The sequence below is a fragment of the Pristiophorus japonicus genome, chromosome 14 (genome assembly GCF_044704955.1).
Source record: "Pristiophorus japonicus isolate sPriJap1 chromosome 14, sPriJap1.hap1, whole genome shotgun sequence".
Taxonomy (NCBI): domain Eukaryota; kingdom Metazoa; phylum Chordata; class Chondrichthyes; family Pristiophoridae; genus Pristiophorus; species Pristiophorus japonicus.
The window spans coordinates 71,164,905-71,234,865 of record NC_091990.1 but is presented as its reverse complement, the minus strand read 5'-3'; the positions used below and the strand labels follow the sequence as shown (position 1 = coordinate 71,234,865).

Genomic DNA, 69,961 nt, shown 5'->3' with positions numbered 1-69,961 from the left:
AATGACTGAGCCCCCACAGCCCTCTGGGGAAGAGAATTCCAAAGATTCATCACCCACTGGGTGAAGAAATTTCTCCTCATCTTAGTACTAAATGGCCGACCACTTATTCTCAGACTGTGACCCTGGTTCTAGACTCTCCAGCCAGAGGAAACATCCTCTCTGCATCTACCCTGTCAAGCCCTGTAAGAATTGTGTATGTTACAATGAGATCACCTCTCATTTTCTCTAGAGTTTAGAAGAATAAAGGCCTAGTCTACTCAATCTCTCCTCATAGGACAATCCCCCATCCCAGGAATCAGTCTGGTGAACCTTTATGCCCTCCCTCTATGGCAAGTATATCCTTCCTTAGGTAAGGAGACCAAAACTGTACACAATACTCCAGGTGTGGTTTCACCAGGGACCTATATAATTGCAGTAAGACATCTTTACTCTTGTACTCATCCTTTTGTAATAAAGGCCAACATACCATTTGCTTTCTTTATTGCTTGCTGTACCTGCATGTTAACTTTCAGTGATTGGTGTACAAGGGCATCCAGGTCCCTCTGAACACCAACATTTCCCAATCTCTCTCCATTTAAAAAATACTCTGCTTTTCTATTTTTCCCACCAAAGTGGATAACTTCCCCTTTCTCCACATTATATTCCATTCTTGCCCACTCACTTGGCCTGTCTATATCCCCTTGAAGTTTCTTTGCATTCTCCTCACAACTTACATTCCCACCTAGCTTTGTATCATCAGCAAACTTGGGTATATTACATCTGGTCCCCTCATTGATTGTGAATAGCTGGGGCCCAAGCACCGATCCTTGCGGCACCCCACTATTTACAGCCTGTCAACCCAAAAATGACCTGTTTATTCCTACTCTCTGTTCTCTGTCCGTTAACCAATCCTCAATCCATGCTAATATATTGCATCCAATCCAATGAGCCCTAATTATGTTTAATAACCTCTTGTGTGGCACCTTTTTAAAATTTACTCTTTCCTGAATCCTTCCACCACCCGCTTCATTAGTTTAAAGCCCTGTGTACTGCCCTGGTTATTTGATTCACCAGGACACTGGCCCCATGCGGTTTAGGTGGAGCCTGTCACTCAGTGGGTGAAGGGCAAGCGGGGGCCACGTGAGAGTGGGAGCTCCCACCAATACCCACACTCGGAGCATTGGTCACCAAGTTCCTATTTGATTACAGGGGAGGGGTACAGCCAAAGAGCAGCGGCATGTAACGGGCTGCAGTGAGGGGCTCTGAGTGTGTGAGAGCCTGTCGCACTGGCCCTCCCTGTAATGGCCCTGACGTCTCTTTCTGCAGCTGGTTGAAGCCATTGTCCTTCCCATGAATCACAAGGAGAAGTTTGAGAATCTGGGGATCCAGCCTCCGAAGGGAGTCCTGATGTATGGACCGCCGGGAACAGGGAAGACACTGCTAGCCAGAGCCTGCGCTGCACAGACCAAGGTGAGTGGGGGAGGGGTACTGCAGAAACTACCATGCTTGGCCTAACTGTACCATCCAACAAACAATAAGTTTGACTGAGCGTCATTTGTTCTCACTTGCTTCGAGCTCATCATTAGACCTCTTACCACAGGTGAAATTTGTCTAACGGTCTGGTGTCTGTGTTTTGCGCCATGGGCAACTTGTGGTAGTTGGTCCCTAGCATGAACCAGCCCACAGTTCACCGCCAATCTATGTGTCTCACTCTCGCAGGCCACATGCATGACTTTTGTGAGCAAAGATGTTGTCACATTGGTGCAGGGAGAGGGCACTTTCCAGAATTTAAACTCTCCAGGGACAGTGTAGAGGGAGCTTTACTCTGTACCTAACCCGTGCTGTACCTGCCCTGGGAGTGTTTGGGACAGTGTAGAGGGAGCGTTACTCTGTACCTAACCCGTGCTGTACCTGCCCTGGGAGTGTTTGGGACAGTGTAGAGGGAGCTTTACTCTGTATCTAACCCTGTGCTGTACCTGCCCTGGGAGTGTTTGATGGGACAGTGTAGAGGGAGCTTTACTCTGTATCTAACCCTGTGCTGTACCTGCCCTGGGAGTGTTTGGGACAGTGTAGAGGGAGCGTTACTCAGTATCTGACCTTTCACCCTGTCCCCTCACTGTAGGCTACTTTCCTGAAGCTGGCTGGGCCACAGTTGGTTCAGATGTTTATTGGCGATGGTGCGAAGCTGGTTCGTGACGCTTTTGCCTTGGCCAAAGAGAAGGCTCCGTCTATCATCTTCATCGACGAGCTGGACGCCATCGGAACCAAGCGGTGAGACACCCAACTGGCATTTCATACCTGGCTCCATGTTATGGGGTTGGGGGGGGGGGGAGCGAATGTAGGTGTTCTGTTGGTTGGGGGGCAGGGGGAGGGTGGAGACAGTGTCAGTGTTCTGTGGGGTGGTGGGGGGGAGAGAGAGTGTGGGTATTCTGTTGGTTGGGGTTGGGAGGGGGTGGAGAGAGTGTCAGTGTTCTGTGGGGTGGGGGGAGAGAGAGAGTGTGGGTGTTCTGTTGGTTGGGAGGGGGTGGAGAGAGTGTCAGTGTTCTGTGGGGTGGGAGAGAGAGAGAGAGAGAAAGAGAGAGAGAGGGTGTTCTGCTGGTTGGTTGGTGTGGTGGAGGGGGGTGGAGAGAGTGTCAGTGTTCTGTGGGGTGGGAAAGAGTGGGTGTTCTGTTGGTTGGGATGGGGGGGGGGTGGAGAGAGTGTCAGTGTTGTGTGGGGTGGTGGGAGAGAGAGTGTGGGTGTTCTGCTGGTTGGGGTTGGGAGGGGGTGGAGAGAGTGTCAGTGTTCTGTGGGGTGGGAGAGAGAGAGAGAGAGTGTGGGTGTTCTGCTGGTTGGTTGGTGTGGTGGAGAGAGTGCCAGTGTTCTGTGGGGTGGGAGAGAGAGTGTGGGTGTTCTGTTGGTTGGGAGGGGGTGGAGAGAGTGTCAGTGTTCTGTGGGGTGGGAGAGAGAGAGAGAGAGAGAGAGAGAGAGTGTGGGTGTTCTGCTGGTTGGTTGGTGTGGTGGAGAGAGTGCCAGTGTTCTGTGGGGTGGGAGAGAGAGTGTGGGTGTTCTTTTGGTTGGGATGGGGGGGGGGGGTGGAGAGAGTGTCAGTGTTCTGTGGGGTGGGAGAGAGAGAGAGAGAGAGAGAGAGAGTGTGGGTGTTCTGCTGGTTGGTTGGTGTGGTGGAGGGGGGTGGAGAGAGTGTCAGTGTTCTGTGGGGTGGGAGAGAGAGAGAGAGTGGGTGTTCTGTTGGTTGGGATGGGGGGGGGGGTGGAGAGAGTGTCAGTGTTGTGTGGGGTGGTGGGAGAGAGAGTGTGGGTGTTCTGCTGGTTGGGGTTGGGAGGGGGTGGAGAGAGTGTCAGTGTTCTGTGGGGTGGGAGAGAGAGAGAGAGAGAGAGAGTGTGGGTGTTCTGCTGGTTGGTTGGTGTGGTGGAGAGAGTGCCAGTGTTCTGTGGGGTGGGAGAGAGAGTGTGGGTGTTCTGTTGGTTGGGAGGGGGTGGAGAGAGTGTCAGTGTTCTGTGGGGTGGGAGAGAGAGAGAGAGAGAGAGAGAGAGAGTGTGGGTGTTCTGCTGGTTGGTTGGTGTGGTGGAGAGAGTGCCAGTGTTCTGTGGGGTGGGAGAGAGAGTGTGGGTGTTCTTTTGGTTGGGATGGGGGGGGGGTGGAGAGAGTGTCAGTGTTCTGTGGGGTGGGAGAGAGAGAGAGAGAGAGAGAGTGTGGGTGTTCTGCTAGTTGGTTGGTGTGGTGGAGGGGGGTGGAGAGAGTGTCAGTGTTCTGTGGGGTGGGAGAGAGAGAGAGAGAGAGAGAGAGAGTGGGTGTTCTGTTGGTTGGGATGGGGGGGGGGTGGAGAGAGTGTCAGTGTTGTGTGGGGTGGTGGGAGAGAGAGTGTGGGTGTTCTGCTGGTTGGGGTTGGGAGGGAGTGGAGAGAGTGTCAGTGTTCTGTGGGGTGGGAGAGAGAGAGAGAGAGAGAGTATGGGTGTTCTGTTGGTTGGGGTTGGGAGGGGGTGGAGAGATTGTCAGTGTTGTGTGGGGTGGTGGGAGAGAGAGTGTGGGTGTTCTGCTGGTTGGGATGGGGGAGTGGGTGGAGACAGTGTCAGTGTTGTGTGGGGTGGTGGGAGAGAGAGTGTGGGTGTTCTGCTGGTTGGGATGGGGGAGGGGGTGGAGACAGTGTCAGTGTTGTGTGGGGTGGTGGGAGAGAGAGTGTGGGTGTTCTGCTGGTTGGTTGGTGTGGTGGAGGGGGGGGGAGGAGTGTCGATCTGTTTGGGGGTAGGGGGACATGGCGGATTGTCACAGGCACCTTGTTGTCTGGAAAGGGCAGGAACGTTATCGGGAGAGATGTTGGCACGGTGTTATTCGGTACCGGATTACCTGAGGAGTACCTGGAGCTGACACTTGGGTCGTGTTGCCTGTTGCAGGTTTGACAGTGAGAAGGCTGGTGACCGGGAAGTTCAGCGGACAATGTTGGAGTTGCTCAATCAGCTGGATGGCTTTCAGCCAAATACCCTCGTCAAGGTGAACACAGAACAATAAGTGTATGGCTCTGGGTGATGCCCCCTGCAAATATTACGTAACATTACAGAGGATATATGACACACACAGGCCATTGGGCCCAACCAGGCCATGCCGGGGTTTATGCTCCACTCGAGCCTCACCCCGTCTTTCCTCATCTAAATCTATCCACATAACCCTCTCTTCCCTTCTCCCTCGAACACTTGTCTAGCCTCCCCTTAAATTCCTCGATACTATTCGCCTCAACCATTCCCTGTGGGAGTGAGTTCCACATTTTCCCCACTCTGGGTAAAAAAAAGTTCCTTCTGAATTCCCGATTGGATTTCTTGGTGACGATCTTGTATCGATAGCCTCTAGTTATGCCCTTCCCCACAAACATGGAAACGCTCTGTATCTACTCTGTCAAAACCCTTCATAATTTTAAAAACCTCTATTAGGTCACCCTATTCATCCTTTCCTGATGGCTAAAGCCTTGTAATCCTTGTAAATCTTCTCTGCACTGTACAATACGCAGTGCTATAAGTGTGATCTAACCAAGGTTCGATATAAATTTATCATAACTTCACTACTTGTCAATTCTATCCCTCGATAAATAAATTCAGGTGCTTGGTTTGCTTTTATAATGGCCTTGTTGACCTGTGTCGCTACTTTCAGTGATTTGTGGATTGTACTCCCAGATCTCTCTGCTCCTCGAGCCACCCTCCAAGTAATAAGTGACCCCTCTATCCTCCCTACCAAAATGTAAGACCTCACATTTATCTGTTGAAATTAATTTGCCAATTGTATGCCCATTCTGCAAGTTTATTCATTTTTTTCCTGTCATTTGTTGCAGTCCTCCTCCGTAATTGCCCCCCCCACCCCCAGCCCAATTTGGTGTCAACTGCAAATTTAGAAATTGTGTTTTTGATTCCAAAGTCTAAATTGTGAACAGCAGTGGTCCCAGCACTGATCTACCCAACCACCTAAAGTGACCCTTTACCCTGACTCTCTGCTTTCTGCTACTTATCACCTGACTCCGCATTACCTGACATTTATTAGTCTTCATTAGTCTGTTATGTGGTAACTTATCAAAGGCCTTTAAAATCAAGATACATTACATCTACTGCATTACCCTTGTGTACTCTCTCTGGTACCTCATCACAAAACTCAATGAGGTTGGTCAAGCAACAGTTTCCCATTGAAATCCATGCTGAGTATTAGTTATTGTATTTTTGGTTTGTGGATGTTCTATTTTCTCCTTTAGCAGGGATTCCATTACTTTACCTACCACCGATGCCAAGCTGGCTGGTCTATAGATTCTTGGACATGTTCTATCCCTTTGTAAATATAGGTACAGGTTTGACGTCCAAAATCCGGAAACCTCAGGTATTTACAGATTTCGGAACGTCTTTGCCTGAGGGAGGTAGAGGTGGGGGTCGGTCAGGCCACCGGAGGCCTGGGAAGACGGGCTGGGGGAGAGGGGGTGTTGGATCGGGTGGGGTCGGTGGGTCAGGCCACCAGGGAGGAGGTCTTTGCCTGGGGAGGATGGGATCAGTCGGGCTTAGGCCGGAGGGGGGGGGTCGGGCTGGGGAGGGGGTCTTTGCCTGGGGAGGATGGGATCAGTCGGGCTTAGGCCGGAGGGGGGGGGGTCGGGCTGGGGGATGGGGTCTTTGCCTGGGGTGGGGGGGGGTTCGGGCCGGGGGAGGGGTCGGTCGGGCTGGGGGAGGAGGGGGGTTGTCAGGTTGGGGGATGGGGTCTTTGCCTAGGGTGGGCGGGGGTCGGGAGGGGGGGAGCGGGCCAGGGGATGGGGTTTTTGCCTGGGGCGAGAGCGGGGGTCGGGCTGGGGGAGGGGGTCTTTGCCTGGGGTTGGGGTGGGTTGGGCCGGGGGAGGAGTCGGTCGGGCCGGGGGGGTGGGGTTTTTGCCTGGGGGGGTGGGGTTGGGCCAGGGGATGGGGTTTTTGCCTGGGGTGGGAGAGGGTCGGGTAGGAATGGGGTCGGTCGGGGAGGGGGAGGGGGGTCGGAGGGGGTGGATGGGTCGGACCAGGGCTGGGTGAGGATGGGTGGCCAAGGTGGGCGAATCTGGATTTCGGAACATTTTCCAGATTCTGATGACCCCCGCTATGGATCGGCCTGGTGTCCAGATCCGTAACATTCCAGATTCTCCCACCTCAGCCACCCATCCTCTGGATTTTGGGACGTCACACCTGTATTACGCTAGCTGTCCACCGGTCCTCTGGCACTACACCTTTTTCTAATGAATTATCAAATATGTGTCATAAGGCCTCTGCTATCTCTTCCCTAGATTCTTTTAAAATGCGTGGATGTAATCCATCCGGATTTACCCTCGGAGTTTGATTAATTTATTTAATATATCCTTTTTTAATTTTAAATGCAATTATCTCATTTCTAATCTCATCATCCGATGTCATGTCTCCATGTTCTCTCTGCAAAATACTGAAGCAAAGTCATTATTTAATATTTCTGCCATCTCTCTCACTACTTGTATTCACCTGTCGATCCCTTAATGGCCCTATTCCCATCCCGACCTTCCTTTTTAATTTGTGTCTGCAAATATTAGCGCACTCCTGGGGTGGCCCCTGCTAATATTGGCGCTCTCCTGGGCACCCCTTCAAATATTGGTTCACTCCTGGGGGGCCACCTGATAATATTGGCGCGCTCCCAAGAACAGGCAGGAAAACAGGGTCCATCCCTGGTCTGTGCTGAGTGAGCTGGTCATGTCCGGGTCGGGTATGAGTTTTACAATTTGCCTCAGCGCCCCTGAGCAGTAAGCTTTGAGGCTTTGCCATGAAACGTTCCTTTAGAAAGGCTTTAACAGTCTGAAGGTTCACACTCAATGCCAAGAAGTCGTGGCCAAAGCAGCAGGGTTTCGGGTTGTATTAACAGGGCCATTCAGTATAAAACAAAACACATTTTGTGCTTGTACAAGAGCTTGAGTAGACCAGAAGTAGAATACTGTGCACAATTCTGGGGCCCCTGCATGGTCAGTGATATAGAGGCTCCAGAAAAGGCTGATTTCCAGCTTAAACAACCTTCCTTACTCCGTTGGGCTTAAGAAGCTAGGTCTATTCACTTAACAGATGTGTGATCAGGTGACATAAAATAGTTCAAGGACTAGATTGAGTTCCTCCTGATAGATAATTACAATGTGATGGATGGAGGTAGACTAGGGGGTCATTAATTATGTTGGGGTAGGGCTAGGTTCGATGATGGCTGGTGGTTTTTTATCCAGAGCATTGTAAACCTGTGGAACAAGTGGGGCGCGGGCGGGTGGGGAATTAAAGGGAGCTGAAATCCTAGGTAAGAGACACATGGACCTGTCGTCTCCTGGGCTACTTTTGATCATCTGAAGGTTGGAGAGGAATTCTCCCCAATTGTCGCTGGGTTTTATCTCTCCCTGGAGGTTACAGGGCTGCTGTGGGGGTGGGGGGGGTGGGTCGTGTGGGGCAGTTCCCCACCCTATTTGTATGTACCTGTGCTGCCCTTGCTCTGGTGTTTGGACATGGTTTGACCGGCCTGCCTCCCATTCCCCCTGCAGGTGATTGCGGCCACCAACCGGGTGGATATCCTGGATCCAGCCTTGCTGCGGTCCGGCAGGCTTGACCGTAAGATCGAGTTTCCGATGCCCAATGAGGAGGCACGGGCCAGGATTATGCAGATTCACTCCCGGAAGATGAACAAGAGGTGAGGGCATCTGTTGGATAGTCTGTGGGCCGCAGGCGGTCAGTCTAAGCTGCTTCCCCACTACAGACCGACCATGTCTCCCTGCTCCTGGTCTCAATGCATTCTGTGTCCCACTGGCCCCTGGAGACAATCTCTCTAACAAACCAAATGAGTAACGAGGAGATTGTAGGGGTGGGTTCTGTAACTGGGTGTAGTTAGAGATGCTGTTAATACTGTTAATGTGTGCTGGTGAAGTCCCTAGTTAATAGTCCCAGCATTAAGTTGTGGTGGTGGAATCTTAGTTAATGACCGGTGGGTTAATACTAACTCCCTGATGTTTCTCCACAGTCCTGATGTGAACTATGAGGAGTTGGCTCGATGTACCGATGACTTCAATGGAGCTCAGTGCAAGGCTGTGTGTGTGGAAGCGGTGAGTAGAACTCCCGGAGCTCGGGAACAGTGTCGGGATAGAGTGATCTCCCGGAGCTCGGAACAGTGTTGGGATAGAGAGATCTCCCGGAGATAGGGAACACTGTTTGGATAGAGACACCTCCCGGAAATCGGGAACAGTGTCGGGATAGAGAGATCTCCCGGAGCTCAGAACAGTGTCGGGATAGAGAGATCTCCCGGAGCTCGGGAACACTGTCTGGATAGAGTGATCTCCCGGAGCTCGGGACAGTGTTGGGATAGAGAGATCTCCCGGAGATCGGGAACACTGTTTGGATAGAGACACCTCCCGGAAATCGGGAACAGTGTCGAGATAGAGAGATCTCCCGGAGATCGGGAACAGTGTAGATCGGCAACAGTGTCGGGATAGAGAGACCTCCCGGAGATCAGGAACAGTGTCAGGATAGAGAGATCTCCCTGAGATCGGGTACAGTGTCGGGATAGAGAGACCTCCCGGAGATCGGGAACAGTGTCGGGATAGAGAGACCTCCCGGAGATCGGGAATGCTGTCGGGATAGAGAGACCTCCCGGAGGTCGGGAACACTGTCAGGATAGAGACACCTCCCGGAGATCGGGAACAGTGTCGGGATAGAGAGATCTCCCGGAGATCGGGAACAGTGTCGGGATAGAGAGATCTCCCGGAGATCGGGAACAGTGTAGATCAGCAACAGTGTCGGGATAGAGAGACCTCCCGGAGATCGGGAACAGTGTCAGGATAGAGCGACCTCCCGGAGATCGGGAACAGTGTCGGGATAGAGAGACCTCCCGGAGATCGGGATAGAGAGACCTCCCGGAGATCGGGAACAGTGTCGGAATCGAGAGATCTCCCGGAGATCGGGAACACTGTTGAGATAGAGAGAGTGGGTGGGTGATCGGAACGGATTACGGACATGGTTATGAATAGTTGCCCGAACGCTGTGTACAGGCTGTGCTGCCCATGCACCCTTTACATTGGCTACTCCTGTATGAAACCCACACTCAACACTCAATGGAGGATGAGTTGACATGGGTTTTGCCCACTCTGGATTGTGAGGGGCCCGGGGCTGCTCTGCTGGTTTTCTGATCGTGTTTTCTTTTACCCTGACAGGGCATGATCGCTCTGCGCAGAGAGGCAACAGAGCTCACACACGAGGATTACATGGAGGGCATCCTGGAGGTCCAGGCCAAGAAAAAGGCCAACCTACAGTACTACGCCTAGAATACATGGGCACCGAGAGCGGCAGGGGAAGGGCATCTTAGAACACAGGCACCATAGGGGGCAGGGCATCCTACAATACTACACCTGGAACACATGGGCAGCGGCAAAGGGCAGGGGAGGACATCCTAGAACATAGGGGGCAGGGGAGTGATATCCTACAATACCACGCCCGGAACACGGGCACTGAGATGGGCAGGAGAAGGACGTCTCGCGGGTGTAACCCACTGTACACGTTCAATATCTGCACTTTTATTCAATAAAGTGATTGGCTTTTTCCACATTCATTGGTGTGGCCCAGCCTAGTATGTGGAGTATCTACACACACTGGCAGTGCACAGGACAGCCCCATCAGTCTCTTGGTCCACTGAAGGGGGGAGGGCGCGCAGACAATTTCTCACCCAGGGTGGGCGGGCGGGCGCTAAGGCCTCCTGCAGAATAGCGTCAGTTAGCGGAGACCCAAAACCGGCAGCCCGCTGGTGATGTCAGCACTAGCCTCGCGGGTCACGGACTGGGCCGCACTACGCTGGCGGGACAAAAAGTATCGGAGGAGTTGCGCGCTGTAATTTTTTTCCCGGCAGAGTTACCGGTCCAGCCTTTTGTGATCTGTTCCACGGGATCCATGGTGCAGCTCCACTTCTGTGTCGGTCTGCGACCACGGCACCCCACGTCCCCGGTGTGGTGGTGGGGGCTCCTCGCCCCACTGCAGAGCTCGCAGTGTGCCCTCCCCTTTATCGGAGTGGGGAGGGCTGTGTGCTCGCGCCAGCGCTGTGTGGCTAAGGCGTGAAGTGCTGGAAAATTTGCACGCTTGCCCCGCCGCTGACCATCAGGGGAGCGTCCGTCATTGCGCTCCATTTCCTCTCGTGGGCGGTACCCCCCCCCATTTTGTGACCGGGCGCAAGATGTCCCGCCTCGCCTCGGTTACTGCCCTCAAACTGGGAGATACCAACTTTCGACCCCTCTGTATCCACTCTATCAAAACCTTTCATAATTTTAAAGACCTCTATTAGATCATTCCTCAGCCTTGTAATTTCAAGAGAAAAGAGACCCAGCCTATTCATCCTTTCCTGATTTGTATACCCTCGCATTTCTGGTATCATCCTTTTAAATCTTCTCTGTACCCTCTCCTTATGATATGGTGACCAAAACTGTACGCAGTACTCCCAAGTGTGCTCTAAACAAGACTCGATACAGATTTAGCAGAACTTCTGTACTTCTCAATTCTATCCCTCTAGAAACAAACCCTAATGCTTGGTTTGCTTTCTTTTGGCCTTATTAACCTGTGTCACTACGTTCAGTGGTTTGTGTGTTTGTACTCCGATCCTTTTGCTCCTCCACCCCATTTAGATTCTTATTTTCCAAGTAATGTGTGACCATGTTTTTAATACCAAAATTTAACACCTCATACTTATCAGTGTTGAAATTCATTTGCCAATTATATGCCCATGCTGCAAGTTTATTAATGTCTTGTCATGTAATGTGTTGCATGCCTCCAGTGTTGACTATCCCCACCACCTCCCTCCCCCCACATTTACTGCTATCTGCAAATTTAGAAATGTTATTTTGTTAATATAAATGGTGAACAACAGTGGTCTCAGCACTAATCTCTTCCCACCTTCTGCCACTGTGAATAGCTACCCTTTACACCTACTCTCTGCTTTCTGTCTTGCAGCCAGCTAGCGATCCATTCTGCTCCTTGTCCCCTGACTCCGCACTCACTGACCTTGTTCATCAGTCTATTATGGGGTATCTTATCAAAGGCTTTTTGGAAATCTAGATAAATTACATCTGCATTATCCTTGTCTCTCAGTTACCTCTTCAAAGAATTCAGTGAATTTGGTCAAGCAAGATGATCCCTTTTGAAGTCCATGCTGACTATTCATTATTATATTTTTAGTTTCTAGATGTTCCTCTCTTTCTCCTTTAGTAGGGATTCATTATTTTACCTACCACCGATGTTAAGCTGGACGTGTTTTATCTCCTTTCTTAAATATAGATATAAAGTTAGCTACCCGAACGTCCTCTAGCACTACACCTTTTTCTAATGAATTATGGAATATGTGTCGTAACGCCTCTGCTATCTCTGCCCCAGATTCTTTTAAAATGCATGGATGTAATCCATCCGGGCCAGAGGTTTTATCCTCTTTGAATTTGATGAGTTTATTAGTTTTTATTTTAAATGCTGTTATCGTTTCTAATCTCATTTTCCTATGTCATATCCACCTGATCCATCTCCCTGGTAAATATGGAAGCAAAGTAATTAATATTTCGCTATCGCCGCCTGTGATTTTATCCTTGCCTTAGTGGCCCTATTCCCATCCCGTCTTTATTTATGTGATCCTTGATTTCATAGTTACTCTTTACCTTCCTAATTGTTTTATAAATTTTTCTCCTAATCTCTTCATATTCTCCCTCGTCATGCTCTCCCCTGCTGTCCAAGTACTTAAATCTATGCCTCTTTCCTTACCCTCAATTTTTCCCTTATGGCTTTATTCATCCATGGTGTCTCATTAGTGTTTAGTTTCTTCTTGTTTATTAGTGGAATATATTTTCCCCAGTCTGTTGAACACCGTTTTAAATGTTTCCCATTTCTGTTTTACATCGTGGTTTGCATTTAGGGTTAATTGTTGTCCATTTTATTTTCCCAAGTTTTATTCTCAGCACCTCAAAATTGGCTTTTCTTCAATCTGTTACCCTGGTCTTGTCATGCATATGACCTTCTCAATTATTATCTTAGTGTATATTACATTATGGTCACTTGCCTAGATGTTCCCCTACTTTTACTTCTCTTATCTGCTCTGGTTCATTCTCCATTACTAGATCCAATAGTGAATCCTCCCTTGTTGGGCTTTTTACATATTGGGTTAGAAAGAGTCCTGTACACAATGTAGGAACTCCATTCCTTTACCTACCTCTTTTGGCCAATTAATATCGGGGTAGTTGAAATCCCCCATGATGATTATTCTATGGCTTAGAAATTGGAGTCTGCCGGCTGGTAATCTCAGCATGGCCATAGTGTCCCTGGAGCAAGAGCAGCCTTGTCTTAAAGCTAGCCTGTCATTTTTCAAAGCAGTGTTGATCCCTTAAAGTGGAACTGTCTTCTAAAATGAAAATAAAAATTATTTTAAAATAGAAGCCCTTGCCTTCTGGAAAAAAAATGAACACTAAAAATAATTCTGAAACAGTGGTTATAATAGTAATGTAACTGAGTACTATAGACTTGAGTAAGTGTGACCTTAGTTCCTTTATTCTAACTCTAGTGTTGTACAGCATGGGAGGCCTGCATATATACAGTGCTCCCAAGAAATGCTGGGATCCCTTGGGACTCCCACCGGGTACGCCCTCTGGTGGTGGTGTGATACAGGTTACATAAGGTTGCATACATAACATCACTCCCTCCCAAAATCAATAGTACATTTATTTACAAGGTGAGACGATCTGGGCCTTTTGCTCCCTTGTCGATCGTCTCGGTACAAATGCAGGTGCAGGTGAGTTGGTTGGTTCTTCGCTGGGCTGCTGTGCAGCTGGCCTTGCTGAGGATGGTGAGTTCAGCTTCGTGGTCAACCGTGATGTCGGTTGCCACTTGTGTGTGTATCGGAGGGTCGAAGTTGGTGGTGTCCTCTTCAGGTTGCCCGCGGCTGTCTGTGAATCGCAGTTTGGTTTGGTCCAAATGCTTTCTGCAAGTTAGTCCATTTGCAAGTTTGACCTGAAACACCCTACTCCTTTCTTTGGCTATGACAGTGCCAGCAAGCCATTTGGGACCATGTCCATAGTTCAGTACAAATACAGGGTCATTGACTTCAATATCGCGTGACAAATTTGCGCGATTATGGTACACACTTTGTTGATGCCGCCTGCCCTCCACGTGATCATGGAGAGCAGGGTGGACAAGAGAGAGCCTTGTTTTAAGTGCCCTTTTCATGAGCAGTTCGGTAGGGGGAACCCTAGTGAGCGAGTGGTGTCTGGTGTGGTAGCTGAGCAGGACTCGGGACAGGTGGGTCTACAGGGAGCCTTCCGACACGCGTTTCAAGCTTTGCTTGATGGTTTGGACTGCCTGGCCGTTGGATGCGGGCTTGAACGGGGCAGATGTGACATGCTTGATCCCATTGTGGGTCATGAATTCCTTGAATTCAGCGCTGGTGAAGCACGCCCCATTGTCGATGATAAGGACGTGTGTGGCAAACATGGCTCGTAGGCTTTCGATGGTGGCAGTGGACGTGCTCACAGACATTATTACACACTCAATCCATTTTGAATAAGTATCCACAACAACCAAAAATATTTTGCCTAGAAACGGGCCGGCAAAGTCAACGTGAATCCTAGACCACGGTTTGGGGGGCCATGACAACAAATTTTTACAAGGGACAGTAAAGAATCCTGGTTGGTCCAGGTCCTGATCTGGCGGGCCGTAACGGGTGACTTTTCATTTTCAAATGCATCCATCACCAAGAGTAAGTCTGCAGGCTGTGCCATTTCCACCCCGTTGGTGGGCAATGGTAGCCAACTGAGAGCATCAGCGCAGTTCTCTGTGCCTGGTCTGTGGCGAATTATATAGTTATATGCAGACAGCGTGAGCGCCCACCTTTGGATGCGAGCAGAGGCATTAGTCTTAATCACTTTGCACTCTGAGAATAGCGATATGAGCGGCTTATGGTCAGTTTCTAACACAAACTTAAGACCAAACAGATACTGGTGCATTTTTTTTTATCCCATAAACGCATGCTGGAGCTTTTTCAATCATGCTGTAGGCCCTTTCGGCCTTGGACAAACTCCTGGATGCATAGGCGACCGGTTGCAATGTTCCCGATTCGTTTGCTTGTTGTAACACACACCCGACCCCGTACGAAGACATATCGCAAGCTAAACGTTTACATGGGTTATACAGAACAGCAGTTTGTTGGAACATAACAGATTTGTGGCTTTCTCAAAAGCAGCCTCTTGTGATTTCCCCCAAACCATTCATCTCCCTTGCCATAGCAACTCTTGTAGGGGTTCTAGCAAGGTGCTTAACTTGGGTAGGAAATTACCAAAATAATTGAGCCCCAGGAACGACCGCAGCTCCGTCATGTTCTATGGTCTCGGCGCATTCTTGATGGCCTCCATCTTGGCGTCGGTGGGTCTGATGCCGTCTGCCGCGATTCTTCTCCCTAAGAACTCAACCTCTGGTACCAGGAAAACACACTTCGAGCGTTTCAACCTGAGTTCCACACGATCTAGCCGACTTAGAACCTCTTCCAGGTTCTTCAAGTGTTCGATGGTATCCATCAATATGTCGGCCTGGAAAACCACGGTGTGTGGAACCGACTTTAGCAGGCTCTCCATGTTCCTTTGAAAAATAGCTGCAGCCGATAGAATCCCAAGTGGGCATCTATTGTAGATGAACAGACCTTTGTGCGTATTGATGCAGGTGAGGCCTTTCGAAGATTCCTCCAGCTCCTGCGTCATGTAGGCTGAGGTCAGATCTAACTTGGTAAACATCTTTCCTCCTACCAGCGTCACAAAAAGGTCGTCTGCCTTGGGTAGCGGGTACTGGTGTGTAGCCAAAAACGGTTAATCATTACTTTATAGTCCCCACAAATTCTGACCGTGCCATCGGCCTTGAGAACCGGAACATACGGACTGGCCCACTTGTTGAACTCCACCAGCGCGATGATGCCTTTTCGCTGCAGCCTGTCCAGCTCGATCTCCACTTTCTCTCGCATCATATATGGCACCGCCCGTGCCTTGTGGTGAATGGGTCGTGTACCGGGAACCAAATGGATCCACACCTTCGCCCCCGAGAAACTTCCGCTGCCTGGCTCAAACAACGATGGAAACTTGCTCAGAACCTGGGCACATGAGGTGTTGTCGACAGACGAGAGCGCTCGGATATCGTCCCAGTTCCAGCGGATTTTCCCCAGCCAGCTTCTGCCAAACAGTGTGGGGCCATCTCCTGGTACAGTCCATAGTGGAGTTTGTGCACTGCTCCATCATGGAGACTTTTACTGCTGCGCTGCTAATTACAGGGATCAGCTCTTTAGTGTAAGTTCTCAGCTTGGTGTGAATAGGGCTCAGCTTGGGCCTGTGTGCCTTATTGCACCACAGCCTGTCGAAGGCCTTTTTGCTCATGATAGACTGACTTGCACCCATGTCCAGTTCCATGGATACTGGAATTCTGTTCAGTTTGACTTTTAACATGATCAGTGGACATTTCGTGGTGAAACATAGAAACATAGAAAATAGGTGTAGGAGTAGGCCATTCAGCCCTTTGAGCCTGCACCACCGTTCAATAAGATCATGGCTGATCATTCACCTCCGTACCCTTTTCCTGCTTTCCCCCCATACCCCTTGATCCCTTTAGTCGTAAGGGCCAAATCTAACTCCCTCTTGAATATATCCAACGAACTGGCCTCAACAACTCTCTTCGGCAGGGAATTCCACAAGTTAACAACTCTCTGGGTGAAGAAGTTTCTCCTCATCTCAGTCCTAAATGGCTTACTACTGATCCTTAGACTATATCCTCTGGTTCTGGACTTCCCCAACATCGGGAACATTCTTCCTGCATCTAACCTGTCCATTCCCGTCAGAATTTTATATGTTTCTGAGATCCCCTCTCATTCTTCTAAACTCCAGTGAATAAAGGCCCAGTCGATCCAGTCTCTCCTCATATGTCAGTCCAGCCATCCTGGGAATCAGTCTGGTGAACCTTCGCTGCACTCCCTCAATGGCAAGAACGTCCTTCCTCAAATTAGGAGACCAAAACTGAACACAATATTTCAGGTGAGGCCTCACCAAGGCCCTGTACAACTGCAGTAAGACCTCCCTGCTTTTATACTCAAATCCACCAGCTATGAAGGCCTTCTTCACCGCCTGCTGTACCTGCATGCTAACTTTCAATGACTGACGTACCATGACACCCAGGTCTCGTTGCACCTCCCCTTTTCCTAATCTGCCGCCATTCAGATAATATTCTGCCTTCATGTTTTTGCCCCCAAAGGGTTGCAGGGAGCCAGCACGCACATTATGAGCTGGTAACCTCACATTTATCCACATTATACTGCATTTGCCCACCCACCTAACCTGTCCAAGTCACCCTGCAGCCTCTTAGCATCCTCCTCACAGCTCACACTGCCACCCAGCTTAGTGTTATCTGCAAACTTGGAGATATTACACTCAATTCCTTCATATAAATCATTAATGTATATTGTAAATAGCTGGGGTCCCACGGCCTGCCATTCTGAAAAGGGCCCATTTATCCCGACTCTCTGCTTCCTATCTGCCAACCAGTTCTCTATCCACATCAGTACATTACCCCCAATACCATGTGCTTTAATTTTGCACACCAATCTCTTGTATGGGACCTTGTCAAAAGCCTTTTGAAAGTCCAAATACACCACATCCACTGGTTCTCTCTTGTCCACTCTACTAGTTACATCCTCAAAAAATTCTAGAAGATTTGTCAAGCATGATTTCCCTTTCATAAATCCATGCTGACTTGGACTGATCTTGTCACTTCTTTCCAAATGTGCTGCTCTTACATCTTTTAATAATTGATTCCAACATTTTCCCCACAACTGATGTCAGGCTAACCGGTCTATAATTACCCGTTTTATCTCTCCCTCCTTTTTTAAAAAGTGGTGTTACATTAGCTACCCTCCAGTCCATTTGATCCAGTCGAGAGACTGTTGGAAAATGATCACCAATGCATCCACTATTTCTAGGGCCACTTCCTTAAGTACTCTGGGATGCAGACTATCAGGCCCCGGGGATTTAGCAGCCTTCAATCCCATCAATTTCCCTAACACAATTTCCCACCTAATTAGGATTTCCTTCAGTTCCTCCTTCTCACTAGACCCTCGTCCCCTAGAATTTCTGGAAGGTTATTTGTGTCTTCCTTCGTGAAGACAGAACCAAAGTATTTATTCAGTTGGTCTGCCATTTCTTTGTTCCCCATTATAAATTCACCTGAATCTGACTGCAAGGGACCTACGTTTGTCGTCACTAATCTTTTTCTCTTCACATATCTATGGAAGCTTTTGCAGTCAGTTTTTATGTTTGCTGCAAGTTTACTCACATACTCTATTTCCCCCCCTCCTAATTAAACCCTTTCTCCTCTGCTGAATTCTAAATTTTTCCCTGTCCTCAGGTTTGCTGCTTTTTCTGGCTAATTTATATGCCTCTTCCTTGGATTTAACATAGAAACATAGAAAATAGGTGCAGGAGCAGGCCATTCAGCCCTTCTAGCCTGCACCACCATTCAACGAGTTCATGGCTGAACATGAAACTTCAGTACCCACTTCCTGCTTTCACGCCATACCCCTTGATCCCCCGAGTAGTAAGGACTTCATCTAACTCCCTTTTGAATATATTTAGTGAATTGGCCTCAACTACTTCCCGTGGTAGAGAATTCCACAGGTTCACCACTCTCTGGGTGAAGAAGTTTCTCCTTATCTCGGTCCTAAATGGCTTACCCCTTATCCTTAGACTGTGACCCCTGGTTCTGGACTTCCCCAACATTGGGAACATTCTTCCTGCATCCAACCTGTCCAAACCCGTCAGAATTTTAAACGTTTCTATGAGGTCCCCTCTCACTCTTCTGAACTCCAGTGAATACAAGCCCAGTTGATTCAGTCTTTCTTGATAGGTCAGTCCCACCATCCCGGGAATCAGTCTGGTGAATCTTCGCTGCACTCCCTCAACAGCAAGTATGTCCTTCCTCAAGTTAGGAGACCAAAACTGTACACAATACTCCAGGTGTGGCCTCACCAAGGCCCTGTACAACTGTAGCAACACCTCCCTGCCCCTGTACTCAAATCCCCTCGCTATGAAGGCCAACATGCCATTTGCTTTCTTAACCGCCTGCTGTACCTGCATGCCAACCTTCAATGACTGATGTACCATGACACCCAGGTCTCGTTGCACCTTCCCTTTTCCTAATCTGTCACCATTCAGATAATAGTCTGTCTCTCTGTTTTTACCACCAAAGTGGATAACCTCACATTTATCCACATTATACTTCATCTGCCACGCATTTGCCCACTCACCTAACCTATCCAAGTCACTCTGTAGCCTCATAGCATCCTCCTCGCAGCTCACACTGCCACCCAACTTAGTGTCATCCGCAAATTTGGAGATACTACATTTAATCCCTTCGTCTAAATCATTAATGTATAATGTAAACAGCTGGGGCCCCAGCACAGAACCCTGCGGTACCCCACTAGTCACTGCCTGCCATTCCGAAAAGTACCCATTTACTCCTACTCTTTGCTTCCTGTCTGACAACCAGTTCTCAATCCACGTCAGCACACTACCCCCCAATCCCATGTGCTTTAACTTTGCACATTAATCTCCTGTGTGGGACCTTGTCGAAAGCCTTCTGAAAGTCCAAATATACCACATCAACTGGTACTCCTTTGTCCACTTTATTGGAAACATCCTCAAAAAATTCCAGAAGATTTGTCAAGCATGATCTCCCTTTTACAAATCCATGCTGACTTGGACCTATCATGTCACCATTTTCCAAATGCGCTGCTATGACATCCTTAATAATTGATTCCATCATTTTACCCACTACTGAGGTCAGGCTGACCGGTCTATAATTCCCTGCTTTCTCTCTCCCTCCTTTTTTAAAAAGTGGGGTTACATTGGCTACCCTCCACTCGATAGGAACTGATCCAGAGTCAATGGAATGTTGGAAAATGACTGTCAATGCATCCGCTATTTCCAAGGCCACCTCCTTAAGTACTCTGGGATGCAGTCCATCAGGCCCTGGGGATTTATCGGCCTTCAATCCCATCAATTTCCCCAACACAATTTCCCGACTAATAAAGATTTCCCTCAGTTCCTCCTCCTTAATAGACCCTCTGACCACTTTTATATCCGGAAGGTTGTTTGTGTCCTCCTTAGTGAATACTGAACCAAAGTACTTGTTCAATTGGTCTGCCATTTCTTTGTTCCCCGTTATGACTTCCCCTGATTCTGACTGCAGGGGACCTACGTTTGTCTTTACTAACCTCTTTCTCTTTACATACCTATAGAAACTTTTGCAATCCGCCTTAATGTTCCCTGCAAGCTTCTTCTCGTACTCTATTTTCCCTACCCTAATCAAACCCTTTGTCCTCCTCTGCTGAGTTCTAAATTTCTCCCAGTCCCCAGGTTCGCTGCTATTTCTGGCCAATTTGTATGCCACTTCCTTGGCTTTAATACTATCCCTGATTTCCCTAGATAGCCACGGTTGAGCCACCTTCCCTTTTTTATTTTTACGCCAGACAGGAATGTACAATTGTTGTAATTCATCCATGCGTTCTCTAAATGTCTGCCATTGCCCATCCACAGTCAACCCCTTAAGTATCATTAGCCAATCTATCTTAGCCAATTCATGCCTCATACCTTCAAAGTTACCCTTCTTTAAGTTCTGGACCATGGTCTCTGAATTAACTGTTTCATTCTCCATCCTAATGCAGAATTCCACCATATTATGGTCACTCTTCCCCAAGGGGCCTCGCACAATGAGATTGCTAATTAATCCTCTCTCATTACACAACACCCAGTCTAAGATGGCCTCCCCCCTAGTTGGTTCCTCGACATATTGGTCCAGAAAACCATCCCTTATGCATTCCAGGAAATCCTCCTCCACCGTATTGCTTCCAGTTTGGCTAGCCCAATCTATGTGCATATTAAAGTCACCCATTATAACTGCTGCACCTTTATTGCATGCACTCCTAATTTCCTTTTTGATGCTGTCCCCAACCTCACTACTACTGTTTGGTGGTCTGTACACAACTCCCACTAGCGTTTTATGCCCTTTGGTATTCCACAGCTCCACCCATCCAAGCTAATTCCACATCATCCAAGCTAATGTCCTTCCTTACTATTGTGTTAATTTCCTCTTTAACCAGCAATGCTACCCCACCTCCTTTCCCGTTCTGTCTATCCTTCCTGAATGTTGAATAACCCTGGATGTTGAGTTCCTAGCCTTGGTCACCCTGGAGCCATGTCTCCGTGATGCCAATTATATCACATTCATTAATTGCTGCCTGTGCAGTTAATTCATCCACCTTATTACGAATATTCCTTGCATTGAGGCACAGAGCCTTCAGGCTTGTCTTTTTAACACACTTTGCCCCTTTTGAATTTTGCTGTAATGTGGCCCTTTTTTGCCTTGGGTTTCTCTGCCTTCCACTTTTACTTTTCTTCTTTTTATCTTTTGTTTCTGCCCCCATTCTACTTCCCCCTGTCTCCCTGCGTAGGTTCCCATCCCCTTGCCATATTAGTTTAACCCCTCCCCAACAGCAGTAGCAAACACTTCCCCTAGGACATTGGTTCTGGTCCTGCCTAGGTGCAGACCGTCCGGTTTGTACTGGTCCCATCTCCCCCAGAACCGGTTCCAATGTCCCAGGAATTTGAATCCCTCCCTTCTGCATCAGTCCTCAAACCACATATTCATCTGAGTTATCCTGCGATTCCTACTCTGACTAGCACGTGGCACTGGTAGCAATCCTGAGATTACTACCTTTTGATGGTGTGTACCCTATACACTTCTACCTCCTCCGTTTGTGTCTCTAGTTCAGTTTGATCCGCCATGGATCGGTCTTCCTCTGCAACGTGGTGGTTTGCAGGGTTTGCAGCTCGTCTATATGCTCGCTGGAGGTGTACCATTGTTCCACAGCCTTTGCACACATAGTGTTTGAAGCGGCATTGATGGGCCCGATCGCCTCCGCAGCACCAACAAGGTGTCAATTGCCTCGCATTAACGCTTGATGGCGGACTCTGGGTCATCTGAGGTTGTGCAGCTGCAGGCATGTACGTTCTGCCATATGCATTCCTGTCTGAAAACGACGTTACTTTGTGTACAGTACTTGCCAATGCATCTTTATACTGCGAAATTTGCTTGGTGTTATTGTTAGTGGACATAAATGCCTGGGTTATCGTTATGGCTTTGCTCAGGTTCGGTGTTTCAACAGTCTAGAGTTTATGAAGGATAACCTCATGGCCAATGCCAAGCACAAAAAAGTCTCTTAGCATTTGCTCCAGGAATCCATCGAAATTGCAATGTCCTACAAGGTACCTTAGTTTGGCGACGTAGCTCACCACTTCCTGGCCTTCAGACTGTTGACATGTGTAAAATCGATACCTTGTCATCAGAACGCTCTCCTTCAGATTTTGGTGCTCCCGGACCAGCGTACACAGTTCTTCATATGATTTGGCTGTTGGTTTCACTGGAGCGAGAAGATTCTTCATGAGGCCATAATTCTCGTTCCTTCCAGCTCGTTGGCCACAAAGTATTGGTTGAGTCACTCCATGAAGGCCTCCCAATCGTCCCTTTCTGAGAATTTCTCCAGGATACCAACAGTTCTCTGCATTTTCATGTGATGGTTCGTTATCTCGTTGCCAGTTCTGATGTTCATAATGATATTGTAACTGAGTACTGTAGACGTGAGTAAGTAGTTCCTTTATTCTAACTCCAGAGTGCCATACAGCATGGAAGGCCTGCTTTTATACAGTGCTCCCAAGGGATGCTGGGATCCCTTGGGATTCCAACAGGTACGCCCTCTGGTGGTGGTATAATATTGGTTACATAGGGTTGCATATATAACAGAGGTCTTCAGCTCTTCCTGCAGAAGGTAGTTCAGCTTCATCAAAAAAAATGGGAAACTGCTTCAGCACTAACACAAATGGTCTGACACGCCAGGGAAGGAGCACTAAGGGTCTTACACACAGCACTCCAGCTTTGTGCAGGGGTCAACACTGCAAAAGTGGTCCTCTACCTCCAGGGGCCAGGAGGCCCTCCAGAAAAAATTATGTGACCCCAGATCACCAAGGCCATCACTGGCAGCACTGTCACCCCCATGACCTGGCTCCAGTGCACAAAGAAGTTTAATGACCTCAGATTAGTGGTCAAGGTCTGTTAATGCATCTTCAAAAGCTGTCTCCTCCCACCTGCACCACTAGCCTCACACATCCATTGCACGACCCCTCCCTCTTCCATCACTCACCTACCAATCCCTACCAAACACAAGACAAACACCTCACACGAGGAGATGGTGCTGGCCATTCTTGGCAGGGTGGGGCTGAAAGGATGCAAGATGCCGGTATCCTCATACGTTATCTTCCTTCTCACATCCCACTTTCCCCTCATCCCACAATCTCTTCTGATTTACAAGCTACACATGGTGTAAGCATGCACCTCGTGCTTTCCCCTCATCACAACCCTATGCTTGTGCCTTCCTCATTTCAGACACCCAAGAAATTAAGCCTGCCCAGCCAGTGATTGACCAAGAAGAGTGAAGATTAAAACACCATCACTCAATTTCTCACTCCCAACCACCAGTTCCTTGAGGTTGTCCAGCAAGGCCATTTGCAGTCTCCCCCACTGAAATTCAGCAGCTTTCCACCAGCCGTGTTGCAGCCAGTGGGGTAGCACTGTGACAGGTAAAAGCACATGTAACTACTAAGGGAATGCACAAGGTTGATTAGTTGATTGCTTGATATATTGGATGAATAGATGTGTAAATTTGGATTGGAAGTTTGTTTTGTGATGGCTGTTATTTCAGCATTGTGGCCAAGAGGGCGCTGTGATGGTCAGTAACAGAGGAAAGGTGAGGTGTGGGACTAATGTTGTGATCACTGGTCCCACAGATGGATGATTCCATCCCAGATATCCCGGCCAGAAAGGGATGCATCTTTCCTTCCACTTCCTCCTCTTCCTTCTGCAAGTGGATGCTGGAAATCTGAAATAAAAGCAGAAGATGCGGGAAATACTGGCAGTATCTCGACCTGAGACGTTAACTCTCTTCTCTCCACCTGCTGCCTGACCTACTGAGATTTCCCAGCATTTTCTGTCTTCTCAGAAGCCTTCCTTTACCATCCGAAGCCTTGCAGGGATCCAGCAGCACTCCTTGCACACTTTTAAAAACTTTTAACATTTATTACACCAAGCCTCAACTTCAATAAAATATTTTAAAAGTCCAAAAGCTTAAATCCAAACTTACCTGAAAGATGTGTGTGACCCTTTAAGAAGCGCTGACAGCATCTCTCCAGGGCTGCTTCACGCACGCTTTTCTGAGCGAGCTTCGGACCCGGCATTAAACAGAGGGAGTTCACCCAAGTTTTCAGACATGGCAAGGGCACTCCCAGGGTCTGATGGTTTTAGGGTTCTGGGGCCCTAGCCCAGATCACTAATTTGCAGGGCTATGGATTTTTTGGATCGCTTTCAAAGAGCTGGCACAGGCATGATGGGCCAAATGGCCTCCTTCTGTGCTGCAAGATTTTATTATTCTGAAGCTGTAAAGGAGCAGGACTAGCCCTGTGAACACCGGAATCAGAGAGACGAGTTGTACTGGAAACCAACTGCCATTGGGTGTGACAGAGCCAGCGATTTCCCAATGATTTAGACACAGATTGTTCACACGTTTATATATAGGAATTAAACAGCCCCCCTGGATCCCAGTGGCATCAGCTCACTCTCTGATCTCACTCCCGAGCCAGCAAGCTCCCGAATAGATTGGGATTGTGTTCCAGTCGGTGTGGCTGCAGGATTTGGGAGCAGAGTGAGCACTTTGTGCTGGGTGAGCTCCCAGCCTGTGAAGGACATATGCCGGAGGGCCGGGGAGGTGTGATGTTGGAGCTGTGACTCAGGGAAGCAGCGATGAGCGGGTCCTTTGTGCTTTTGTTGTTCTGCCAATTCCACCATCTCAGCCGCACACGTTCAACTTGTACAGTACAGCTTCAGAGCGGAGAGTCGGCAAACTTCGAGACACAGTGCCAACTGTACTGTCACTGTCTCTGTAAACCCCCCCTCCCCCACACAATCCAGTGCTGTCACTGTCTCTGTAACCCCCCCTCCCCCACACACAAACACACACACAATCCAGTGCTGTCACTGTCTCTGTAAAATCCCCCCTCCCGCCCCACACACAACCCAGTGCTATCACTGTACCCCCCCCCACACAATCCAGTGCTGTCACTGTCTCTGTACCCCCGCCCGCCCCACACACAATCCAGTGCTGACACTGTCGCTGTAACCCCCCCCCAAACACAATCCAGTGCTGTCACTGTCTCTGTAACCCCCCCCTCCCCACACACAATCCAATGCTGTCACTGTCTCTGTAACCCCCCCTCCCCACACAAAATCCAGTGCTGTCACTGTCTCTGTAATCCCCCCACACACACAATCCAGTGCTGTCACTGTCTCTGTAACCCCCCCCCCCCCCCGCCCCACACACAATCCAGTGCTGTCACTGTCTCTGTAAACCCCCCCCCCCACATACAATCCAGTGCTGTCACTGTCTCTGTAACCCCCCCCTCCCCACACACAATCCAATGCTGTCACTGTCTCTGTAACCCCCCCTCCCCACACAAAATCCAGTGCTGTCACTGTCTCTGTAATCCCCCCACACACACAATCCAGTGCTGTCACTGTCTCTGTAACCCCCCCCCTCCCCACACACAACCCAGTGCTGTCACTGTCGCTGTAACCCCCCCCCCCCCCAAACACAATCCAGTGCTGTCACTGTCTCTGTAATCCCCCCACACACACAATCCAGTGCTGTCACTGTCTCTGTAACCCCCCCCCCCCGCCCCACACACAATCCAGTGCTGACTCTGTAAACCCCCCCTCACACACACAATCCAGTGCTGTCACTGTCTCTGTAACCACCCCCACACACAATCCAGTGCTGTCTCTGTAACCCCCCCCCCACACACACACACACAATCCAGTGCTGTCTCTGTAACCCCCCCCACACACACACACACAATCCAGTGCTGTCTCTGTCGTCCCCCCCCACACACACACAATCCAGTGCTGTCTCTGTAACCCCCCCCACACACACACAATCCAGTGCTGTCTCTGTAACCCCCCCCCACACACACACACAATCCAGTGCTGTCTCTGTAACCCCCCCCACACACACACAATCCAGTGCTGTCTCTGTAACCCCCCCCCCCCACACACACACAATCCAGTGCTGTCTCTGTAACCCCCCCCCACACACACACAATCCAGTGCTGTCTCTGTAACCCCCCCCCCCACACACACACACACAATCCAGTGCTGTCTCTGTAACCCCCCCCACACACACACAATCCAGTGCTGTGTCTGTAACCCCCCCCACACACACACAATCCAGTGCTGTCTCTGTAACCCCCCCCACACACACACACAATCCAGTGCTGTCTCTGTAACCCCCCCCCACACACACACACACACAATCCAGTGCTGTCTCTGTAACCCCCCCACACACACACAATCCAGTGCTGTCTCTGTAACCCCCCCACACACACAATCCAGTGCTGTCTCTGTAACCCCCCCCCCACACACACACAATCCAGTGCTGTCTCTGTCTCTGTACCCCACCCCCACCACACACACAATCCAGTGCTGTCTCTGTCTCTGTACCCCACCCCCACCACACACACAATCCAGTGCTGTCTCTGTACCCCACCACCCCCCCCACCCCCACACACACAATCCAGTGCTGTCACTGTCTCCGTACTGTTGAAATCTCGACCTCCGAAAAGAATGACTCCGACACTTACAGCTCCGGTAGAAGTTTCCTTTTTAATTTACTTGCTCGCAAGGGGTAGGTCACACTCAGTCAAGGGCTAAGTGAACACCTCCGAAATGGTTCAGTTTAACAAGATATTTATACAGTAAAACCAAAGTTCTGGCCTCTCCCTGTGTATTGCTCTGTCTCACAGTCAGTGAATACAGATAAAGAGTTAATTACTATATCCTGGTCCTGACATGGTTTACAGATATTTCCTTTTGTCAGGGTTATCAGAAAGCCAAACGGCCATTACTCCATGAGTCATAGGTAATGGGCTATCACCTGTCTTGTATTGTGTCAGGATTGTTCTAATTTCCTGGTCAGTTTATCTGTTTGCATCAAATGGATGAGGTCTCGGAAAGAGATAATGGCTAAAAGATAAGGGTGGGGTGACATGGAACTCCTGTAGTGTAGACAATAGGAGAGCACCATGGGGGTTACTTGTCTCAGCATGACTTGTCTCCTAGCTGTCTGATGGCCATCAGCCATCTCAAACCAGGTTTAGCTGTTTATGCAAGCTGACTGCTAAAATGCAGAAAGTTCTGGAAGGGCCAGGACTCCATTTTAATCAAAAGGCACACAAATACCGTATGGTATCAGCTTAGATAAAAATACTTTTCCACAGTACCCCTCCTCTCCTCCCCTTGAGCATCCCCGATTTCCAGGTTCCACGTTTCCGGTTGGCCGTTCCTTCAGCTGTCAGGGCCCCAAACCTCTCTCTGCTCCCTCAGATGCTGCCTAAAACCTATCACTTTGATCAAGCCATTGGTCACCTGCCCTCATTTTCTCTCGGTTTTAAATTTTGTTTGATAACACTCCTGACATTGTAATAAGTTTAAGGCGCTATATAAATACAAGTTGTTGTTGCTACCGTCTCTGTAACCCTTCCCCGCCCCCCCGCCTCAGAATCCAGTGCTATTACTGTCTTCCTCCCCTCCCCGCTATCCAGTGCTGTTACTGTCTCTTTAACCCTCTTAATCTTTCCCCCACCCCCCTCAGAAACCAATGCTGGTATCGTCTCTCTAATCCCAACTGCCGCCTCGGGATCTGGTCGTGCAGGGTTTCCAATACCCCAGGGTCCAGGGCCAGTGGTCACATTACCCCAGGGTCCAGGGCCGGAGGTCACATTACCCCAGGGTCCAGGGCCGGTGGTCACATTACCCCAGGGTCCAGGGCCGGAGGTCACATTACCCCAGGGTCCAGGGCCGGTGGTCACATTACCCCAGGGTCCAGGACCAGTGGTCACATTACCCCAGGGTCCAGGGCCGGAGGTCACATTACCCCAGGGTCCAGGGCCGGTGGTCACATTACCCCAGGGTCCAGGGCCGGAGGTCACATTACCCCAGGGTCCAGGGCCGGTGGTCACATTACCCCAGGGTCCAGGGCCAGTGGTCACATTACCCCAGGATCCAGGGCCGGAGGTCACATTACCCCAGGGTCCAGGGCCAGTGGTCACATTACCCCAGGGTCCAGGGCCGGAGGTCACATTACCCCAGGGTCCAGGGCCAGTGGTCACATTACCCCAGGGTCCAGGGCCGGTGGTCACATTACCCCAGGGTCCAGGGCCAGTGGTCACATTACCCCAGGATCCAGGGCCAGTGGTCACATTACCCCAGGATCCAGGGCCGGAGGTCACATTACCCCAGGGTCCAGGGCCAGTGGTCACATTACCCCAGGGTCCAGGGCCGGTGGTCGTCACATTACCCCAGGGTCCAGGGCCAGTGGTCACATTACCCCAGGGTCCAGGGCCGGTGGTCACATTACCCCAGGGTCCAGGGCCAGTGGTCACATTACCCCAGGATCCAGGGCCGGTGGTCACATTACCCCAGGGTCCAGGGCCAGTGGTCACATTACCCCAGGGTCCAGGGCCAGTGGTCACATTACCCCAGGGTCCAGACGTGTTCAGAGTGACTGGTTGGGATATACTTCACATGATGTTGACTGGATTGTATTTAACTTGCACCTGGGGCCACCAGAACAGAAAAGAACTGCAGCACCATGTTGGTGTTGAGGTCTTTGGCCTGAGGCTAACCAGGTGAAGGGGAGCTTCTTTCACTGCCACCCTCAATGCCTGGATCACAGGGAAGCCCATTCAGTCTCGGGCTCCCTGCCTCCCCCACACAAGCAGCAATTGCAAACAGAATAATTACAATGGGTGTTTGTGGTTTTAATTGTTTTTATTATTGACCAACTGAATGCTCAATGTGTATATATTACAATCTCAAACACTCCCTGATAAGATCAATTTATTACATTAAACTTTCTCAATCCTTGGCTATAAACAGTACATCTAAAATGGACATTACAATATTTTACAGTTGTACCATACACGTGTAGCACTGCACTGGAGTTGGATACAGTACACAGACTCGCACATCTCAGACCTGCATGCTTCCTTAGGGACTGATGTGACACAATGAACATAGCAGAGAGGGCAGAGGGGGCAGGAAGTGTGACCAATGAGCTCTCACCCCAAGGTTAAAGCCCCCTAACCAGGCGGCAGGAGGGGGGGTCAAGGTGTGGAGTTGGATCGATGGTCGAGAAGGCTTGGGGTTGGAGTGTGGGTGAGGTTACGTTTTTTGTCTAAGGTGAAGTGGGAGAACATAAGAAATAGAAGCAGGAGTCGGCCATTCGGCCCCTCGAGCCTGCTCCATCATTCAAAACGATCATGGCTGATCTGATCATGGACTCAGCTCCACTTCCCTGCCCGCTCCCCATAACCCTTTACTCCCTTATCGCTCAAAAATCTCCGGGAGAAGAGGCAGAGTTGTTTACAGGATCGCGGTGGGGATGATGGGAGCGAGGAAACCATGGAACTGTGGATGGAGTGGGACCAATGGGCTGAGTGGCCTTCACTGGGTCTGGGCCCCAGGTTCTAACCGTGTATCAGTGCTCGGGGGGGGAAATCGGACAAGCTCCAAGCAGTAGTTGACGATGTGAAACGCTTCTCCCCTCATTGCACTGTGGCTTGTTACAGAGACCAGCCTAGACTACCATGGGGTCTTATTGGGCAAGCTCCCTGAACAGAGGGAGATGCATTGTTGTTTCATGTTGGTTAGAACCAGATCAAATCCAGATTAAAAAAATCAAATCAAAAATGAGACGCCTGTGGGCTTTTACATGAACCCAATGCAAATTAAATCTGGGAAATAGGCACCCACTGTCACCCCTCCCCCAGCACCCACTGTCACCCAAACCTATCTCTCCCCCAGCATCCACTGTCACCTATTCCCATCCCTCCCCTAGCACCCAGTTCCCAGTTCCCAGCCCTCCCCCAGCATGAATGACTGGTTAAACTTCAGCCTGTAGTCCCTGTCTAGCCGGCAGAGCAGGGCCGAGTTTGATCAACCGCTAGTTTGACCTGCTGGACTTTGGTGGTGCTGTAGCCTCATTGAGACAGAAGCTGGGAGAGAGCTGGTCAGCCCCCCGGTGCTCCCTGACTCAGGGCTCACAGGAACAGTTTTGTCCAATGTATGAGCCACTCGCCATGTGGCTAATTGGGAATCTAAATGGCATTTCTGATTCGTGAATAAAAGAGTAAGAGATACCATTGTTGGGCCTGTGAGCTCCATACTCATACTCCCAAAGCGAATGCATGTGAACTTTAACCTTCCTGGGTGTCTGTTGATGAAAAGCAGTGTGTGCAACAGTTTTTTGGTGGTTGAGTGCTTTACTGACTTGGTTACTGAATGGTGGGAGATGTTTGTTAAATAAATACACAGGTGAATACCTGGATTGTGTGTGTGTGTGTAAAGGCATTTTCTACTAAAATGAGTGTGAGTGACTAAAACAGTATTGGCGATTTTTCTTGGACAACACTAGTGATCTGAGAGCTGAGAGTTTAATACTTTGACCATTGCCAGTACAGTAAGTGCTCCTCTTCTCACCAGCCTGAAATGGTACAGCTTTAAACCTCAGTACACACAGAGCCTCGATCAATGCAGAGCCCACCCACGAGCTGCAAGTTTACAGCCCTGGCGTTTATCAGCACCTCCCTCCCCTCCCCTCCCCGGGTTCCTGCACCGGGAGATTCCAGTCACCCGAACTCGATACTTTGAACTTCTGTAAAGTGACTGGGGGAGGGGACCGGACCGTATACAGTAATCTGCGGCTCAAAGGTTCTGGTGATTGATTTATATCTTTTATCAGTTATATTATAAAATGCATTCCCAATAGGCCGCAGCTCCTAGCACCCATTTTAAAGATTTAACACCCCCCCCCAAAAAAAGAACGAATCAGTCACAGTAAGTGCAATTTACAGCAAAGTGAAATTCTGTACAGTTGAAAAATGTTTGGTCTTTATACAGATAAACGCAGAATGTGATACACATCCAGTCACAGCCACTTTACAAAATAAAGTCCCAAATGGTCCCAACCTTCCCACTATCCTCACCTCTCTTCCTCCTTGGAATGTGCTGTGTAAATTCTGGGGGGGTGGGAGACATCATTATCTAAACATACAGGTGAGTCGTTTGTGTTTTAGCTCCTGGGAGTTGGCTGGGACACTGAAATAGTATCAAAATTGTACGTAATAAATCCGGGAAAAGAGATTTCAATGCATTAATGAAAAAACATTTTTTTGCTAGTTTTTAAACTTTTTTTTTTGAATCGACTTCAATGTACGAACACTATTATCACAAGTCATTCTATTAAATTACATTCAACAAAACTGCTTTGGGGAGACTTGGTTTAAGTGTTTAAACATTTCTCAGCACACTGTCCAGGGTCTCGATGCTGCTTGTGGTGACTGTCACTGCACAGGCTGACCCTCTCGGCTCACCACCTTCTCAGAGTCCAGGGTTGTGATGCGGCACTGTTGCGGGTGTCACATGGTTCCGTTCTCTGCCCGGGCTTTCTGTACGACGGTGTGAGGGGTGCTGAGGGAAGGGGCCAGGGTACAGAGGAAGCCCGCCAATAATGTGAGTCCAAGTCCACCCCAGGCACAGAACATGGACCAACCGTAGCCATGGCTAATGTCCTCGGGCAGCCCGTACATGTGCCGCGGGAACCGGGAAAGTTCAAAATTAATCCCGGCCACACAGGTGCAGAGGGAGATAATGCAACAGGTTCCTGGTGGGGAGAGAGAGCAGAGAATCGGTCTTTCACATCCACATACCACCATCCCAAACACAAGCTTCCCAAAATGAGCTTCCAACCACATATCCACTCCCTCACCTATACTGCCTATTTCCACCTCTGTAACATCAGTGTACAGATATCTCCCTGAGGGAGAGGGACTGAGACACACCAGTCAGTATACAGATATCTCCCTGAGGGAGAGGGACTGAGACACACCAGTGTAGAGATATCTCTCTGAGGGAGAGGGACTGAGAGACACCAGTCAGTGTACAGATAGATATCTCTCTGAGGGAGAGGGACTGAGAGACACCAGTCAGTGTACAGATATCTCTCTGAGGGAGAGGGACTGAGAGACACCAGTCAGTGTACAGATATCTCCCTGAGGGAGAGGGACTGAGAGACACCAGTCAGTGTACAGATATCTCCCTGAGGGAGAGGGACTGAGAGACACCAGTGTACAGATATCTCCCTGAGGGAGAGGGACTGAGACACACCAGTCAGTGTACAGATATCTCCCTGAGGGAGAGGGACTGAGACACACCAGTGTACAGATATCTCCCTGAGGGAGAGGGACACCAGTCAGTGTACAGATATCTCCCTGAGGGAGAGGGACTGAGACACACCAGTCAGTGTACAGATATCTCCCTGAGGGAGAGGGACTGAGAGACAGCAGTCAGTGTACAGATATCTCCCTGAGGGAGAGGGACTGAGAGACACCAGTCAGTGTACAGATAGCTCCCTGAGGGAGAGGGACTGAGACACACCAGTCAGTGTACAGATATCTCCCTGAGGGAGAGGGACTGAGACACTTCATAGCGAGGGGATTTGAATACAGGGGCAGGGAGGTGTTGCTACAGTTGTACAGGGCCTTGGTGAGGCCACACCTGGAGTATTGTGTACAGTTTTGGTCTCCTAACTTGAGGAAGGACATTTTGCTATTGAGGGAGTGCAGCGAAGGTTCACCAGACTGATTCCCGGGATGGCGGGACTGACCTATCAAGAAAGATTGGATCAACTGGGCTTGTATTCACTGGAGTTCAGAAGAATGAGAGGGGACCTCATAGAAACATTTAAAATTCTGACGGGTTTAGACAGGTTAGATGCAGAAAGAATGTTCCCAATGTTGGGGAAGTCCAGAACCAGGGGTCACAGTCTGAGGATAAGGGGTAAGCCATTTAGGACCGAGATGAGGAGAAACTTCTTCACCCAGAGAGTGGTGAACCTGTGGAATTCTCTACCACAGAAAGTAGTTGAGGCCAATTCACTAAATATATTTAAAAGGGAGTTAGATGAAGTCCTTACTACTCGGGGGATCAAGGGTTATGGCGAGAAAGCAGGAAGGGGGTACTGAAGTTTCATGTTCAGCCATGAACTCATTGAATGGCGGTGCAGGCTAGAAGGGCTGAATGGCCTGCTCCTGCACCTATTTTCTATGTTTCTATGTTTCTACACCAGTCAGTGTACAGATATCTCCCTGAGGGAGAGGGACAGAGAGTCACCAGTCAGTGTACAGATATCTCCGAGGGAGAGGGACTGAGACACACCAGTCAGTGTACAGATATCTCCCTGAGGGAGAGGGACTGAGACACACCAGTCAGTGTACAGATATCTCCCTGAGGGAGAGGGACTGAGACACACCAGTCAGTGTACAGATATCTCCCTGAGGGAGAGGGACTGAGACACACCAGTCAGTGTACAGATATCTCCCTGAGGGAGAGGGACTGAGACACACCAGTCAGTGTACAGATATCTCCCTGAGGGAGAGGGACTGAGACACACCAGTGTACAGATATCTCCCTGAGGGAGAGGGACTGAGACACACCAGTCAGTGTACAGATATCTCCCTGAGGGAGAGGGACTGAGACACACCAGTGTAGAGATATCTCTCTGAGGGAGAGGGACTGAGACACACCAGTGTACAGATATCTCCCTGAGGGAGAGGGACTGAGAGACACCAGTGTAGAGATATCTCCCTGAGGGAGAGGGACTGAGAGACACCAGTCAGTGTACAGATATCTCCCTGAGGGAGAGGGACTGAGACACACCAGTCAGTGTACAGATATCTCCGAGGGAGAGGGACTGAGAGTCACCAGTCAGTGTACAGATATCTCCCTGAGGGAGAGGGACTGAGAGTCACCAGTCAGTGTACAGATATCTCCCTGAGGGAGAGGGACTGAGAGTCACCAGTCAGTGTACAGATATCTCCGAGGGAGAGGGACTGAGAGTCACCAGTCAATGTACAGATATCTCCCTGAGGAAGAGGGACTGAGACACACCAGTCAGTGTACAGATATCTCCCTGAGGGAGAGGGACTGAGACACACCAGTCAGTGTACAGATATCTCCGAGGGAGAGGGACAGAGAGTCACCAGTCAGTGTACAGATATCTCCCTGAGGGAGAGGGATTAAGAGTCACCAGTCAGTGTACAGATATCTCCCTGATTGAGAGGGACTGAGAGTCACCACTCGGTGTACAGATATCTCCCTTAAGTTGGACGAAGCAATGAGTACCACTTAGGCAATGATCCGGTCTCGCTGTTTAGAGACAGAGGTCACTGAATGTGCCGTATAGAGTAAGACTCTGTCTTCACTGTCCCACCTAACACTCCCAGAGCAGGTACAAAATTAGTTAGATTAAGACTAAATCTACCTTTTCACAGTCCCATCAAACACTCCCAGGACAATCTCTCACCTCCCATGAGGAAGAGCAGGCCAGCGACATACTGCATCAGATCGTGGTCCTTGCAGCACCCCAGCATCCCGATGATCCAGCCGAAGAGGATGATGGACACGGCCATTCCGATAAATCCTGCCGTCATCCGGCGCAGATCTGGGAACAGGAGTCAAAAAGGGACAGGTCTAACGTAGCATGACCCAAATGAGTGCAACACAGCAACAGCATTGACTCAGAGTTAGATACAGACTAAAGTTCCCTCTACACTGTCCCATCAAACACTCCCGGGGCAGGTACAGCACGTGATAGATACAGAGTAAAGCTCCCTCTACACTGTCCCATCAAACACTCCCGGGGCAGGTACAGCACAGGGTTAGATACAGAGTAAAGCTCCCTCTACACTGTCCCATCAAACAGTCCCAGGCCAGGTACAGCACGGGTTAGATACAGAGTACAGCTCCCTCTACACTGTCCCATCACACACTCCCAGGGCAGGTACAGCACGGGGTTAGATACAGAGTAAAGTTCCCTCTACACTATCTCATCAAACACTCCCAGGGCAGGTACAGGGGGTTAGATACAGAGTAAAGCTCCCTCTACACTATCTCATTAAACACTCCCAGGGCAGGTACAGGGGGTTAGATACAGAGTAAAGCTCCCTCTACACTGTCCCATCAAACACTCCCAGGGCAGGTACAGGGGGTTAGATACAGAGTAAAGCTCCCTCTACACTGTCCGATCAAACTCTCCCAGGGCAGGTACAGGGGGTTAGATACAGAGTAAAGCTCCCTCTACACTGTCCCATCAAACACTCCCAGGGCAGGTACAGCACGGGTTAGATACAGAGTAAAGCTCCCCCACCGTGTTACTCCGAGCTCAGTCCCTATTGCAGTATAATGATCCGATGCACAGTATCAGGTACTCTGTTTTACTCAGTTTCAGTCCCTGTTACTCTATTACTCCGAGGCTCGGTCCCTGGCCCTCTTTCCCCAGTACTTACGTAATGCGTGCCACTCATCCTGCCGGATGGTCATGGTTAAATTGACGGGAAGATTCTGTGGGACTGTTGACGAGGAGTAGTGATACTTCACAGGAATACAGCGCTGTACGACCCCTGCGACACAAGCAAACTACTTCAGATCCAGGGTTAGGCAACAGTCATTGCAGTTAACAGAACCCACCTCTCCTCTCCTCAGGACATTGACTCTTGCTGCCCATGTGAGGACATTAAACAATTCCACAACCAGATACCCCACTCCCAGCACATCATCATCCCAGTAAACAATCCCAAAGGTATATACTCCCACTGCTGACAAGGGATAACACACCATTCTGATGTGGTGTAGTGACGGGATAATTAAAATTTTTATTTGTGTGACTCGGAGGGGAACGTGGAGGTGATGGTGTCCCCATGTGCCTGCTGCCCTTGTCCTTCTAGGTGGTAGAGGTCGCAGGTTTGGGAGGTACTGCTGAAGAAGCCTTGGCGAGTTGCTGCAGTGCATCTTGTAGATGGTACACACTGCAGCCACGGTGCGCCGGTGGTGGAGGTAGTGAGTGTTGAAGGTGGTGGATAGGGGGCCAATCAAGCGGCTGTTTTGTCCTGGATGATGTTGAGCTTCTCGAGTGTTGTTGGTGCTGCACCATCCAGGCAAGTGGAGAGTATTCCATCGCACTCCTGACTTGTGCCTTGTAGATGGTGGAAAGGCTTTGAGGAGTCAGGAGGTGAGACACTCGCTCCAGAATACCCAGCTTCTGACCTGCTCTTGTAGCCACAGTATTTATGTGGCTGGTCCAATTAAGTTTCTGGTCAATGGTGACCCCCAGGATGTTGATGATGGGGGATTCGGCGATGGTAATGCCGTTGAATATCAAGGGACGGTGGTTAGACTCTCGCTTGTTGGAGATGGTCATAGCCTGGCACTTGTGTGGTGCGAATGTTACTTGCCACTTATCAGCCCAAGCCTGAATGTTGTCCAGGTCTTGCTGCATGTGGGCATGAACTGCTTCATTATCTGTGGAGTTGCGAATGGAACTGAACACACTGCAGTCATCAGCGAACATCCTCACTTCTGACCTTATGATGGAGGAAAGGTCATTGATGAAGCAGCTGAAGATGGTTGGGCCTAGGACACTGCCCTGAGGAACTCCTGCAGCGATGTCCTGGGGCTGTGATGATTGATCTCCAACCACCACAACCATCCTCCTTTGTGCTCGGTATGACTCCAGCCAGTGGAGAGTTTGCCCCCTGATTCTCATTGACTTCACTTTTACTAGGGCTCCTTGATGCCACACTCGGTCAAATGCTGCCTTGATGTCAAGGGCAGTCACTCTCACCTCACACCTCTGGAATTCAGCTCTTTTGTCCATGTTTGGACCAAGGCTGTAATGAGGTCTGGAGCCGAGTGGCCCTGGCGGAACCCAAACTGAGCATCGGTGAGCATGTTATTGGTCTGTGCCACTGTTGACGACATCTTCCATCACTTTGCTGATGATTGAGAGTAGACTGATGGGGGGGGGTAATTGGCCAGATTGGATTTGTCCTTTTTGTGGACAGTGCCTACCTGGGCAATTGTCTACATTGTTCGATGTGGAGTGAATTGAAATAGCTGAAGACTGTGATGATAAACCCCCTGGACCTCTTGGCTTGCATCCTAGGGTCTTAAGAGAAGTAGCGGCAGGGATAGTGGATGCATTGGTTGCAATTTACCAAAATTCCATGGATTCTGGGGAGATCCCAGCAGATTGGAAAACTGCAAATGTAACGCCCCTATTTAAAAAAGGAGGCAGACAAAAAGCAGGAAACTATAGATCAGTTAGCCTAACATCTGTGGTTGGGAAAATGTTGGAGTCCATTATTAAAGAAGCAGTAGCAGGACATTTGGAAAAACAAAATTCGGTCAGGCAGTCAGCGTGGTTTTATGAAGGGAAATCATGTTTGACAAATTTGCTGGAGTTCTTTGAGGATGTAACAAACAAGGTGGATAAAGGGGAACCAGTGGGTGTGGTGTATTTGGACTTCCAGAAGGCATTTAACAAGGTGCCACATAAAAGGTTACTGTACAAGATAAAAGTTCATGGGATTGGGGGTAATATATGAACATGGATAGAGGATTGGCTAACTATTGGAGAACATAGAGTCGGGATAAATGGTTTATTATCTGGTTAGCAACCAGTAACTAGTGGGGTGCCGCAGGGATCAGTGCTGGGACCCCAACTATTTACAATCTATATTAACGACTTGGAAGAAGGGACCGATGGTAACGTAGCCAAGTTTGCTGACAATACAAAGATGGGAGGAAAAGCAATGTGTGAGGAGGACACAAAAAAACTGCAAAAGGACATAGACAGGCTCAGTGAGTGGGCAAAAATTTGGCAGATGGAGTATAATGTGGGAAAGTGTGAGGTCATGCACTTTGGCAGAAAAAAATCAAAGAGCAAGTTATTATTTAAATGGAGAAAGATTGCAAAGTGCTGCAGTACAGCGGGACCTGGGGGTACTTGTGCATGAAACACAAAAGGTTAGTATGCAGGTACAGCAAGTGATCAGGAAGGCCAATGGAATCTTGGCCTTTATTGCAAAAGGGATGGGGTATAAAAACAGGGAAGTCCTGTTACAGTTATACAGGGTATTGGTGAGGCCGCACCTGGAATACTGCGTGCAGTTTTGGTTTCCATATTTACGAAAGGATATACTTGCTTTGGAGGCAGTTCAGAGAAGGTTCACTAGGTTGATTCTGGGAATGAGGGGGTTGACTTGTGAGGAAAGGTTGAGTAGGTTGGGCCTCTACTCATTGGAATTCAGAAGAATGAGAGGTGATCTTATCAAAACGTATAAGATTATGAGGGGCTTGACAAGGTGGATGCAGAAAAGATGTTTCCCACTGATGGAGGAGACTAGAACTAGAGGGCATGATCTTAGAATGAGGGGACATCCATTTAAAACAGAGATGAGGAGAAATTTCTTCTCTCTGAGGGCTGTAAATCTGTGAAATTCACTGCCTCAGAGAGCTGTGGAAGCTGGGACAATGAATAAATTTAAGGCAAAAATAGACAGTTTCTTAAGCGATAAGGGGTTATGGGGAGCGAGCAGGAAAGTGGAGCTGAGTCCATGATCAGATCAGCCATGATCGTATTGAATGGCAGAGCAGGCTCGAGGGGCCGTACGGCCTACTCCTGCTCCTATGTCTTATGTAAGACTGGCTTCTGTGATTGTGGGCACCTCAGGAGGAGACCGATATGGATCATCCACTCAGCATGAGGATATTCATGGAGTCTCCTCCTCCAGCTAGTTGTTTAATAGTCCACCATTCATGACAGGATGTGGCAGGACTGCAGAGCTTTGATCTGATCCGATCCGTTGATTGTGGGATCGCTTAGCTCCGTCTATAAGCATGCTGCTTCAGCTGTTTAGCATGTATGTAGTCCTGTGTTGCAGCTTCCCCAGGTTGGCACCTCATTTTTAGGTATACCTGGTGCTGCTCCTGGCATGCTCTTCTACACTCCTCATTGAACCAGGGTTGGTCCCCTGGTCTGATGGTAATGGTAGAGTGGGATATGTTGGGCCATGAGGTTACAGATTGTGTTGGAGTATAATTCTGCTGCTGATGACCCACAGCGCCTCATGGATGCCCAGTTTTGAGCTGTTAGATCTGTTCTGAATCTATCCCATTTAGCGCGGTGGTAGTGCCACACAACACGATGGAGGGTGTCCTCAGTGTGAAGACAGGACTTTGTCTCCACAATGACTGTGCGGTGGTCACTGCTACCAATGCTGTCATGGACAGATGCATCTGCGACAGGTCGATTGGTGAGGACGAGGTCAAGTAGGTTTTTCCCTCAGGTTGGTTCTCTCACCACCTGCTGCAGGCCCAGTCTGGCAGCTATGTCCTTCAGGACTCGGCCAGCTCGGTCAGTAGTGGTGCTACCGAGCCACTCCTGGTGATGGACATTGAAGTCCCCCACCCAGAGTACATTCTGTGCCCTTGCTACCCTCAGTGCTTCTCCCAAGTGGTGCTCAACATGGAGGAGGACTGATTCATCAGCTGAGGGAAGGCACTAAGTGGGAATCAGCACAAGCTTTCTTTGCCCATGCTCAATCTGAAGCCATGAGATTTCATGGGATCCGGCGTCAATGTTGAGGAATCCCAGAGCCACTCTCTCCCAACAGTATACCACTGTGCTGCCACCTCTGGTGGGTCTATCCTGCCGGTGGGACAGAACATAGCCAGGGATGGTGATGGAGAAGTCTGGGACATTGGCTGAAAGGTATGATTCAGTGACTATGACTATGTCAGGCTGTTGCTTGACTAGTCTGTAGGACTGCTCTCCCAATTTTGGCACAAGTCCCCAGATGTTAGTGAGGAGGACTTGGCAGGGTCGACTGGCTGGGTGTGCCTTTGTCGTGTCTGAAGCTGGTGCCGAGGTCGATGCCGGGTGGTCCATCCGGTTTTATTATTGTTTTTTTTATAACGGAGTGTCTCGCTGGGCCATTTCACAGGGCAGTTAATGGTCAACCACATTGCTGTGGGTCAGGAGTCACATATAGGCCCAGACTGGGTAAGGGCGACAGATTTCCTTCCCTGAAGGACATTCATGAACCAGATGGGTTTTCTTCGTCACCATACTAGCTTTTTAAAGAAAATTCCAGATTTATTTAATTAACTGAAGTTAAATTGCCCAATTGCTGTTGTGGGATTTAAACTCACATCTCCGGATCATTAGATCAGGCCTCGGGATTACTGGTCGGGTAACATAACCACGATGCTGCCATTCCCGAGATGTCCCATTCTAGCCCTTGCTTCAGTACGAGCATCTGTGCTTTCCTCAGCCTCTGTGTCCCCAATCTGTCGTCCTTCCCGTGACCCCCTGCGGTTGTGCCTGACTCTGTGTCTCGACCTGCCATCGTGTGTGTCTCTGCCCATCTGTGTGGCCATCTGGCGCTCTACCTCACTCAGGCTCCAACACACCGAGTGTGGCCAAGTGTGCGGATTGAGCCTCCGCAACGACAGCAGCAGTCACACTGCGATCACAGCACCTTCTGCATGCTGGTGTCACATCCTTCTGTCACATACATCCAATCAAAATACACACACCTTTAACTGGCTCATCGTACACACGCACAGAAAGTCAGCAAACACAGTTGGTGATTCATACTGACTGGACGAGCATTGCCATCCAAAACACATCCCGTGCTGCACATCTTAGAAACATAATTTGCTCGCTGATCACTATTTATCTAATCAACTGGTTCTGCCCCTCCCCTTCTGTGTCATGAAGTTGAGAGTGATGAGAACTGGATGGTTCCATTACATGCGTTCAGTATTCCCAGGTTACAGCACGGGGTTAGATACAGAGTAAAGCTCCCTCTACACTGTCCCATCAAACACTCCCAGGGCAGGTACAGCACGGGTTAGATACAGAGTAAAGCTCCCTCTACACTGTCCCATCAAACACTCCCAGGGCAGGTACAGCACGGGTTAGATACAGAGTAAATCTCCCTCTACACTGTCCCATCAAACACTCCCAGGGCAGGTACAGCACGGGTTAGATACAGAGTAAAGCTCCCTCTACACTGTCCCATCAAACACTCCCAGGGCAGGTACAGCACGGGTTAGATACAGAGTAAAGCTCCCTCTACACTGTCCCTTCAAACACTCCCAGGGCAGGTACAGCACGGGTGAGATCATCATAGGCAGTCCCTCGGAATCGAGGAAGACTTGCTTCCACTCCCAAAGCGAGTTCTCTGGTGGCTGAACACGAGAGCCACAGACCCTGTTACAGGTGGGACAGACATTCGTCGAGGGAAGGGGGGGGGGGGGGGGGGTGGGGCTGGTTTGCCGTGCGCTCCTTCCACTGTCTGCGCCTGACCTCTTCACGCTCACACCGATGAGACTCGAAGAACTCAACACCCTCTTGAATGGATTTTCTCCACCTCGGGCGGTCTTCGGCCAGGGTCTCCCAAGTGTCAGTGGTGATGTCGCACTTTACCAGGGAGGCTTTGAGGGTGTCCTTATAACGTTTCCGCTGTCCTCCTTTGGCTCATTTACCATGAAGGAGCTCCGCATAAAGCATTTGCTTAGGGAGTCTCGTATCTGGCATGCATACTATGTGGCCTGCCCAGTGAAGCTGATCGAGTGTGGTCAGTGCTTCAATACTGGGGATGTTAGCCTGGTCGAGGACGCTGATGTTGGTGATCCGCAGGATCTTGCGGAGACATTGTTGGTGATATATCTCTAGCAACTTGAGGTGCCTTCTATATATCGTCCATGCCTCAGATCCATACAGGAGGGTGGGTATTACTACAGCCCTGTAGACCATGAGCTTGGTGGTAGATTTGAGGGCCAGGTCTTCAAACACTCTTTTCCGCAGGCGGCCGAAGGCTGCACTGGCGCACTGGAGGCGATGCTGAATCTCCACATCAATGTCTGCCTTTGTTGATAAGAGGCTCCCGAGATATGGGAAATGGTCCACGTTGTCCAGGGCCACACCGTGAATCTTGATGACTGGGGGGCAGTGCTGTGAGGTGGGGACAGGCTGGTGGAGGACCTTTGTCTTATGGATGTTAAGTGTAAGGCCCATGCTTTCATATGCCTCAGTGAATACATTGACTATATCCTGGAGTTCAGCCTCAGAATGTGCACAGACGCAGGCATCGTCCGCATACTGCAGCTCAACGACAGGTTGGGGTGATCTTGGACCTGGTCTGGAGGCGGTGTAGATTAAACAGCTTCCCACTGGTTCTGTAGTTTAGTTCCACTGCAGCGGGGAGCTTGTTGACTGTGAGGTGGAGCATGGCAGTGAGAAAGATTGAGAAGAGGGTTGGAGTGATGATGCAGCCCTGTTTAACCCCTGTCCGGACGTGGATTGGGTCTGTAATGGATCCGTTGGTAAGGATCACGGCCTGCATGTCGTCATGGAGCAGGCAAAGGATGTCGACAAACTTTTGGGGGCATCCGAAACGGAGGAGGACACTCGATAGACCCTCGCGGTTGACAGTGTCAAAGGCCTTTGTAAGATCGAAGAAGGCCATGTATAAGGCCTGGTGCTGTTCCCTGCATTTTTCCTGCAGCTGTCGCGCTGCAAAGATCATGTCCGTTGTGCCCCGTAGGGGACGAAATCCACATTGTGACTCTGGTAGGAGCTCCTCGGCCACAGGGAGAAGACGGTTGAGGAGAACTCTAGCCACAACTTTCCCAGTGGCTGATAGCAGGGAGATTCCTCTGTAGTTGCCGCAGTCGGACTTGTCCCCTTTTTAAAAAATGGTCACAATCACTGCATCTCTGAGATCTCCCGGCTTGCTCTCCTCCCTCCAGATGAGAGAGATGAGGTCATGTATCCGCGCCAACAGCGCCTCTCCGCCATACTTTAGCGCCTCAGCAGGGATTCCATCCGCACCTGTAGCCTTGTTATTCTTGAGCTGTTTTATGACTTTGCCTACCTCGTGCAGCGTTGGAGTTTCACTGAGGTGGTGGCGGGTCGTGTGCTGCGGGATGGAGTCGAGAAAACTCGAGTCAAAGGCAGAGTCTCGATTGAGGAGATCTTCAAACTGCTCCTTCCATCGGGCCCCGACAGCCTCGGTGTCCTTGATGAGTGTTTCCCCGTTCTTGGCCAGGAGTGGGGTGGGGTCTTGGGAGTTTGGACCGTAGGTGGCCTTGACTGCAGTGAAGAATCTTCGCATATCGTGGCTGTCGGCCAGTTGTTGTGTCTCCTGTGCTTTCTCCATCCACCACCTGTTCTTTAGGTCCCGGGTTTTTTGTTGGTCCTGAGCCTTGAGCCGTCCTGTAATGTTGTTTTGCGGCTCCAGAGTTGGATTGCTGCTCGAGACTCAGAAATGCTTTGCGCTTGCGATCTATTAGTTCTTCGATCTCCTGATCATTTTCATCAAACCAGTCCTGGTGTTTTCTGGTTGAGTGACCAAGTGTCTCTTCACAGGCACTGGTTATAGAGGCCTGGAGGGCAGACCAAGAGCTGTGGGCATTCAGCATCTCGGGGTCATCAAGGCACGCCAGATTAGCTGTGAGGCGCTGGCTGTATAGAGCTCTCTTAGATCGGTCTCTAAGTGCCCCGACATTAACTTTTTTGCGCGGAGCTGCTCCTGCTGTCCCCTCTGCTTTGGGGCAATGTTAATGTTGATGATGGATCAGATTAGGCGATGGTCCGTCCAGCAGTCGTCAGCTCCTGTCATGGCGCGGGTGATGCGCACATCCTTGCGATCCCTGGCTCGCAGATGCCAGTGTTTGGAGCGAGGATGTTGCCACGATGCCTTGTATTTGTCCCTCTGGCGGAACAGGGTGTTGGTGATGAAGAATTCATGTTCTACACATTTTGTCAGGAGTAGGGTACCGCTGGAGTTGGCTTTCCCTCCCTCTCTGCCAATCACGCCTCCCCAGAGGGCTGTGTCTTTGCCGACCCTGGCACTAAAGTCACCCAGGAGGATCAATTTGTCGCCCATGGGACGTGGGCCAGGGATGTCTCGAGGTTGGAATAAAAACCCTCTTTGGCCTCATCCGTTGTATCGAGTGTCGGGGCGTACGCACTGATGACTGTGGCGCATTGGTTCCGGGATAGAGTAATACGAAGAATCACGAGGCATTTGTTAACCCCACAGGGGGGAGTCTTTGAGGCGGTCGACCAGCTCATTTTTGACGGCAAAGCCGACTCCATGAAGGCGGCGTTCTGCCTCTGGTTTCCCTTTCCAGAAAGGGTGTAACCTCCACCATGTTCCTTCAACTGGCCTTCCCCTGCCCACCGGGTCTCGCTTAGGGCGGCGACGTCAATGTCGAGTTCCTGGGCAACTATGGCGGTGCAGCGTTCCAGGGTGTTGCTGTTGGAATTGTCCATGAGGGTCCTGACGTTCCAGGTCCCAAACTTCATACTGACGGAGTGGAAGATGCCTGTGCGTGTGTTCTTTTAACGTGGGCGCTGCACACCGGCAACCACACGGGCTTAGCTGAACAAGGTCTTGGTCCAGTGACAAGGGGGTCCAAGACAACGGGAGACCTGGCGCAGCTCGATAAGCCTAATTGCCTACGGCAAGCTCGGCGCCGCGTAGCGCCATTGATGGTCAATGGCCCGAGGCTTGGTTGGGGGGGGCAGGCATTAGGAAGGTCACTTCCAAAGTTATTTTAAGAATTAAAAGTTGATAAACATTCCCAATTTATTTTAAAAGTTTCTAGAGTTGTTAAAAAGTCCAAGATGTAGATCAATAATAGGTTCTAAAAGTATTTCGATTAAAAGTCTAAAATGTAGAACATAAGAACATAAGAATTAGGAACAGGAGTAGGCCATCTAGCCCCTCGAGCCTGCTCCGCCATTCAACAAGACCATGGCTGATCTGGCCGTGGACTCAGCTCCACTTACCCGCCCGCTCCCCATAACCCTTAATTCCCTTATTGCTTAAAAATCTATCTATCTTTGACTTGAAAACATTCAATGAGCTAGCCTCAACTGCTTCCTTGGGAAGAGAATTCCACAGATTCACAACCCTCTGGGAGAAGAAATTCTTTCTCAACTCGGTTTTAAATTGGCTCCTCCGTATTTTGAGGCTGTGCCCCCTAGTTCTAGTCTCCCTTACCAGTGGAAACAACCTCTCTGCCTCTATCTTGTCAATCCCTTTCATGATTTTAAATGTTTCTATAAGATCACCCCTCATCCTTCTGATGTGGAGTCCCTTCGGCCCGGGACACAAGCGGACGGCATGGGGTCCCTTCGACAACTGCAAGGGACTCCGGGGATGTCAAACCGGCCGAAGGAACTCCGGGCTGGCGCTTAACCGACCGAAGGGACCGTGGTGGCAGCGTTCAACCCAACGTCTTAAACTCTGAACCAACTTTTCATTAATTAATAATTCCCCCAGCGGGACAACATACAGCAAGCCCCGAGCAGCCCAGCAGGATAATAAATGGGTTAGATAGAGAGTGAAGCTCCCTCTACACTGTCCCATCAAACACTCCCTGGGCAGGTACAGCACGGTATAGATAGTAAATATCCCTCTATGCTATCCCATCAAACACTCCCAGGGCACATACAGCATGGGTCAGATACAGAGTAAAGCTCCCTCTACACTGTCCCATCAAAACACTCCCAGGGCACATACAGCACAGGGTGAGATACAGAGTAAAGCTCCCTCTAGCAGGGGGATGGGAACCAATGCAGGGAGACAGAGGGAAACAAAAAGGAGGCAAAAGCAAAAGACAGAAAGGAGATGAGGAAAAGTGGAGGGCAGAGAAACCCAAGGCAAAGAACAAAAAGGGCCACTGTACAGCAAAATTCTAAAAGGACAAAGGTGTTAAAAAAACAAGCCTGAAGGCTTTGTGTCTTAATGCAAGGAGTATCCGCAATAAGGTGGATGAATTAACTGTGCAAATAGATGTTAACAAATATGATGTGATTGGGATTACGGAGACGTGGCTCCAGGATGATCAGGGCTGGGAACTCAACATCCAGGGGCATTCAACATTCAGGAAAGATAGAATAAAAGGAAAAGGAGGTGGAGTAGCATTGCTGGTTAAGGAGCAAATTAAGGCAATAGTTCGGAAGGACATTAGCTTGGATGATGTGGAATCTATATGGGTAGAGCTGCAGAATACCAAAGGGCAAAAAACGTTAGTGGAAGTTGTGTACAGACCTCCAAACAGTAGTAGTGATGTTGGGGAGGGCATCAAACATGAAATTAGGGGTGCGTGCAATAAAGGTGCAGCAGTTATACTGGGTGACTTTAATATGCACATAGATTGGGTTAATCAAACTGGAAGCAATACAGTGGAGGAGGATTTCCTGGAGTGCATAAGGGATGGTTTTTTAGACCAATATGTCGAGGAACCAACTAGGGGGAGGCCATCTTAGACTGGGTGTTGTGTAATGAGAGAGGATTAATTAGCAATCTCGTTGTGCGAGGCCCCTTGGGGGAAGAGTGACCATAATATGGTGGAATTCTGCATTAGGATGGAGAATGAAACAGTTAATTCAGAGACCATGGTCCAGAACTTAAAGAAGGGTAACTTTGAAGGTATGAGGCGTGAATTGGCTAGGATAGATTGGCGAATGATACTGAAGGGGTTGACTGTGGGTGGGCAATGGCAGACATTTAGAGACCGCATGGATGAACTACAACAATTGTACATTCCTGTCTGGCGTAAAAATAAAAAAGGGAAGGTGGCTCAACCGTGGCTATCAAGGTAAATCAGGGATAGCATTAAAGCCAAGGAAGTGGCATACAAATTGGCCAGAAATAGCAGCGAACCCGGGGACTGGGAGGAATTTAGAACTCAGCAGAGGAGGACAAAGGGTTTGATTAGGGCAGGGAAAATGGAGTACGAGAAGCAGCTTGCAGGGAACATTAAGACGGATTGCAAAAGTTTCTATAGATATGTAAAGAGAAAAAGGTTAGTAAAGACAAACGTAGGTCCCCTGCAGTCAGAATCAGGGGAAGTCATAACGGGGAACAAAGAAATGGCGGACCAATTGAACAAGTACTTTGGTTCGGTATTCACTGAGGAGGACACAAACAACCTTCCGGATATAAAAGGGGTCGGAGGGTCTAGTAAGGAGAAGGAAATCCTTATTAGTCGGGAAATTGTGTTGGGGAAATTGATGGGATTGAAGGCCGATAAATCCCCAGGGCCTGATGGACTGCATCCCAGAGTACTTAAGGAGGTGGCCTTGGAAATAGTGGATGCATTGACAGTCATTTTCCAACATTCCATTGACTCTGGATCAGTTCCTATGGAGTGGAGGGTAGCCAATGTAACCCCACTTTTTAAAAAAGGAGGGAGAGAGAAAACAGGGAATTATAGACCGGTCAGCCTGACATCAGTAGTGGGTAAAACGATGGAATCAATTATTAAGGATGTCATAGCAGTGCATTTGGAAAGAGGTGATATGATAGGTCCAAGTCAGCATGGATTTGTGAAAGGGAAATCATGCTTGACAAATCTTCTGGAATTTTTTGAGGATGTTTCCAGTAGAGTGGACAAGGGAGAACCAGTTGATGTGGTATATTTGGACTTTCAGAAGGCTTTCGACAAGGTCCCACACAAGAGATTAATGTGCAAAGTTAAAGCACATGGGATTGGGGGTAGTGTGCTGACATGGATTGAGAACTGGTTGTCAGACAGGAAGCAAAGAGTAGGAGTAAATGGGGACTTTTCAGAATGGCAGGCAGTGACTAGTCGGGTACCGCAAGATTCTGTGCTGGGGCCCCAGCTGTTTACATTGTACATTAATGATTTAGACGAGGGGATTAAATGTAGTATCTCCAAATTTGCGGATGACACTAAGTTGGGTGGCAGTGTGAGCTGCGAGGAGGATGCTATTAGGCTGCAGAGTGACTTGGATAGGTTAGGTGAGTGGGCAAAATGCATGGCAGATGAAGTATAATGTGGATAAATGTGAGGTTATCCACTTTGGTGGTAAAAACAGAGAGACAGACTATTATCTGAATGGTGACAGATTAGGAAAAGGGGAGGTGCAACGAGACCTGGGTGTCATGGTACATCAGTCATTGAAGGTTGGCATGCAGGTACAGCAGGCGGTTAAGAAAGCAAATGGCATGTTGGCCTTCATAGCGAGGGGATTTGAGTACAGGGGCAGGGAGGTGTTGCTGCAGTTGTACAGGACCTTGGTGAGGCCACACCTGGAGTATTGTGTACAGTTTTGGTCTCCTAACCTGAGGAAGGACATTCTTGCTATTGAGGGAGTGCAGTGAAGGTTCACCAGACTGATTCCCGGGATGGCGGGACTGACCTATCAAGAAAGACTGGATCAACTGGGCTTGTATTCACTGGAGTTCAGAAGAATGAGAGGGGACCTCATAGAAACGTTTAAAATTCTGACGGGGTTAGACAGGTTAGATGCAGGAAGAATGTTCCCAATGTTGGGGAAGTCCAGAACCAGGGGACACAGTCTAAGGATAAGGGGAAAGCCATTTAGGACCGAGATGAGGAGGAATTTCTTCACCCAGAGAGTGGTGAACCTGTGGAATTCTCTACCACAGAAAGTTGTTGAGGCCAATTCACTAAATATATTCAAAAAGGAATTAGATGAAGTCCTTACTACTAGGGGAATCAAGGGGTATGGTGAGAAAGCAGGAATGGGGTACTGAAGTTGCATGTTCAGCCATGAACTCATTGAATGGCGGTGCAGGCTAGAAGGGCCGAATGGCCTACTCCTGCACCTTGTTTCTATGTACACTTTCCCATCAAAAACTCCCAGGGCAGGTACAGTACGGTATAGATACAGAGTATAGCTCCCTCTACACTTTCGCATCATAGAAACATAGAAACATAGAAAATAGGTGCAGGAGCAGGCCATTCAGCCCTTCTAGCCTGCACCGCCATTCAATGAGTTCATGGCTGAACATGAAACTTCAGTACCCCCTTCCTGCTTTCTCGCCATAACCCTTGATCCCCCGAGTAGTAAGGACTTCATCTAACTCCCTTTTGAATATATTTAGTGAATTGGCCTCAACTACTTTCTGTGGTAGAGAATTCCACAGGTTCACCACTCTCTGGGTGAAGAAGTTTCTCCTCATCTCGGTCCTAAATGGCTTACCCCTTATCCTCAGACTGTGACCCCTGGTTCTGGACTTCCCCAACATTGGGAACATTCTTTCTGCATCTAACCTGTCTAAACCCGTCAGAATTTTAAACGTTTCTATGAGGTCCCCTCTCATTCTTCTGAACTCCAGTGAATACAAGCCCAATTGATCCAATCTTTCTTGATAGGTCAGTCCCGCCATCCCGGGAATCAGTCTGGTGAACCTTCGCTGCACTCCCTCAATAGCAAGAATGTCCTTCCTCAAGTTAGGAGACCAAAACTGTACACAATACTCCAGGTGTGGCCTCACCAAGGCCCTGTACAACTGTAGCAACACCTCCCTGCCCCTGTATTCAAATCCCCTCGCTATGAAGGCCAACATGCCATTTGCTTTCTTAACCGCCTGCTGTACCTGCATGCCAACCTTCAATGACTGATGTACCATGACACCCAGGTCTCGTTGCACCTTCCCTTTTCCTAATCTGTCACCATTCAGATAATAGTCTGTCTCTCTGTTTTTACCACCAAAGTGGATAACCTCACATTTATCCACATTATACTTCATCTGCCATGCATTTGCCCACTCACCTAACCTATCCAAGTCACTCTGCAGCCTAATAGCATCCTCCTCGCAGCTCACACTGCCACCCAACTTAGTATCATCCGCAAATTTGGAGATACTGCATTTAATCCCCTCGTCTAAATCATTAATGTACAATGTTAACAGCTGGGGCCCCAGCACAGAACCTTGCGGCACTCCACTAGTCACTGCCTGCCATTCTGAAAAGTACCCGTTTACTCCTACTCTTTGCTTCCTGTCTGACAACCAGTTCTCAATCCACGTCAGCACACTACCCCCAATCCCATGTGCTTTAACTTTGCACATTAATCTCTTGTGTGGGACCTTGTCGAAAGCCTTCTGAAAGTCCAAATATACCACATCAACTGGTTCTCCTTTGTCCACTTTACTGGAAACATCCTCAAAAAATTCCAGAAGATTTGTCAAGCATGATTTCCCTTTCACAAATCCATGCTGACTTGGACCTATCATGTCACCATTTTCCAGATGCACTGCTATGACATCCTTAATAATTGATTCCATCATTTTACCCACTACTGAGGTCAGGCTGACCGGTCTATAATTCCCTGTTTTCTCTCTCCCTCCTTTTTTAAAAAGTGGGGTTACATTGGCTACCCTCCACTCCATAGGAACTGATCCAGAGTCAATGGAATGTTGGAAAATGACTGTCAATGCATCCGCTATTTCCAAGGCCACCTCCTTAAGTACTCTAGGATGCAGGCCATCAGGCCCTGGGGATTTATCTGCCTTCAATCCCATCAATTTCCCCAACACAATTTCCCGACTAATAAAGATTTCCCTCAGTTCCTCTTCCTTACTAGACCCTCTGACCCCTTTTATATCCGGAAGGTTGTTTGTATCCTCCTTAGTGAATACCGAACCAAAGTACTTGTTCAATTGATCCGCCATTTCTTTGTTCCCCGTTATGACTTCCCCTGATTCTGACTGCAGGGGACCTATGTTTGTCTTCACCAACCTTTTTCTCTTTACATACCTATAGAAACTTTTGCAATCCGCCTTAATGTTCCCTGCAAGCTTCTTCTCGTACTCCATTTTCCCTGTCCTAATCAAACCCTTTGTCCTCCTCTGCTGAGTTCTAAATTTCTCCCAGTCCCCAGGTTCGCTGCTATTTCTGGCCAATTTGTATGCCACTTCCTTGGCTTTAATACTATCCCTGATTTCCCTAGATAGCCACGGTTGAGCCACCTTCCCCTTTTTATTTTTACGCCAGACAGGAATGTACAATTGTTGTACTTCATCCATGCGGTCTCTAAATGTCTGCCATTGCCCATCCACAGTCAACCCCCTAAGTATCATTCGCCAATCTATCCTAGCCAATTCTCGCCTCATACCTTCAAAGTTACCCTTCTTTAAGTTCTGGACCATGGTCTCTGAATTTACTGTTTCATTCTCCATCCTAATGCAGAATTCCACCATATTATGGTCACTCTTCCCCAAGGGGCCTCGCACAATGAGATTGCTAATTAATCCTCTCTCATTACACAACACCCAGTCTAAGATGGCCTCCCCCCTAGTTGGTTCCTCAACATATTGGTCTAGAAAACCATCCCTTATGCACTCCAGGAAATCCTCCTCCACCGTATTGCTTCCAGTTTGGCTAGCCCAATCTATGTGCATATTAAAGTCACCCATTATAACTGCTACACCTTTATTGCATGCACCCCTAATTTCCTGTTTGATGCCCTCCCCAACATCCCTATTACTGTTTGGAGGTCTGTACACAACTCCTACTAACGTTTTTTGCCCTTTGGTGTTCTGCAGCTCTACCCATATAGATTCCACATCATCCAAGCTAATGTCTTTCCTAACTATTGCATTAATCTCCTCTTTAACCAGCAATGCTACCCCACCTCCTTTTCCTTTTATTCTATCCTTCCTGAATGTTGAATACCCCTGAATGTTGAGTTCCCAGCCCTGATCATCCTGGAGCCACGTCTCCGTAATCCCAATCACATCATATTTGTTAACATCTATTTGCACAATTAATTCATCCACCTTATTGCGGATACTCCTTGCATTAAGACACAAAGCCTTCAGGCTTGTTTTATTAACACCCTTTGTCCTTTTAGAATTTTGCTGTACAGTGGCCCTTTTTGTTCTTTGCCTTGGGTTTCTCTGCCCTACACTTTTCCTCATCTCCTTTCTGTCTTTTGCTTTTGGCTCCTTTTTGTTTCCCTCTGTCTCCCTGCATTGGTTCCCATCCCCCTGCCATATTAGTTTAAATCCTCCCCAACAGCACTAGCAAACACTCCCCCGAGGACATTGGTTCCAGTCCTGCCCAGGTGCAGACCGTCCGGTTTGTACTGGTCCCACCTCCCCCAGAACCGGTCCCAATGCCCCAGGAATTTGAATCCCTCCCTGCTGCACCACTGCTCAAGCCACGTATTCATCTGCGCTATCCTGCGATTCCTACTCTGACTATCACGTGGCACTGGTAGCAATCCCGAGATTACTACTTTTGAGGTCCTACTTTTTAATTTAGCTCCTAGCTCCTTAAATTCGTTTCGTAGGACCTCATCCCTTTTTTTGCCTATGTCGTTGGTACCAATGTGCACCACGACAACTGGCTGTTCTCCCTCCCATTTCAGAATGTCCTGCACCCGCTCCGAGACATCCTTGACCCTTGCACCAGGGAGGCAACATACCATCCTGGAGTCTCGGTTGCGGCCGCAGAAACGCCTATCTATTCCCCTCACAATTGAATCCCCTATCACTATCGCTCTCCCACTCTTTTTCTTGCCCTCCTGTGCAGCAGAGCCAGCCACGGTGCCATGAACTTGGCTGCTGCTGCCCTCCCCTGATGAGTCATTCCCCTCAACAGTACCCAAAGCGGTGTATCTGTTTTGCAGGGGGATGACCGCAGGGGACCCCTGCACTACCTTCCTTGCTCTACTCTTCCTGCTGGTCTTCCATTCCCTATCTGGCTGTGGACCCTTTCCCTGCGGTAAGACCAACTCACTACACGTGATACTCACGTCATTCTCAGCATCGTGGATGCTCCAGAGTGAATCCACCCTCAGCTCCAATTCCGTAACGCGGACCGTCAGGAGCTGGAGGCGGATACACTTCCCGCACACATAGTCGTCAGGGACACCGGAAGCGTCCCTGAGTTCCCACATGGTACAGGAGGAGCATAACACCCGACCGAGCTCTCCTGCCATGACTTAACCCTTAGATACACTTAAACTGGTAATAACAATGTTAAAAGTTACTGACCAATATAAGAAGAAAAAGAAAAACTACTCACCAATCACCAGCCAATCACTTACCCCCTAGGCTGTGACGTCACCTTTGTTTTTTTTGCCTTCTCCCTGTAGCTGCACCGGTACGCCTCTCGCCGACCCCGGACTCGCGCTGCTCCGAGCTCCCGCCTCCTCGACTGACTGCTCGAACTGCCCGACTCCCGCTGGCCTTTATAGGCCTCTCGCCGACCCCGGACTCGCACTGCTCCGAGCTCCCGCCTCCTCGACTGACTGCTCCGAGCTCCCGCTGGCCTTTATAGGCCTCTCGCCGACCCCGGACTCGCGCTGCTCCGAGCTCCCGCCTCCTCGACTGACTGCTCCGAGCTCCCGCTGGCCTTTATAGGCCTCTCGCCGACCCCGGACTCGCGCTGCTCCGAGCTCCCGCCTCCTCGACTGACTGCTCCGAGCTCCCGCTGGCCTTTATAGGCCTCTCGCCGACCCCGGACTCGCGCTGCTCCGAGCTCCCGCCTCCTCGACTGACTGCTCCGAGCTCCCGCTGGCCTTTATAGGCCTCTCGCCGACCCCGGACTCGCGCTGCTCCGAGCTCCCGCCTCCTCGACTGACTGCTCCGAGCTCCCGCTGGCCTTTATAGGCCTCTCGCCGACCCCGGACTCGCGCTGCTCCGAGCTCCCGCCTCCTCGACTGACTGCTCCGAGCTCCCGCTGGCCTTTATAGGCCTCTCGCCGACCCCGGACTCGCGCTGCTCCGAGCTCCCGCCTCCTCGACTGACTGCTCCGAGCTCCCGCTGGCCTTTATAGGGCAGGTACAGCACATAGAAACATAGAAAATAGGTGCAGGAGTAGGCCATTTGGCCCTTCGAGCCTGCACCACCATTCAATAAGATCATGGCTGATCATTCACCTCAGTACCCGTTTCCGGCTTTCTCCCCAGATCCTTTGATCCCTTTAGCCATATATACCTCCCTCTTGAATATATCTAACGAACTGGCATCAACAACTCTCTGCGGTAGGGAATTCCACAGGTTAACAACTCTCTGAGTGAAGAAGATTCTCCCCATCTCAGTCCTAAATGGCTCATCCCTTATCCTTCGACTACGTCCCCTGGTTGTGGACTTCCCCAACATTGGGAACATTCTTCCCGCGTCTAACCAGTCCAGTCCTGTCCCGTCCTGTCAGAATTTTATACGTTTCTATGAGATTCCCCCTCATCCTTCTAAACTCCAGTGATTACAGGCCCAGTTGATCCAGTCTCTCCTCATATGTCAGTCAGGCATCCCTGGAATCAGTCTGGTGAACCTTCGCTGCACTCCCTCAATAGCAAGAATGGCCTTCCTCCGATTAGGAGACCAAAACTGAACACAATATTCCAGGTGAGGCCTCACCAAGGCCCTGTACAATTGCAGTAAGACCTCCCTGCTCCTATACTCAAATCCCCTAGCTATGAAGACCAACATACTATTTGCCTTCTTCACCGCCTGCTGTACCTGCATGCTCACTTTCAATGACTGACGTACCATGACACCCAGGTCTCGTTGCACCTCCCCTTTTCCTAATCTGTCACCATTCAGATAATATTCTGCCTTCCTGTTTTTGCCACCAAAGTGGATAACCTCACATTTATCCACATTATACTGCATCTGCCACGCGTTTGCCCACTCACCTAACCTGTCCAAGTCACCCTGCAGCCTTTTGGCCTCCTCCTCACAGCTCATACCGCCACCCAGTTTAGTGTCATTTGCAAACTTGGAGATATTACACTCAATTCCCTCATCCAAATCATTAATGTATATTGTAAATAGTGGAGGTCCCAGCACTGAGTCCTGCGACACTCTACTAGTCACTGCCTGCCATTCTGAAAAGGACCCGTTTATCCCGACTCTCTGCTTCCTGTCTGCCAACAAGTTCTCTATCCACATCAGTACATTACCCCCAATACCAAGCGATTTGATTTTGCACACCAATCTCTTGTGTGGGACCTTGTCAACAGCCTTTTGAAAGTCCAAATACTCCACATCCACTGGTTCTCCCTTGTCCACTCTACCAGTTAGATCCTTAAAAAATTCTAGATTTTCAAGCAGGATTTCCCTTTCATTAATCCACGCTGACTTGGACCGATCCCATCACTGCTTTCCAAATGTGCTGCTATTTCATCTTTAATAATTGATTCCAACATTTTCTCCACTACCGATGTCAGGCTAACTGGTCTATAATTATCCGTTTTCTCTCTCCCTCCTTTCTTAAAAAGTGGTGTTACATTAGCTACCCTCCAGTCCATAGGAACTGATCCAGAGTCGATAGACTGTTGGACAATGATCACCAATGCATCCACTATTTCTAGGGCGACTTCCTTAAGTACTCTGGGATGCAGACTATCAGGCCCCAGGGATTTATCGGCCTTCAATCCCATCAATTTCCCTAACACCATTCCCCGCCTAATAAGGATTGCCTTCAGTTCCTCCTTCTCACTAGACCATCGGTCCCCTACTATTTCCAGGTGGTTATTTGTGTCTTCCTTCGTGAAGACAGAACCAAAGTATTTGTTTAACTGGTCCGCCATTTCTTTGTTCCCCATTATAAATTCACCTGAATCTGACTGCAAGGGACCTACATTTGTTTTCACTAATCTTTTTCTCTTCCCATATCTCTAGAAGGTTTTGCAGTCAGTTTTTATGTTCCCAGCAATCTTCCTCTCATACTCTATTTTCCCCCTCCTAATTAAACCCTTTGTCCTCCTCTGCTGTATTACAAAATTATCCCAGTCCTCAGGTTTGCTGCTTTTTCTGGCCAATTTATATGCCTCTTCCTTGGATTTAACACTATCCTTAATTTCCCTTGTTAGCTACAGTTGATCTACCTTCCCAGTTTTATTTTTACTCCAGACAGGAATGTACAATTTTTGAAGTTCATCCATGTGATCTTTAAACGTTTGCCATTGCCTATCCACCGTCAATCCTTTAAGTTTCATTCTAGCCAATTCACGTCTCATACCATCGAAGTTACCTTTCCTTAAGTTCAGGACCCTAGTTTCTGAATTAACTGTGTTACTCTCCATCTTAAATAATTCTACCATATTATGGTCACTTTTCCCCAGGGGCCTCGCACAACAAGATTGCTAATTAGTCCTTTCTCATTACACATCACCCAGTCTACGATGGCCAGCCTCTAGTTGGTTCCTCGACATATTGGTCTAGAAAACCATCCCTAATACACTCCAGGAAATCCTCCTCCACCGCATTGCTACCAGTTAGGTTAGCCCAGTCTATATGGAGATTAAGGTGACCCATGATAACTGCTGTACCTTTATTACACACATCCCTAATTTCTTATTTGATGCTGTCCCCAACCTCACTACTACGGTTTGGTGGTCTGTACACAACTCCCACTAGCGTTTTCTGCCCTTTGGTATTCTGCAGCTCCATCCATACAGATTCCACATCCTCGAACCTAATGTCCTTCCTTACTATTGCGTTAATTTCCTCTTAAACCAGTAACGCTACCCCACCTCCTTTTCCTTTCTGTCTATCCTTCCTCAATGTTGAATACCCCTAGATGTTGAGTTTCCAGCCTTGGTCACCCTGGAGCCATGTCTCCATGATGCCAATTATATTAAATTCATTAATTGCTGCCTGTGCAGCTAATTCGTCCACCTTATTACGAATATTCCTTGCATTGAGGGACAGAGCCGTCAGGCTTGTCTTTCGAATTTTGCTGTAATGTGGCCCTTTTTGCCTTGGGTTTCTCTGCCCTCCACTTTTACTTTCCTTCTTTCTATCTTTTGCTTCTGCCCCCATTCTACATCCCTCTGTCTCCCTGCATAGGTTCCCATCCCCCTGCCATATTAGTTTAACTCCTCCCCAACAGCACTAGCAAACACTACCCCCTCGGACATTGGTTCCGGTCCTGCCCAGGTGCAGAAGGTCCGGTTTGTACTGGTTCCAATGTCCCAGGAATTTGAATCCCTCCCTTCTGCACCACACCTCAAGCCACGTATTCATCTGAGCTATCCTGCGATTCCTAGCTCGTGGCACTGGTACTACCTTTGAGGTCCTACTTTTTAATTTAACTCCTAGCTCCCTAAATTCAGATTGAGGACCTCATCCCATTTTTTACCTACATCGTTGGTACCTATATGCACCACGGCATCTGGCTGTTCATCCTCCCCCTACAAAATGTCCTGCAGCCGCTCCGAGACATCCTTGACCCTTCAATTAATCATCACAGGCTAAAGTAAATAAAGTAAATGAGTTGACGGCACAAATCATTACAAATGGGTATGATTTGGTGGCCATTACAGAAACATGGTTGCAAGGTGGCCAAGACTGAGAATTAAACATACAGGAGTATCTGACGATTCAGAAAGATAGGCAAGAAGGGAAAGGAGGTGGGGTAGCTCTGTTAATAAAAGATGATATCAGGGCAGTTGTGAGAGATGATATTGGCTCCAATGAACAAAATGTTGAATCATTGTGGGTGGAGATTAGAGATAGTAAGGGGAAAAAGTCACTGGTCGGCATAGTTTATAGGCCCCCAAATAATAACTTCACGGTGGGGCGGGCAATAATCAAAGGGAATAATGGAGGCATGTGAAAAAGGAACGGCAGTAGTCATGGGGGATTTTAACCTACATATCGATTGGTCAAATCAAATCGCACGGGGTAGCCAGGAATTCATAGAATGCATACGGGATTGTTTCTTAGAACAGTATGTAACAGAACCTACAAGGGAGCAAGCCATCTTAGATCCGGTCCTGTGTAATGAGACAGGAAAAATAAACGATCTCCTAGTAAAAGATCCTCTCGGAATGAGTGATCACAGTATGGTTGAATTTGTAATACAGATTGAGGGTGAGGAAGTTGTGTCAGAAACGAGCGTACTATGCTTAAACAAAGGGGACTACAGTGGGATGAAGGCAGAGTTGGCTAAAGTAGACTGGAAACAAGGACTAAACGGTGGCACAATTGAGGAACAGTGGAGGACTTTTAAGGAGCTCTTTCATAGTGCGCAACAAAAATATATTCCAGTGAAAAAGAAGGGCGGCAAGAGAAGGGATAACTAGCCGTGGATAACCAAGGAAATAAAGGAAAGTATCAAATCAAAGACCAATGCGTATAAGGTGGCCAAGGTTAGTGGGAAACTAGAGGATTGGGAAAATTTTAAGCAACAGCAAAGAATGACTTAAAAAAGCAATAAAGAAAGGGAAGATAGATTACGAAGATAAACTTGCGCAAAACATAAAAACAGATAGTAAAAGCTTTGAGATATATAAAACGGAAAAGAGTGACTAAAGTAAATATTGGTCCCTTAGAAGATAAAAAGGGGGATTTAATAATGGAGAAATGTGGAAATGGCTGAGACCTTAAACAATTATTTTGCTTCCGTCTTCACAGTGGAAGACACAAAAACCATGCCAAAATTTGCAGGCCACAGGAATGTGGGAAGGGAGGGCCTTGAGACAATCACTATCACTAGTGGGGTAGTGCTGGACAGGCTAATGGGACTGAAGGTAGACAAGTCCCCTGGTCCTGATGAAATGCATCCCAGGGTATTAAAAGAGATGGCGGAAGTTAAAGCAGATGCATTAGTTATAATCTACCAAAATTCTCTGGACTCTGGGGAGGTACCAGCGGATTGGAAAGCAGCTAATGTAACGCCTCTGTTTAAAAAAAGAGGGCAGGCAAAAGGCAGGTAACTATAGGCCGATTAGTTTAACATCTGTAGTGGGGAAAATGCTTGAAACTATCATTAAGGAAGAAATAGCGGGACATCTAGATAGGAATAGTGCAATCAAGCAGACGCAGCATGGATTCATGAAAGGGAAATCATGTTTAACTAATATACTGGAATTCTTTGAGGATATAACGAGCATGGTGGATAGAGGTGCACCGATGGATGTGGTGTATTTAGATTTCCAAAAGGCATTCGATAAGGTGCCACACAAAAGGTTACTGCAGAAGATAAAGGTACGCGGAGTCAGAGGAAATGTATTAGCATGGATAGAGAATTGGCTGGCGAACAGAAAGCAGAGATTCGGGATAAATGGGTCCTTTTCCGGTTGGAAATCAGTGGTTAGTGGTGTGCCACAGGGATCAGTGCTGGGACCACAACTGTTTACAATATACATAGATGACCTAGAAGAGAGGACAGAGTGTAGTGCAACAAAATTTGCAGATGACACTAAGATTAGTGGGAAAGCGGGTCGTGTAGAGGACTCAGAGGCTGCAAGGAGATTTGGATAGGTTAAGCGAATGGGCTAAGGTTTGGCAGATGGAATACAATGTCGGAAAGTGTGAGGTCATCCACCTTGGGGGAAAAAAAACAGTAAAAGGGAATATTATTTGAATGGGGAGAAATTACAACATGCTGCGGTGCAGAGCGACCTGGGGGTCCTTGTGCATGAAACTCTTTTTGGAGCAAACAAAAAACATTAAACCATGCCCCCCGATCTGGGGGAAACACCAAACATTTACAGGCCCTTTTATTTTTTGTGGTATTTTTTGGGGGCACAAAAACATATTTTTTCTCCAAGTGCCCCCTATAAAAGGGGAGGGGGACACTAACAGCACCGGCAATTAAAACAAATTAACTTAAAAACATAAAATCAAATTAAAATTTGGTTGCCGGGCGTGATGATGCACTCCAGTCCCTCCGGTGCCCACCTCTCGCGGAAGGCCGCGAGCGTACCGGTGGACACCGCGTGCTCCATCTCCAAGGACACCCTGGACCGGATGTATGCGCGGAAGAGAGACAGGCAGTCCGGCTGAACGACCCCCTCGACCGCCCGCTGCCTGGACCGGCTGATGGCCCCCTTGGCCGTGCCCAGGAGCAGTCCTATGAGGAGGCCCTCGGACCTACCCGCTCCCCTCCGCACAGGGTGCCCGAAGATCAGGAGTGTTGGACTGAAGTGCAGCCAGAATTTCAGGAGCAGCCCCTTTAAATAACAAAACAGGGGCTGCAACCTCGTGCACTCAATAAAAACATGGAACACGGACTCTTCCAGACCGCAGAAATTGCAGGCGGCCTGGGAGCCCGTGAACCGGCTTAAAAATTTATTGCACGGCACTGCTCCGTGCACCACCCTCCAGGCCAAGTCCCCGACAAATAGTGGGAGGACCCCTGCGTAGAGTGCCCTCCATCGGGGACCCCCGCCTCCTCCGGACGGCAAGATGGTACGCCATGACGTGTCCGAACGGCAGGCGAGGATGGCAAAGTTGAGAGTGTGCAGGAGCAGCCCGTACAGGAAACCCCTCCGCGCGGAACTGAAAGGCACGGAGGGGATTTCCCCGAGGCGGCTCAAGTTGTGAGGCGCCGGCCCCCGAGGGAGGTTCCGGGGTTTGGCGCCGATGAGGAATTCCATCCGGACGGGGGTCAGTTCGGACGAGATCTCCCCACGTGCTTGAGCCTCCTCGATGCACCTAACGGAGTCGGGGCCCAGAGCTCTTTTTAGCGACTCGATGGCATCGGCCGCGTGGCGGACGTTGGCAGAATTTAGGCGCCGCGCCAGCGTATCTGGCGCCATCCAGCCCGCTCCTCCGCCATCGAGCAGGTCCCTGACCCTGGTCACCTCACCAGCCACAGCCCTCTCGTCCGACCGCCACAAAAAACCTCGGTTGTGGAGGTACGGATTCCCAAGCAGCGGCTCCTGCAGGACGGCCGCCACTCCAGCCGGTGGAGAGCTGCGCTTGGTGGAGACTTTGTTCCAGACCCTGATGAGTTCCTTGTAAAAGACAGGCAGCACCCGGAGGGCGGTCCTGACGCCCCCCCACACTCACAAACAGGAGCTGCGTGTCGTCCTTGTGCATGAATCCCAAAAAAAAAAGTTTGCAGGTGCAGCAGGTAATCAGGAAGGCGAATGTAATGTTGGCCTTCATTGCGAGAGGGATGGAGTACAAAAGCAGGGAGGTCTTGCTGCAACTGTACAGGGTATTGGTAAGGCCGCACCTGGAGTACTGCGTGCAGTTTGGGTCACCTTACTTAAGGAAGGATATACTGGCTTTGGAAGGGGTACAGAGACCGATTCCAGAAATGAGGGGGTTACCTTCTGATGATAGATTGAGTAGACTGGGTCTTTACTCCTTGGAGTTCAGAAGGATGAGGGGTGATCTTATAGAAACATTTAAAATCATGAAAGGGATAGACAAGATAGAGGCAGAGAGGTTGTTTCCACTGGTCGGGGAGACTAGAACTAGGGGGCACAGCCAATTTAAAACCGAGTTGAGAAACAATTTCTTCTCCCAGAGGGTTGTGAATCTGTGGAATTCTCTTCCCAAGGAAGCAGTTGAGGCTAGCTCATTGAATGTTTTCAAGTCAAAGATAGATAGATTTTTAACCAATAAGGGAATTAAGGGTTACGGGGAGAGGGCGGGTAAGTGGAGCTGAGTCCACGACCAGATCAGCCATGATCTTATTGAATGGCGGAGCAGGCTCGAGGGGCTAGATGGCCTACTCCTGTTCCTAATTCTTATGTTATGATGTTCTAAAGCTCCCTCTACACTGCCCCATGAAACAATCCCAGGGCAGGTACAGCACGTGGTTAGATACAGGGTAAAGTTCCCTCTACACTGTCAGGGCAGGTACAGCATGGGTTCGATACAGTGTAAAGCTCACTCTACACTGTCCCATCAAACACTCCCAGGGCAGGTACAGCATGGGTTAGATGCAGAGTAAAGCTCACTCTACACTGTCCCATCAAACACTCCCAGGGCAGGAACAGCACGGGTTAGATACAGACTAAAGCTCACTCTACACTGCCCCATCAACCACTCCCAGGTCAGGTACAGCATGGGTTAGATACAGAGTAAAGCTCCCTCTACACTGTCCCATCAAACACTCCCAGGGCAGGTACAGCACGGGTTAGATACAGAGTAAAGCTCCGTCTACACTGTCCCAAAAACTCACAGGGCAGGTACAGCACGGGTTAGATACAGAGTAAGGCCCCATCAAACACTCCCAGAACAGGTACAGCACGAGTTACCAAATCTTGCGTAGACATCGTTGGTGGTATTTCTCCAGTGTTTTCCGGTGTCTACTGTATATGGTCCACATCTCAGCCATACAGGAGGGCGGGTATCACTTCAGCTGTGTAGACCGTGAGCTTGGTGTCAAATTTGAGGTTCTGGTCTTCGAACACTTTTCCTCAGGCGAATGATGGCTGCACTGGCACACTGGAGGCGGTGTCGGACCTCGTCGTCGATTTCTGCCCTTGCTGACAGTAGGCTCCCGAGGTATGGAAAGTGGTCCACGTTGTCCAGGGCCACGCCGTGGATTCTGATGACCGGGAGACAGTGCTGTGTGGTAGGGTCAGGTTGGTGGATCCTGCAAATCGCCTGGGAGTAAAGCTCCCTCTACACTGTCCCATCAAACACTCCTAGGGCAGGTACAGTACGGGGTTAGATACAGAGTAAAGCTCCCTCTACACTGTCCCATCAAACACTCCTAGGGCAGGTACAGTACGGGGTTAGATACAGAGTAAAGCTCCCTCTACACTGTCCCATCAAACACTCCTAGGGCAGGTACAGCACGGGGTTAGATAGAGTAAAGCTCCCTCTGCACTGCCCCATCAAACACTCCCAGGGCAAGTACAGCACGGGTTAGATACAGAGTAAAGCTCCCTCCACACTGTCCCATCCAACACTCCCAGGGCAGGTACAGCACGGGTTAGATACAGAGTACAGCTCCCTCTGCACTGTCCCATCAAACACCCTGCCCTGGGAGTGTTTGATGGACAGTGAAGTGGGAGCTTTACTCTGTATCTAACTCCCTGTATTGAACAAACGACTGGTTAGGCTGACATTTCATGCGGCTCAAGGTCCTCGATCCAGCTTTGCTCCGAGGTCTAGAATAGTGTTCGAGAAACCACCATTTCTAAAGTTATGTTTTAAATGGGTGCTGACAGTCACAAAAGGAAAGCTGGGATATATTATTAAATAGTGGTTAGATTCAGATTAAAGCACCCGCTTCACTGTCCCATCAAATTCTCCTCGGGTAGGTACAGCATGGGTTAGATAAAGAGTAAAGCTCCCTCTACACTGTCCCATCTAACACTCCCAGGGCTGGTACATCACAGTGCAACAGGTTTTTGGCCAGGGACTCCGAGGTGTTGGTTGGGATGTTGCATTTGATCAAGGAGGCTTTGAGGGTGTCCTTGAAACGTTTCCTCTGCCCATCTGGGGAGCGCTAGCTTTGGGAGTCTTGTGTCGGGCATGCGGACAATGTGGCCCACGCAACAGAGCTGGTCGAGTGTGGTCAGTGCTTCGATGCTAGCCTGAGCGAGAACGCTGACATTGGTCCTTCTGTCAGGATCTTGCGGAGACATCGTTGGTGATATTTCTCCAGCTATTTAAGATGTCTACTGTACATGGTCCAAGTCTCTGAGCCATACAGGAGGGCGGGTATCACTACAGCCCTGTAGACCATAAAGCTTAGTGGCAGATTTGAAGTCCTGGTCTTCGAACACTGTTCCTCAGGCGACCGAAGGCTGCGTTGGCGCACTGGAGGTGGTGTTGGACCTCTTTGTCGATGTCTGCCCGTGCCATGGATTTTGATGACCGGGGGAGGGGGGCGGGGGGTGCAATGCTGTGTCGGGGTCAGGTTGGTGGAGGACCTTTGTCTTATGGATGTTTAGTGTAAGGCCCATGCTTTGTACGTCTCGGTGAAGATGTTGACGATGGCTTGGTGTTCAGCTTCAATGTGCGCAGATGCAAGCGTCGTCCGTGTACTGTAGCTCGATGACAGAGGATGGGACGGTCTTGGACCTGGCCTGGAGACGGCAAAGGTAGAACAGGTTTCCACTGGATCTGTAGTTTAGTTCCACTCCAGCGGAGTGTTGAGTGAGGTGGAGCATGGCAGCGAGGAAGATCGAGAAGAGGGTTAGCGCGATAACGCAGCCCTGATTGACTCCGGTCTGGACGTGGATTGGGTCTGTGATGGATCCGTTGGTCAGGATCACGGTCTGCATGTCTCACCAACACCCTATTAATTGTAGCAAGACTTCCTTACTCTTATACTCCAACCCCCTGCAATAAAGGACAACATGCCATTGGCCTTCCTTGTTACTTGCTGTACCTGTTTGCTAGCTTTCTGTGTTTCTTGCACAAGGACACCCAAGTCTCTCCCAACACCAACATTTAAAAGTTTCTCACCATTTAAATATCTCAAAGGCTTGTGGGGCTGGAGGAGGTTACAGATATAGAGTACGGCAAAGCCATGGAGGGATTTGAAAACAAGGATGAGAATTTTAAAATTAAGGCTTTGCTGTACTGGGAGCCAATGTAGATCAGCAAGCACAGGGGTGATGACTGATGGGACGTGGTGTGAGATAAGATATGGACAGCGAAGGTTTGGACAAGCACGATTATGTAAGGTGGAAGACTGGAGGCCAGCCAGGAGACCATTGGAATAGTCATGGCTGGAGGTAACAAAGGAATGGATGAGGTTTTCACAGCAGATAAGCGCCCCACTGGACCATTCATCCTACCCGCTCCTCCATATCCCCAGCAACTCACCCTGCATTCCCCTCTCTCTCCGTCCCCTCACCCTGCATTCCCTCTCTCTCTCTCCCTCTCCATCCCCTCACCCTGCATTCCCCTCTCTCTCTCCGTCCCCTCACCCTGCATTCCCCCTCTCTCTCTCTCTCCGTCCCCTCACCCTGCATTCCCTCTCTCTCTCTCTGTCCCCTCGCCCTCCCCTCTCTCTCTGAACCCTCACCCTGCACTCCCCTCTTTCTCCGTCCCCCTCATCCTGCACTCCCCCTCTCTCTGTCCCCTCGCCCCCCTCTCTCTGAACCCTCACCCTGCACTCCCCTATCTCTCCGTCCCCTCACCCTGCACTCCCCCTCTCTCTCTCTCTCTCCGTCCCCTCACCCTGCACACCCCTCTCTCTCCGTCCCCTCACCCTGCACTTCCCCTCTCTCTCTCTCTCTCTCTCTCTCTGAACCCTCACCCTGCAATCCCCTCTCTCTCCGTCCCCTCACCCTGCACTCCCCCTCTCTCTCTCTCTCTCCGTCCCCTCACCCTGCACTCCCCCTCTCTCCGTCCCCTCACCCTGCACTCCCCCTCTCTCCGTCCCCTCACCCTGCACTCCCCCTCCCCTCACCCTGCACTCCCCCTCTCTCTGTCCCCTCACCCTGCACTCCCCCTCCCTCTCTCCGTCCCCTCACTCTGCACTCCCCCTCTCTCTCTCCGTTCCCTCACCCTGCACTCCCCCTCTCTCTCTCTCTCTCCATCCCCTCACCTTCCCCATCCCCTCACCCTGCACTCCTCACCCCTCTCCGTCCCCTCACCCTGCACTCCCCCTCTCTCTCCCTCCCCTCACCCTGCACTCCCCCTCTCTCTCCCTCTCTCCGTCCCCTCACCCTGCACTCCTCCTCCCTCTCTCCGTCCCCTCACCCTGCACTCCCCCTCTCTCCGTCCCCTCACCCTGCACTTCCCCTCTCTCTCTCTCTCCACATCCCCTCACCCTCCCCTCACCCTGCACTCCCACTCTCTCTCCATCCCCTCACCCTGCACTCCCCCTCTCTCTCTCCATCCCCTCACCTTCCCCATCCCCTCACCCTCCCCATCCCCTCACCCTCCCCATCCCCTCACCCTCCCCATCCCCTCACCCTCCCCATCCCCTCACCCTCCCCATCCCCTCTCTCTCTCTCTCTCCATCCCCTCACCTTCCCCATCCCCTCACCCTCCCCGTCCCCTCACTCTGCACTCCCCTATATAATGCAGTTGTAAGGAAAGACATTAGCCTGGATGATGTGGAATTGGTATCGGTGGAGCTACGGAATACCAAAGGGCAGAAAATGCTAGTGGGAGTTGTGTACAAACAGTAGTAGTGATGTTGGGGAGGGCATTAAAACAGGAAATTAGGGGTGCATGCAATAAAGGTGCAGCAGTTATCATGGGTGACTTTAATATGCATATAGATTGGGCTAACCAAACTGGAAGCAATACGGTGGAGGAGGATTTCCTGGAGTGCATAAGGGATGGTTTTCTAGATCAATATGTCGAGGAACCAACTGGGGGAGGGAGGCCATCTTAGACTGGGTGTTGTGTAATGAGAGGGGATTAATTAGCAATCTCGTTGTGCGAGGCCCCTTGGGGAAGAGTGACCATAATATGGTGGAATTCTACATTAGGATGGAGAATGAAACAGTTAATTCAGAGACCATGGTCCAGAACTTAAAGAAGGGTAACTTTGAAGGTATGAGGCATGAATTGGCTAGGATAGATTGGCGAATGATACTTAAGGGGTTGACAGTGGATGGGCAATGGCAGACATTTAGAGACTGCATGGATGAACTACAACAATTGTACATTCCTGTCTGGCGTAAAAATAAAAAAGGGAAGGTGGCTCAACCGTGGCTATCAAGGGAAATCAGGTATAGTATTAAAGCCAAGGAAGTGGCATACAAATTGGCCAGAAACAGCAGTGAACCCAGGGACTGGGAGAAATTTAGAACTCAGCAGAGGAGGACAAAGGGTTTGATTAGGGCAGGGAAAATAGAGTACGAGAGGAAGCTTGCAGGGAACATTAAGACAGACTGCAAAAGCTTCTATAGATATGTAAAGAGAAAAAGGTTAGTAAAGACAAACGTAGTCAGAATCAGGGGAAGTCATAACTGGGGACAAAGAAATGGCAGACCAATTGAACAAGTACTTTGGTTTGGTATTCACTAAAGAGGACACAAACAACCTTCCGGATATAAAAGGGGTCAGAGGGTCTAGTAAGAAGGAGGAACTGAGGGAAATCCTTATCAGTCGGGAAATTGTGTTGGGGAAATTGATGGGATTGAAGGCCGATAAATCCCCAGGGCCTGATGGTCTGCATCCCAGAGTACTTAAGGAGGTGGCCTTGGAAATAGCGGATGCATTGACAGTCATTTTCCAACATTCCATAGACTCTGGATCAGTTCCTATCGAGTGGAGGGTAGCCAATGTAACCCCACTTTTTAAAAAAGGAGGGAGAGAGAAAACAGGGAATTATAGACCGGTCAGCCTGACATCGGTAGTGGGTAAAATGATGGAATCAATTATTAAGGATGTCATAGCAGTGCATTTGGAAAGAGGTGACATGATAGGTCCAAGTCAGCATGGATTTGTGAAAGGGAAATCATGCTTGACAAATCTTCTGGAATTTTTTGAGGATGTTTCCAGTAGAGTGGATAAGGGAGAACCAGTTGATGTGGTATATTTGGACTTTCAGAAGGCGTTCGACAAGGTCCCACACAAGAGATTGATGTGCAAAGTTAGAGCACATGGGATTGGGGGTAGTGTACTGACATGGATTGAGAACTGGTTGTCAGACAGGAAGCAAAGAGTAGGAGTAAATGGGTACTTTTCAGAATGGCAGGCAGTGACTAGTGGGGTACCGCAGGGTTCTGTGCTGGGGCCCCAGCTGTTTACACTGTACATTAATGATTTAGATGAGGGGATTGAGTGTAGTATCTCCAAGTTTGCGGATGACACTAAGTTGGGTGGCAGTGTGAGCTGCGAGGAGGATGCTGTGAGGCTGCAGAGCGACTTGGATAGGTTAGGTGAGTGGGCAAATGCATGGCAGATGAAGTATAATGTGGATAAATGTGAGGTTATCCACTTTGGTGGTAAAAACAGAGACAGACTATTATCTGAATGGTGACAGATTAGGAAAAGGGGAGGTGCAAAGAGACCTGGGTGTCATGGTACATCAGTCATTGAAGGTTGGCATGCAGGTGCAGCAGGCGGTTAAGAAAGCAAATGGCATGTTGACATTCATAGCGAGGGGATTTGAGTACAAGGGCAGGGAGGTGTTACTACAGTTGTACAGGGCCTTGGTGAGGCCACACCTGGAGTATTGTGTACAGTTTTGGTCTCCTAACTTGAGGAAGGTCATTCTTGCTATTGAGGGAGTGCAGCGAAGGTTCACCAGACTGATTCCCGGGATGGCGGGACTGACATATCAAGAAAGACTGGATCAACTGGGCTTGTATTCACTGGAGTTCAGAAGAATGAGAGGGGATCTCATAGAAACGTTTAAAATTCTGACGGGTTTAGACAGGTTAGATGCAGGAAGAATGTTCCCAATGTTAGGGAAGTCCAGAATCAGGGGTCACAGTCTAAGGATAAGGGGTAAGCCATTTAGGACCGAGATGAGGAGAAACTTCTTCACCCAGAGAGTGGTGAACCTGTGGAATTCTCTACCAGAAAGTTGTTGAGGCCAACTCACTAAATATATTCAAAAAGGAGTTAGATGTAGTCCTTACTACTAGGGGAATCAAAGGGTATGGTGAGAAAGCAGGAATGGGGTACTGAAATTGCATGTTCAGCCATGAATTCATTGAATGGCGGTGCAGGCTTGAATGGTCGAATGGCCTACTCCTGCACCTATTTTCTATGTCCCCTCACCCGACACTCCCTCTCTCTCCGTCCCCTCACCCTACTCTCCGCTTTGTATCTCCACCCACCCACCTCCTCATCTCTGCCCAAACACTCTCCTTTCCTCCATATTAATGTGACATCATCTTTGTGAGATCTTAGCCCTTGTGTGTCTCACACACAAATGCACATATAGACATGAACACACATACATATATAGTCTCAAACATACAGGACATAGGAACAGGAGTCGATCATTCAGCCGCTGAAGCATATACAAATACAGTTGCATACACATGTGCAAAGACACAAACAGCGTGCGCACACACTGGCACTGACCCAGATGTAAAAGGGTCAAACCGCCACATCTCTCCTGCGTCTGTGGTATTATTTCACTGTAATCCTGTGAGACAATAATCGCTATTTAAATTAGAAAGCAGGTTATCTGACTGCACAGCCCCTCCCAGCTCAGAGGCTCTGTCCAGCTGTCAGACAACTTTCCTCCTATTACAGTAAGATTTACAATTCATTCATTCCCTGGTCTTCAGTGAGTTGCAAAGAGGACAATTGCAAGGCCAACACAGGAAGATTCCTTATGCCTCAGTCTGCATTGTACGAGAAAAATTACATTCCAGTAAACAGGATTTGGCTGGGAGAGGAGAGCACCAGTGACTGTGGCCCTCTGTCACTCACACCGTGTCCCTGCTCCTGTCTATGGGTCCCAAACACAGCCCCAACCCCGACCCTCTGACTGATATGTGCTGAACGATTTAGATCTACCAGCCTGTGTCTCTCTCTCCCTCTCCCAAACCCACATTACCCGGATATGAATCTATAATTTCATACTTTCATGCCCGCGCTCTTCATTAAGCTGGCTGTTAGGAGCCAACCGTAGGAGAGGCCTTGATACACTGCACACTCTGTAACAAGGGTTAAAGCAAAGCTTTGGTACCACAGCCCCAGGAGCCGCTGTGCTCTAACTTCACAATCTTCTCATATTTGATCAACAAGGTTCAGCACCATGGAGAGCGTCCAAGCCTGGATCATAAACTCAGTAACTACATCACCACAACCAGACCCCCAAACACCCCACACCTGGACCCCCCAAACACAGCAATCCCCAACCGGACCCCCAACCCCCCCACCCCCAAACACCCCACATCTGGACCCCCAAAACACAGCAATCCCCGCCCGGACCCCCCCACTCCCAGACCGCCAAACAATCCCCCAACCCCTCCCCGCCCGGACCCCCATTGTCTGCGAACACCAGATAGCAAGCCCACCTGTGCAGTACACCAGACCCCCAATACCCCCCAGCCCACAAAGCCTGGCCCTCTGGCCCCTCACCCTTGCCGATGAGCTCCTCGGTGTCTGTGTCGAAGCCCTGCCGGTGACATTTCCTCCACAGGCCGAGGATGGTGGAGTTGAAGTGGCGGCTGCAGTGGGAGTCGGCGGTGGCCGAGCCCAGCAGGTACCTCCGGGGCCGGGACCGGTGCAGGGGCAGGGGCAGGGGGGCCTGCCGCAGGGGCAGGTTGTGGTTGGGGATGTAGATGAAGCCGGGGTCGTTCCGCTTGTTGGCGTAGTTCTTGCAGCGGTCCCGGTGCCGCCGGGCGTCCGTCTCGTACCAGTAGTCGGTGCAGATGGCCATGGCGAGCAGTCCGAGCGCACACAGTGCCAGCAGCAGTCCCGCTCCCGTCAGCAGCCTCATCGCCGCCATCTTCCGCTCAGCCACAGGGAGACGTCAGCCGCTCACAGCCCGGCCATCGGCCGCCAGCCCCAGCCCAGCCCCACACACCGCACCGCACCGTGCGGGCTGTAGGGCGGCCGGGCGGAGCACGGCAGGGGAGGGGCCCAGGGCACAGCGGCTCCCACTGGAACCACAGGGGGGAGGGAGAGGGAGGGGAGGGGAGAGAAGGGGGGAGAGAGAGAGGGGGAGAGGGAAGAGAGAGAGAGAGAGAGAGGGGGGGGGGGGGGGAGAGAGAGGGGGGGGAGAGAGGGGGGGGGAGGAGGGGGGGAAAGAGAGATGCGGGGAAGAGAGATGGGGGGAAGAGAGATGGGGGGAAGAGAGATGGGGGGGGAAGAGAGAGGGATAGAGACAAGGGGGATGGAGAGAGAGAGAGGGGGAGAGAGGGATGGAGGGGGGGGGGAGAAGAGAGGGATGGAGAGGGGGGGAAGAGAGGGATGGAGAGGGGGGGAAGAGAGGGATGGAGAGAGATGGGGGGAGAGAGAGACAGAGAG

General features: G+C 49.6%; 2 protein-coding genes across 2 annotated transcripts in view; one reads left to right on the top strand and one right to left on the bottom strand.

Moving 5' to 3' along the window:
- psmc3 (proteasome 26S subunit, ATPase 3) overlaps positions 1-10,053 on the top strand; it is a 19,912-nt gene extending 9,859 nt beyond the window's left edge. Inside the window, exons 6-11 of the mRNA XM_070898722.1 lie at positions 1,306-1,449; positions 2,102-2,250; positions 4,371-4,467; positions 8,000-8,145; positions 8,473-8,554; positions 9,659-10,053. Of these exons, the coding sequence (XP_070754823.1) occupies positions 1,306-1,449; positions 2,102-2,250; positions 4,371-4,467; positions 8,000-8,145; positions 8,473-8,554; positions 9,659-9,769 (729 nt within the window). The 3' untranslated portion in view covers positions 9,770-10,053. The remainder of the gene's footprint in view (positions 1-1,305; positions 1,450-2,101; positions 2,251-4,370; positions 4,468-7,999; positions 8,146-8,472; positions 8,555-9,658) is intronic.
- Positions 10,054-31,120: 21,067 nt separating this feature from the next.
- LOC139279414 (transmembrane protein 178B-like) lies at positions 31,121-69,440 on the bottom strand. The gene is made up of 4 exons (XM_070898526.1): positions 69,071-69,440; positions 35,048-35,161; positions 34,066-34,203; positions 31,121-31,365 (listed from the first exon to the last, which is right to left on the bottom strand). Exons 1-4 carry the CDS (start codon positions 69,438-69,440, stop codon positions 31,121-31,123), a joined length of 867 nt encoding a protein of 288 aa, XP_070754627.1.
- Positions 69,441-69,961: the final 521 nt, after the last annotated feature.

What these genes read in the sequence shown, in the direction of transcription:
- LOC139279414 (XM_070898526.1), bottom strand. Translation starts at nt 69,440, where the DNA reads ATGGCGGCGATGAGGCTGCTGACGGGAGCGGGACTGCTGCTGGCACTG. An exon ending in GGATGAGTGGCACGCATTAC is followed by an intron (nt 34,204 to 35,047) that starts GTAAGTACTGGG and finishes TCCTGTTCCCAG; the next exon opens with ATCTGCGCCGGATGACGGCA. An exon ending in CCTGCTCTTCCTCATGGGAG is followed by an intron (nt 31,366 to 34,065) that starts GTGAGAGATTGT and finishes TCTCCCCACCAG; the next exon opens with GAACCTGTTGCATTATCTCC.